The following is a 72,089-nucleotide window of genomic DNA, read 5'->3' on the forward strand; positions in this document are numbered from 1 at the left end:
ACTGAGGCACACAGGGCCAACACCCGGCATCATGGTGTGGGGAGCGATCTCCTACACTGGCCGTACACCACTGGTGATCGTCGAGGGGACACTGAATAGTGCACAGTACATCCAAACCGTCATCGAACCCATCGTTCTACCATTCCTAGACCGGCAAGGGAACTTGCTGTTCCAACAGGACAATGCACGTCCGCATGTATCCCGTGCCACCCAACGTGCTCTAGAAGGTGTAAGTCAACTACCCTGGCCAGCAAGATCTCCGGATCTGTCCCCCATTGAGCATGTTTGGGACTGGATGAAGCGTCGTCTCACGCGGTCTGCACGTCCAGCACGAACGCTGGTCCAACTGAGGCGCCAGGTGGAAATGGCATGGCAAGCCGTTCCACAGGACTACATCCAGCATCTCTACGATCGTCTCCATGGGAGAATAGCAGCCTGCATTGCTGTGAAAGGTGGATATACACTGTACTAGTGCCGACATTGTGCATGCTCTGTTGCCTGTGTCTATGTGCCTGTGGTTCTGTCAGTGTGATCATGTGATGTATCTGACCCCAGGAATGTGTCAATAAAGTTTCCCCTTCCTGGGACAATGAATTCACGGTGTTCTTATTTCAATTTCCAGGAGTGTAGTTCCCAATTGGATGATACCTGATAGCTCAATACACATCTCTATTCCATTGACTCCTTTTGTTTCCTGCTGGAAACATGAGATTTGAACAATTTTGCAGCATTTCCTACTACACAGTATGTAATATTCTAATTTGCTTAAAAGGATATTGTGATTTGCAGTCATATGCCTTTTTAACAGATCACAAAGTATACCAGCAGCCTGTAATTTATAGTCAATGAATTGAGTACATTTTCTTCTGTATGTTTAGACAGTCTTCTCAACATCAGAACCCTTTGGAAATGTGAATTGTCACATTAACAATATATTAATTATTTGTTGTTTGAAGGTTAAGAAACCAACTGTATATTACCTTTCCTAAAATTTTCAAGAATGCTACAAAAGTAAAATTGGATGAAATCTGACAGTATTTCTGTATCTCCTTTCTTAAACAAAAGCTTAGCTTCAGCATATTTTAACCATTCAGTAAATGTTCCACTGATAAATGATTGGTTGCATAAATAAAATTTACTAAACTCAGAAGCACACTTTTTAATTAACTCTGTTGGTATTTTATAGTGACCACTAGAAATTTTTGATTTGAAGGATTTTGCTGTGGAAATTGCTTCCGCTTGTGTAGTGAGTGCCATATTCACAGAGATGAAGTTATTTGTAATGACTGGCCTGAGATATTTCATGGGAGCATTTACTGAACTTGACAACTCCATCTTTTCAGTAACAGTTAGAAAGTGGTTGAATGGAGGTAGCGTACTGTAGGATGTGCAAACTGGTTAATGATTCACAATGTTTATACAGTTTACATAATCATCTTTGTAGCAAATTCTGAGAGATTGCTTCAATAAGGATAGCTCATTTCTTGGTGTTCATAATTTTTGAACCAATGCTTATTCCTTTGATAATGCACTCGCTATGCTATGCATAACAAACATGCCAGTTGTGTCCATAGCAAAAAAACTTCAGTTCTTTACAAAACAGGGAAATGGGACCTATGTAGACTGCAGACTACTCAGCAGTTTCACTTCCCATCACATCAGAAACAAAAGAACCAGGGTTCATTTGTTAAGTTATACAATAATGCACATCTGACACAGGAATTGCATGTACTATGAAAACTTCCCTCACCATATGACTCATTTATTTTAAAGTACTGATTTTCTACATAAGACTAAAACTAGCAAAGTTTAAATATGAGAGTTAAAATAATCCAAAGACCTCAGTAGATGGCACACACACTGAGAGACACTGTGAACATGAGTAGCACCGTCAACAGTGAAAAAAACTGTGAAGTCACTGTTTGGACATAGTTTAGTTTAGTTCAGTAATTTTCGTGCTTCACGTATCATATTTGTATTCCACTCTTACGAATAACACGTTTCTTTAGCACATTTCCAGGCGATAGTGCTGACACATCAAACCACACCTCTTCATTTCAAAACTGACAGACAGTGAGCATCAGACCTCCTCCCTTAGTCATTAAGAGGATATGAGGAGAGATAAAGATCTCTTCCCCAAGGAACTAACAATTCTGAAAGCTAAGACAGTTTTGTGTATGGTATCTATTGGCAGTGCTAAAAAATTCACCTTCTGTAGGCATGTACTGGCCAGATATTCTATCTTGGCACCAGCAAAAATTTTGCATTCTGTAGGGAAGTATTGGCCAATTTTCATACCATTAACCTTCATAAACATTTTATTTAAAAAAATGATTTTATTATGGATTACAGTGAATGCATAAGGCAGAGAAGATTTTTCAAGAGAAGATATTTATGAGGAAGGATGGAAAGCAAAGCACAACAATTTTACTACCAAAAATTTTAATAGGTAAAAAACAATAAAAATTAAAAAAACTTACACCTTTTACCTATTTTTCAACATAGTCACCAACATTCTTTTAACACGTTTCTCCGATCGTGGTATAAGTTTCAATATGTCTTGTTCTCAGAAGTTCATTTGGTTGTTCCACTTCTGCACCTGTCATAAAGCACTGGCTGGCCAGGAATTTCTTCATGGGGCCAAACAGATAAAAGTCCTACAGTGCACTGTCTGCACTGCACGGCAGATGCTGGACCATCGCACACTCAAATTTGGCAGTTTTCTCACAAACAGGAGCAGCAACATGGGGGCATTGTCATGAAGAAGTCTGACACCATCAGCATTAATTTATGGTGCTTATCACAAAGGGTACAATGCAACTTAATGAAAGTTTTAATGTAGGCTCCAGCATTCACAGTGGTCTGGTGTTGAGCAAAGTCCACCAACAATACACCATGCGTATCCTGTCACAAGCACTTTCCTAACAGACTGAGTCATCTTGAATTTTTTTCATACTGGGGAACCATGCCTACACTCCATAGCAGTCTGCTTGGTTTCAGGCATGTAGTGGTATGCCCACAACTCATCACCAGTGGTGATTCCTTTCAGGAAGTCATGCCTTTCTGCAGTGCAACACATTAAGTGATCAAAGCTTGTCATCATTTGCTGGTCCTTGTGATTGTCAGGTTCTTAGGCATGCTGTATGAAATTTCAACATTTCATGAACAAGATAATACACCACACAGGAAACGATGGACTGCTGCAATAAGATTCTCAGTTGCACATGTAGGTCGTTCAGAATTGCTGCATCAATGGCTCCAACATTCTGTGTGGTTGCAGCTGTTACCGGCCAAACAGAGCATGGTGAATCACTATGGTTCACATGGCCTCTTGGAAGAATGCACACCATCTGGAGACCTTGCTATGGTCCATGCAGTTGTCCCGATACATGCCACACACATCCCTGTGAATTTCATTTGGTTTATGACCTCTGGCCCACAAATATTGAACTGCCGTCTGCTTCACGTCTGCTGTGCAGCGAGCTACCTTAATTTAAGTATTAACTGTATTTTTCTTGCTTGTCACTTCTTCTTCCATGTGTTTTTGCTTTTAGGAAGCTCTAATTGTCGAGTGCTAGTAATAGTGTTCCATAGATTTTGTGTTTGTTTTGAATACAGTCAGAGTCCCTTTAGTCAGCCATAGTGCCAGTAGTGTCAGTGTTGTTGTAACTGCCATCTGCTTCACGTCTGCTGTGCAGCGAGCTACCTTAATTTAAGTATTAACTGTAATTTTCTTATTTGTCACTTCTTCTTCCGTGTGTTTTTGCTTTTAGGAAGCTTTAATTGTCGAGTGCTATTCCATAGATTTCGTGTTTGTTTTGAATACAGTCAGAGAGAGTCCCTTTAGTCAACCATAGTGCCAGTAGTACTAGTGTTTGTTTTCAATACAGTCCAGAGAAAGATAGTGCTATTTTGCTTTCTACAAGAAGTGGCTAGCAATCACAGTTTAGTCAACAATCAACTGCCTTTAGTGAATTAGCAGTCTAGTTAAAAGTTGATTAACTCTCTATAGTAAATGTTCATGACGTTCGCGGTGCACAAGGCGGAGGGTAAATGTGGAGGCTGGCCGTGTGGCATCGCCCGCTCTGCCTGTGAGTGGACATGTGGCTGCGCCTTCAGCAAGGTCCGAGCAGGCACACGGGGGGAGGGGTTTATTAGTTATTGGGAGCTCCAACGTTAGGTGGGTGATGGAGCCCCTTAGGGAAATAGCAGAAAGGTCGGGGAAGAACGCCAGTGTTCACTCTGTCTGCTTGCCGGGGGGTCTCATCTGAGATTTGGAGAAGGCTCTGCCAGCGGCGATAGAGAGCACTGGGTGCACCCGACTGCAAATTGTTGCTCATGTCGGCACCAATGACTCCTGCCGTCTGGGTTCAGAGGTCATCCTCAGTTCGTACAGGCAGTTGGCGGAATTGGTGAAGGTGGAAAGCCTTGCTCGTGAGGTGGAATCAGAGCTAACTATTTGTAGTATCGTTCCCAGAACCGATCGCGGTCCTCTGGCTTGGAGCTGAGTGGAAGGCTTAAACCAGAGGTTCAGACGATTCTGCGGAGATCTGGGGTGCAAAATTCTCGATCTCCGCTATCGGGTGGAGAAATGTAGGGTCCCCCTGAATAGGTCAGGTGTGCACTACATGCCGGAAGCGGCTACAAGGGTAGCCGAGTATGTGTGGAGTGCACATGGGGGTTTTTTAGGTTAGAGAATTCCCTCCCTAGGCCTGACAAGACGCCTCCTGAGACGCGGCAAGGTAGGAGTAGGCAAAATGCAACAGGGAATAACAATATTAATGTGCTAATAGTAAACTGCAGGAGCGTCTATAGAAAGGTCCCAGAACTGCTCTCATTAATAAACGGTCACAAGGCCCAAATAGTACTAGGGACAGAAAGTTGGCTGAAACCAGACGTAAACAGTAATGAAATCCTAAACTCAGATTGAAATGTATACCACAGAGACAGGCTGGACAGTGAAGGGGGTGGCGTGTTTTTAGCGATAAGAAGTGCAATAGTATCGAAGGAAATTGACGGAGATCCAAAATGTGAAATGATTTGGGCGAAGGTCACGGTTAAAGCAGGCTCAGACATGGTAATTGGAGGTCTCTATAGGCCACCTGGCTCAGCAGCTGTTGTGCCTGAGCACCTGAAGGATAATTTGGAAAATATTTCCAGTAGATTTCCCCACTATGTTATAGTTCTCGGTGGAGATTTTAATTTGCCGGATACAGACTGGGAGGCTCAAACGTTCATAATGGGTGGCAGGGATAAAGAATCCAGTGAAATTTTTTTAAGTGGTTTATCTGAAAACTACCTTGAGCAGTTAAACAGAGAACCAACTCGTGGCAATAACATATTAGACCTTCTGGTGACAAACAGACCCGAACTATTTGAAACAGTTAACACAAAACATTGAATCAGTGATCATAAAGCGGTTACAGCATTGATGATTTCAGCCGTAAATAGAAATATTAAAAAAGGTAGGAAGATTTTTCTGTTTAGCAAAAGTGACAAAAAGCAGATTACAGAGTACCTGAGGGCTCAACACAAAAGTTTTGTCTCAAGTACAGATAGTGTTGAGGATCAGTGGACAAAGTTCAAAATCATCGTACAATATGCGTTAGATGAGTATGTGACAAGCAAGATCATAAGAGATGGAAAAGAGCCACCGTGGTACAGCACCCAAGGTAGAAAACTGCTGCGGAAGCAAAGGGAACTTCACAGCAAACATAAACCATCGCCAAAGCCTTGCAGACAAACAAAAATTACGCAAAGCGAAATGTAGTGTGAGGAGGGCTATGCGAGAGGTGTTCAATGAATTCGAAAGTAAAGTTCTATGTACTGACTTGGCAGGAAATCCTAAGAAATTTTGGTCTTATGTCAAAGCGGTAGGTGGATCAAAACAAAATGTCCAGACGCTCTGTGACCAAAATGGTACTGAAACAGAGGATGACAGACTAAAGGCCGAAATACTAAATGTCTTTCTCCAAAGCTGTTTCACAGAGGAAGACTGCACTGTAGTTCCTTCTCTAGATTGTCATACAGATGACAAAATGGTAGATATCGAAATAGACAACAGAGGGATAGAGAAACAATTAAAATCGCTCAAAAGAAGAAAGGCCGCTGGACCTGATGGGATACCAATTCGATTTTACACAGAGTATGCGAAGGAACTTGCCCCCCTTCTTGCAGCGGTGTACCGTAGGTCTCTAGAAGAGCGTAGCGTTCTAAAGGATTGGAAAAGGGCACAGGTCATCCCCGTTTTCAAGAAGGGACGTTGAACAGATGTGCAGAACTATAGACCTATATCTCTAATGTCGATCAGTTGTAGAATTTTGGAACACGTATTATGTTCGAGTATAATGACTTTTCTGGACACTAGAAATCTACTCTGTAGGAATCAGCATGGGTTTCAAAAAAGACGGTCATGTGAATCCCAGCTCGCGCTATTCGTCCACGAGACTCAGAGGGCCATAGACACGGGTTCACAGGTAGATGCCTTGTTTCTTGACTTCCGCAAGGCGTTCGAAACAGTTCCCCACAGTCATTTAATGAACAAAGTAAGAGCATATGGATTATCAGAACAATTGTGTTATTGGATTGAAGAGTTCCTAGTTAACAGAATGCAGCATGTCATTCTCAATGGAGAGAAGTCTTCCGAAGTAAGAATGATTTCAGGTGTGCCGCAGGGGAGTGTCATAGGACCGTTGCTATTCACAATATACATAAATGACCTTGTGGATGACATCGGAAGTTCACTGAGGCTTTTTGCAGATGATGCTGTGGTGTATCGAGAGGTTGTAACAATGGAAAATTGTAATGAAATGCAGGAGGATCTGCAGCGGATTGACGCATGGTGCAGGGAATGGCAATTGAATCTCAATGTAGACAAGTGTAATGTGCTGTGAATACATAGAAAGATAGATCCCTTATCATTTAGCTACAAAATAGCAGGTCAGCAACTGAAAACAGTTAATTCCATAATTTATCTGGGAGTATGCATTAGGAGTGATTTAAAATGGAATGATGATATAAAGTTGATGGTCGGTAAAGCAGATGCCAGACTGAGATTCATTGGAAGAATCCTAAGGAAATGCAATCCGAAAACAAAGGAAGTAGGTTACAGTGCGCTTGTTCGCCCACTGCTTGAATACTGCTCAGCAGTGTGGGATCCGTACCAGATAGGGTTGATAGAAGACATAGAGAAGATCCAACGGAGAGCAGCACGCTTCGTTACAGGATCATTTAGTAATCGCGAAAGCGTTACGGAGATGATAGATAAACTCCAGTGGAAGACTCTGCAGGAGAGATGCTCAGTAACTCGGTACAGGCTTTTGTTAAAGTTTCAAGAACATACCTTCACCGAGGAGTCAAGCAGTATATTGCTCCCTCATACGTATATCTCGTGAAGAGATCATGAGGACAAAATCAGAGAGATTAGAGCCCACACAGAAGCATACCGACAATCCTTCTTTCCACGAACAATATGAGACTGGAATAGAAGGGAGAATCAATAGAGGTACTCAGGGTACCCTCCGTCACACACCGTCAGGTGGCTTGCGGAGTATGGATGTAGATGTAGATGTACACTTCACTGCTCTTCACAAGCTGATCACAGTAACACGCACGCTATGCTTGTTTTGTACTTCAGGCTCTTCTGTCTAGAGCTGCACGTGAAAATAAAATATCCTCTTCAGTGCAAACTTTCAACTATATCACCATTAAATTTAAACACTCTAGCTGTAATACCAAGGGAGAAAAATATTATTGTGCATTACTTTACGATCCTGCTCTTCACAAGCTGATCACAGTAACACGCACGCTATGCTTGTTTTGTACTTCAGGCTCTTCTGTCTAGAGCTGCACGTGAAAACAAAATATCCTCTTCAGTGCAAACTTTCAACTATATCACCATTAAATTTAAACACTCTAGCTGAATACCAAGGGAGAAAAATATTATTGTACATTACTTTATGATCCTCCCTCATAACTTATTAATGCATGTGAAACTGTTTTATTATGCATGCCTGAACCACACACATTGTGGAGAAAGTGCAAATCATTCTCCTCTGGAATACTATTGCATTCTGATATTTTGGGGACCTAGAATGGTTAGAGCTCTTAAGAATGAGTACAGACACATATCTATTCCTGTACACAAAATCATTGAATGTTTTATCACCAATCAGTTCGTACATCCCTTTGCCACTAAAAGAGACAGAGGATCCAGCAGTTCTAAAATTAGCCAGCTGTGCAGACTATGAGGTAGTTGCAAAGCAGTTCAGTTTTCTTAATTTGGCAGTTGTGTCAGAATTTATGTATCTCTTTCCACCAATAAAGATAAAATATACTACTCTTCAATTCTATAAAGCTAGTAAATAACTTAATGGCCAGTCCAATACTACTACTTTTTCCACACTCCACACACACTCACTTCATCCATGTTAACCAACACTTTAAAAAGCAATTAGCAGCATAACAAGCCAATCAGTAGCCAAATGTGGTACAGCATTTACACAGAGTGAATATTTATTGTGAGAGCTGAAATACAGCAACTGTAGCCATACTTCAGACTTGATACTGGACTGGTTGCGTGACCAACCAGAACTGACACTAGGAAATCAGTGTAAAGAAAACTGGAATTGGAAAACCATGTAAAAACAGTGAACATGAGACAAGAAATATAATTTATAAATATTTAGTAATTGTTTCCCGATAGGTATATTTTGTATAATATAAAACAAAAAAATACACTCTCAAGTATAAACACACTCACAAAATTTTAAAAAGTTGCACAAGCATTACATTGCTCATAAAATTATGACGGCATTTTCCACAAAATTCAATTGTTCAACCAAAACAAACAGTGGACAGTACCAAATAAAAATCAGTCCAAAAAAAGAGCCAATCATACCCTGCGGAAACTGACTTTGTAATTTTGATTTCTTGTATACAATTATCAGTATTCACTGTTGGCGGAGTAGGGTTCTGTGTCTACAGCTATTTCTTCATAATCCTTCTCCAGGGCACCCAGATCTTCACGAGCTTCACTGAACTCCATCTCCTCCATACCCTCTCCAGTATACCAATGGACAAAGGCACGCTTCTCAAACATTAGGTCAAATTTACGGTCCAGCTTCTCCCACGCTTCTTGGATAGCTGTGGTGTTGCTTAGCATAGACACAGCACGATTTACCTTAGCCAGATCTCCACCTGGTACCTCAGATGGGGGCTGGCAGTTTATTCCAACCTGCAAGAGATGCAGGAAGACATTCAAATGTTATCACACTGTAATCATACAAAATTCTTGGATCAGATCAGGTACTGCAATAATAAAATTCATGAATCAGATCTTGCCTTGTCCAAACTTACACAGCTAGCAGTAATGATAAAGAAAATAAAATTAATTATGATTTATGCTGTTAGATTGAAAAGGCATGAAAGAGTGGTCATTAGTGCCTGAGCTAAGTTGTTATTGGGGCATAGTAAAATATACAAATGCATATTTTCATGATGATATGTACTAATAAAACTTTCTTGGGCTTCCAGCAACGTCCAGTGGTTTCATCACAGCATAGTAAAAGTGTTACCACTACCACACACTCTGCCAGTGGTCAGACTGTTATTGTATCCTCTGAAGATAGAAAACAGTCTATCTGCAATATAACATAGGCAAAACCCAAATAACTTTGCATCCAGGCACGGAAAACTACATGGTTACTCTAAACTGGATGACACCCCTCCTTTCCATTAACAAACAAGTCACAAGTGATGCAACAGCACAGTTACCTAATGCTGTAAAATATGTGCAAACACAAAAGAAATAGCTATGAAATCACACATGAAGGTCAACTGACATGAGGCCAAAAAAAAGGTTCTAACATTCTCAACAAGCATTTTCTCCCACCAATTAGCACCAACTTGCAAACAACAAGACCACTTAGCAGCTCAATGCACTGCTTCATGACGTGGGCTTTGAATCTGAAAGGCTAAATGAGAAAGATATAGGCAATATATTTCTACAGCTGTAAAACAAACATTTAAGTGGCTGGGGTGGCTTTAAAACATAATAATTAAAATGCACAAATATTGTGGTCAAATAAATTACATATATATCTCATCAACTGTAGCATTAAATAATGTGCATTTCCCAGTACACTGAAAAAAGGAGCACAGATAAAGAAGGGTTAGAGGAGTAAGCATCAAAATATAGATCAATATGTCTGAGTCCCACGTTTAGTAAGATTCTTGAATCAGTGATGTTAGTGCAACTTAGTACCTTTTACATTAGAAACAATTTACTCACTGAAACCCAACAAGGATTTCAAAAAGACTGCAGAACCACAACAGCTGTCATAAAATGTTACCACAAAGTCTGTAGCTTTCTAGATGGAGAGAAGAAGGCTGTGGGCGTGTTTTTAGATCTCACAAAGGCATTTAACACAGTCAACCATGCACTGCTATCACAGAAACTGACTGTTTACAGTATCAGACACACATATATTGACCTCCTGTCTACTAACCTAAAAAAAAAATAAAGTGCACAAATGTAAATGAGACAAACTGAGACAAGCGTACTCCAAGATTGCACCCCATGGACTTTGTGGCTGTTAAAACTGCCAGAGAGCATTCAAACAGGGATGCTCACATACAAGGACACTCGACTACATTTCAAACTATGCCTCACTGACAGAATGCTAGTGTTCAGATGGCACCACTCATTGATTAATTCTCATTATAACCATGCTACAGCTGACAGCAAGCCAACCTGTGCTCTCAGCCTCTACAGCACACCTCCTACTGCGTAGACACCGGTCATCCAAAGTCTACCAGGACTCGCTGAACCTTAACTAGCTGGCACCCACTATTGCTCCATGCAGTCTCCCAGGTGATGAGCATAAACAGATGCCTACAGTGCAGATTACCACCAGCACTCCTTCACCTGGTTACTGAGCTATGCCTGCCTGTCAAAACAACGTGTCAGCCAGGCCCTTATGCCTGCCTGCACGTACCACCTCTGCTGATTCCACACTTGCTTCTGCTCCAACACACTGCATAGCAGGCAGCCTTGCTTATATCCAAACTGATATCATGGACTGATACCAATGTACCAAGTCACTCGTCCTCTTTCAAGTTGCTGCAGATCATCACTTCACAACAGTGCCTTCAGGTCTCACATATGAGCAGGTGGCTCTCGCCATTTCATTTACAATGCACAACTGAATTCTTACCCTCTACCTGATGCCGGAGCTGACATCAGCATGATTCCACCTTTTCTCACTCCCACTACACTTTCATTTTTGCCAATGCAATTACACACAGCTAACGACTTTGTGATGCTGATGGTTGGCATGCCTCCATCACTCTTGATCTCAGCAGCCATGAAGCTATGCCCTGGATGTTCTTGGTGGCTGAAATGGTGGAACTCGTCTTAGGAGTCAACTTCCTCATACACTACTGTCTAATGCCAGATCTGAATTGCAGTCTGCCCCTGCGTCATGATGGCTAATGGTCAGTCAATGGCAAGATCAGTGACACTCTTCCTGCCAATGATACACTGCCATCTCCTATTTGCAGTCATAAATGCCTCTCAGTCTTATCTTGAAATGTCAAACACTTCTGGACGAGCTCTGCATGAGATCTGTTGAATGCTCCAGACTCTGGCATTCCAACTCGGATATGTGAGCAACAAACGACATTCTCTCCTCATGTTTTGCTGAGACATCTAGTGAACTTTATATGGCTCAACAGCAACTCACTGTTCTGAAACATCTACAAGCACTGCTTGATGACAAAGATATTACTTTGGTCTCAAAATAGGTCAGTCAAGTGCCATTACCTAATTGTGCTCACCCAACCATACCCAGTGTTATCGAAACTGCCTCTGTGAGCGGGTTGTCCATGGACGATCGTGTTATGATAATACCTGTTGCTATGCCCTCAGCCCCCACTTCACATCTGCCCATCCAGCGGCATAATATCTGCGCCATCTGTGATGGGACAGTTCATCGCATCAACACCACAGCTGAACCCACTGGTCTGCCATCACCTAGCTCCCCACAAACTCAAAGCAGCAAAAGCTACCATGTACTAGCTCTTGCACACTGGTATTGTATGGTCATCTGCCAGTGCCTGGGCTTCTCCTATCAAGCTCATCCTCAAAAAGGATAATACTTGGCAAATCTATGGCAATTATCAGTACCCCAATGCCCAGACTGTAATAGACAGCTACCCCATACCAAACTAACAATACTTCACACACAAATTTGTTGGTGCCACTATATTTAGTGTTAGTGAATGTAACAGGGCTTGTTTCAGATATCTATGGCTGACAAATATCTAACAAAAACTGCAATAATCACACCATTCATTCTGTTTGAGTTTTTATTTATGCTGTATCATTTCAAAAAATGCAGCACAGACCTGGTAGAGGTTTATTGACGGCCTCCTACTTATTACATCCTTCTGCTATGCTTACCTAGATGATGTGATAATTTTCTCACAGTCTCATGATGAACTTGAGATTCATTTATGCACATTATTGGACAAGTTAGTACCATACATAATTAATAATGATAAATGCCAACTATGGCAATCATGTGTCGTCATCGTTGGACGTTTGGTTGATGCTTCAGGAATATGCTCCATGCCAGAAAAAAGGGAACAAATCTGCCTCCCCCCTACCCTCTCGGACTATCAAGAACTACAATGTTTCCCTGCAGTCATCAGTTTTTACAGGTGTCATCTCCCACACACTGATGAAACACTCTTGCCTCTGACTGATCCACTGCTCAGCAAGACCACCACCAGCAAACAATGCCTGACATGGATGCCTGGAATGCAAACTGCCCTCGACAAGACAAAATCCGACCTCACACAGGCTATCACCCTCATCCTTCTGCACTGGATGCAAACTTTGTGATCACCACAGACGCCAGTGACCACATAATTGGCACAGTACTGCAACAAGATATGGCCAGCATAATACAGCCACTGTGTTTCTTCTCTTGAAAGTTAACCGATACTCAGAAGAAGTGGTCAAATTTTGATAGAGAGCTTGTGGGCATCTATTAGGTGGTCTCCTTTTTGCAGGATGACATTAAAGGATCCCTCTAACCATTTAAACTGACCACAATCCTCTTGCAGATGCAATCAAAAACCCTTCTGTTAACATGAAGCCAAGTGCTTTTGCCACCTTGACCTGTCTTGCAATTTATCACAGACATCAGATATGTTGGAGGTTGCAGACTACCTGTCCTGCTTGGTAGTCACATCTACTTAGCTGGATTTAGATCTTCTTGCTGGCACACTAACTACAGACCCCGACTTATATCAACTACTCACTGGACAAGACACTGGCCTACAACCACGGCAATGCACACTGCCATGGACCACCAAACCTGTTTCATGTGATGTGTCGCATGAGAGAATATAACCAGTCATCTCACAATCATACAACTGTTTTTATTTTGGCTGCTGCAAGAATCTGAGAATAGATGTATAGTATTGGTGCCACCATTCAGTTGTTTTTTTATCTATGTCAGAATGAAAGTCCAACAAAGCTGAAGCAACTTGATTGCATACTCTAGAGGATTCCATCTCCAACCAGGTGTAGAAAACAGTACTTTTATCCTTTTTTCCTGAATATGGATCATGATGCACAGATTGTGTAACCATACTAGTCTCATGGGTCACTCCTATTCTGTCGAGGAGTTCCTTGAAAAATTAATGATTCTTATTGTATTGTTGATTGCGTTTACTTAAACTTATGGATTGACTTTTTCGGGTTCATAAACATTTATTTTTATCTGTTATTACTTTTATGTTATAATTTCATGTACTGACACGTTCCATGACCTTGAAGATTTGCTCCTCAATTTGGTCCTACGGAACTTGATGTGTAAATAAATAAATAAATGCTTACTGTACGACTAAATCGCAGGTGACGTGTGTGTGCAAACAGCAAGAACTGTTCAACATGTGTGCGCATCACGTTGGGGCAGTGACGGGGCGAGGGACTTTGGTATGTTGAACTGACAGCCATAATACTGCCCGTCAACCGACGAAAGGCAACAGGCAGTCCCACGGCCAATCGGAGCGGGTGGCGCCAAGTTTCCGTAGTTTAAAAATGGTGCGAGTTCGACCTACACAACATTAGTAATTTTGTTTTCTACTGGCATCAGATATCCAGGGTTAAAATGTCGTGACAACTTTTCTCCACCCTGTATATTGACCATCACTAGGATGCGTGCATATAAACACACCGGGGGCCAAACCGCACAATAACCCTGGGTTCGGTGTGGGACATTGGTGGGGGGTGGGTGTGGACTGCTGTGGCCTGTTGTGGGGTTGTGAACGACAGAGGGCTACAGCGGTATGAAGCATCTCCGTCATTTCTAGGTCCCCAGCTCAAATACACAGTACAGAATAGGTACTTTGAAACCCATATTTCCGTTGAAGTCGAGCAAAATACATTTCTTCATATGGTTTTGTGCACCCCAAGTTTTATTGTACTACAAGATTATTGTCCTCACGCCGGCCGCAGTGGCCGAGCGGTTCTAGGCGCTACAGTCTGGAACCGCGCGACCGCTACAGTCGCAGGTTCGAATCCTGCCTCGGCCATGGATGTGCGTGATGTCCTTAGGTTAGTTAGGTTTAAGTATTCCTAAGTTCTAGGGACTGATGACCTGAGAAGTTAAGTCCCATAGTGCTCAGAGCCATTTGAACCATTTTTTATTGTCCTCAGCACACAGCAGGTGCATATATACTACTGGCGATTAAAATTGCTACACCATCAAGATGACGTGCTAAGGACGCGAAATTTAACCGACAGGAAGAAGATGCTGTGGTATGCAAATGATTAGGTTTTCAGAATATTCACACAAGTTTGGCGCCGGTGGCGACACCTACAACGTGCTGACATGAGGAAAGTTTCCAACCGATTTCTCATACACAACCAGCAGTTGACCGGCATTGCCTGGTGAAACGTCGTTGTGATGCCTCGTGTAAGGAGGAGAAATGCTTAACATCACGTTTCCGACTTTGATAAAGGTCGGATTGCAGCCTATCGCGATTGCGGTTTATCGTATCGCGTTGGTCGAGATCCAATGACTGTTAGCAGAATATGGAATCGGTGGGTTCAGGAGGGAAATACGGAACGCCGTGCTGGATCCCATCGGCCTCATATCAGTAGCAGTCGAGATGACAGGTATTTTATCCGCATGGCTGTAACGGATCGTGCAGCCACGTCTCGATCCCTGAGTCAACAGATGGGGACGTTTGCAAGACAACAACCGTCTGCACGAACAGTTCGACGACGTTTGCAGCAGCATGGACTATCAGCTCGGAGCCCATGGCTGCGGTTACCCTTGACGCTGCATCACAGGCAGGAGCGCCTACGATGGTGTACTCAATGACGAACCTGGGTGCACGAATGGCAAAACGTCATTTTGTCGGATGAATCCAGGTTCTGTTTACAGCATCATGATGGTCGCATCCGTGTTTGGCGACATCGCGGTGAACGCACATTGGAAGCGTGTATTCGTCATCGCCATACTGGCGTATTACCCCGCGTGATGGTATGGGGTGCCATTGGTTACACGTCTCGGTCACTTCTTGTTCGCATTGAAGGCACTTTGAACAGTGGACGTTATATTTCAGATGTGTTACGACCCGTGGCTCTACCCTTCATTTGATCCCTGCGAAACCCTACATTTCAGCAGGATAATGCACCACCGCAAGTTGCAGGTCCTGTACGGGCCTTTCTGGATACAGAAAATATTCGACTGCTGCCATGGCTAGCACATTCTCCAGATCTCTCACCAATTGAAAACGTCTGGTCAATGGCCTAGGAACTGGCTTGTCACAATATGCCAGACACTACTCTTGATGAACTGTGGTATCGTGTTGAAGCTGCATGGGCAGCTGTACCTGTACACGCCATCCAATCTCTGTTTGACTCAATGCCCAGGTGTATCAAGGCCGTTATTACGGCCAGAGGTGGTTGTTCTGGATACTGATTTCTCAGGATCTATTGATCCAAATTGCGTGAAAATATAATCACATGTCAGTTCTAGTATAACATATTTGTCCAATGAATACCCGTTTATCATCTGCATTTCTTGTTGGTGTAGTAATTTTAATGGCCACTAGTGTACACAAAACTTCTGTCTTGCAGCTTTAATTTCTCCACATTCTATTAAAAATATTTGTCCATTATTATACTTTCTGAATCAAACACCAAGAGAGCGGAGAAGGCCAAGGACGGAGATCTATGAGTCTCTGTATTATTCTAGCCAATGCATACTCTCCTCTGTTGTACTATCAAAGTAACCTTTTCTCAAAATCGTCAAATTACGCAATTTCCGTTTTCATTTATATCCCTTCCTTAGATAATCAAGACACCTTCACCACCAATGTAACTGCATTGTTAATACAGAGTATAGTCGATTCGGAAATACCACAAGGTTTTATTGTCATATTATGAAAGTGCGCAAGATTTATATTACTTCTTGCTTCTTAACAGTTGGCCAGATCAGTAAAAAAGCTTAAAAAAGCTTCAATACGTCCCATACGACAATTTTAGGTTGTTCTCGAGTGTGCTTTCGCCCTTTACGCACACCGACCAGAGCAGCACTGCACGTAGGCCTAGGCTCCTGCATTCTGCTCACTATCAAATATATGTAAATGTGCAGTTCCACGGAAAACTGAAACCACACATGAACACACGATATCGCAAGAAAACAGAGAACATTCAGCTAGCGCTGACCTACTGTACTGTCCACTGGGCACATGCGGCAACAAAGCTATGAGATGGGCGAATCACAGTGCTTAGCACCTGCGGACTGCAGGGAGTCGGTGTGACCTGGAGGCGTCTGGTTTCCTGACAGCCACTCTACTCGTTCATTTATGGAGCTGATCGAACGAAATGACACTGCGCAAATGACTGTAATAGTAGTCGGCATTTGCAGTCGCACGCTGAGCTATAAGTCTTCTTTTTGTAGCCAGACGATAGGAACACAAGGAATAAGAAAATTCACATACATATCTCAGTTATTTTTTAAACTGTCTCGCTCTTTTCTTCTTCTGTTTTTTGCACCCATCGCCCTGTCTTCTCCCTTGGCGGAGGCCTATCTCACCACACACTCAGCACGGTCCTGAAAAGACTAAAATAACATGTAACCAAAACATCAAAAAGAATATAGTACAAATTAACAATGAGAAGGAAAGTTGCTTGTCACCACTATATCGGAGATGCTGAGTCGCAGATAGGCACAACAAAAGACTCTCACAATTAAAGCTTTGGGTCATTAAGGCCTTCGTCAACAATAGATACACACAAACACACACACACACACACACACACACACACAGACACACACACAAATGCAACTCATACACACGAATGCAGCCTCAGGGGTGAGACTGCACCCGTGTGTGTGAGTTGCATTTGTGTGTGTGTGTGTGTGTGTGTGTGTGTGTGTGTGTGTGCCGGCCGCGGTGGTCTAGCGGTTCTAGGCGCTCAGTCCGGAACCGCGCGACTGCTACGGTCGCAGGTTCGAATCCTGCCTCGGGCATGGATGTGTGTGATGTCCTTAGGTTAGTTAGGTTTAAGTAGCTCTAAGTTCTAGGGGACTCATGACCATAGATGTTAAGTCCCATAGTGCTCAGAGCCATTTGAACCATTTTGTGTGTGTGTGTGTGTGTGTGTCTATTATTGACAAAGGCCTTAATAACCGAAAGCTTTAATTGTGGGAGTATTTTTTTTGTGCCTACCTGTAACTCAGCATCTCTGCTATATGGTGAGTAGCAACTTTCCTTCTCATAATAGTATTATATTCCATCCTGGATTTTCCATTCTTAAATTAACAATGAGGTCATAGAAGCAGTCTATGAGTTTTTATAAGTGCCTGACACAAAAGTGAAACACTCAGAAGACATTGTCGAATGTTGGTTAACTTCGTCCACATACACACCATCGCGTATGTGAATGATTAAGAGTTGAAATTCTCTGTAGCAGGTAGAACGGCCACCACAGTGCATTAGCATTGTTCGTGTTTTGTGCTGTTACCAGTCCTCGTAGGATGTATGAAGGGGGAGAACAGCGTCAGGTGTTGAGTGGTCACTGTGAATGGCTCGGGGATGTCATGTGCTCGTGTGAGGTGGCGTTATCAGCGCCTGACAGTTGAAAAGGGGCCTCACTATCGGCCTCAATTTGACCAGCCGGTGGAATTGTGCAGTACCCATATTTTTCGGACATTCGGTTGTGACAGTGGCACTGTGTGGGAATGTGGCGGCAGGCATACCCGTCATACAGGTCTCAGTTGACCGCATCTGACCACAAGGGAGCATGCCGTACTTCGCACCGAGCACATTACCACCACTTCCCATCTGCACTTGCCATACGAGAATAAGTAACGGGCTCCCTGCTACATTTTCTACCGTCCCGTATCGTTGGTGGGAGACTAGAAGCAGCCACACTAAGCAGTTACCACCCCACACATATGTGGGACATGTGACTAGGGGAAGGGGTGGCAGATGGATAAAGGGAGTTATGTATTTTATGAGTTCCAAGAGGAAGAATGGAATGTGGGTGAACATGTAGCAACAAGATGTATGCCTACAGATGAAGACAATAATTCGTACAGATGTCGGGAAGAGGTTTTATTTAGGAGTAGATGCTGATTCGATGTCTGTTTGCAGTAACGTAACAAAAAGTAAAATGTAAATTCAAAACCAATTACCTAGAACGAAAAACAAGCGTCTGACTTTAGTACCTTTGGTTGTGTATGTGTATCACTATAAAGCAAAGAAATCATAGCTGATGACAATCTTTTAGCGAATAAGACAGTCTTTCTGCCAGTCCGTTGTAATTTTCTAGTCTTCTGGCCCTGATACACCTACTCATGCAGTTCTGTGCATCATGCAGCGACCAAATAGTATATAAAAGTTTTTAACTGTTGGTACCGGTATATATTTCACCCTCAGGTCACACAAATAGATATTTCGCATATGTTACACAGTAACTCGTCAGTGTACGAATGAAGAGGCTACAATAGGAAACTCCCCCCCCCCCCCCCCCCCCCCGTTTACCTGTAACACGCATTCCACTTGTTGTCCTCGATTTCATCAATCATTTTACAAGTACAATAAGATCTCTCCCATTTTGTTACACAGGAATTATGCGTTAAGAATGAAAAGAGTCGAACGCTAATCAGAAAAAGATACGATATTTCTTTAATAGTTTGCTTTTTCCAAAGTGTTAGCGTGTGCAACAGTTCATTTGGTAAGTGACACCGTTACGAACGAAAAATAGTACAAATAGTCATGTCGGTTACAGATATTTCTTATCTGAAGTTCGCGTTTTCGTGCAATAAGAAGACAATCTTCTGACCTTCACTGTGAACGGGCGCTGATATAAAACTTTCATTTCTCTCAAACGTTCCAGAGTTTTTTCAGACTTTGTCAATAGTATTTTGTCTGGGTGGATAGGTTTATAAACTTCCATTTTCAATCTTAGTGACGCTCAATTTATAAGTAACGGAGTGCAGACCCATATGTATGGGGTTCTGTCCCCGTACAGTTCTAGAATTTTTGTGTCACTTGCTGCATTTTTAGCTTTGGGAATGAGTGTAAAAAATGACGAGATGCACGGTGAATCTGAGTCTCTCTATAATTAGCTGTATAAGCCAATTCAGAGGTCTGAGGAAAGGTAAAAAAATGGTTCAAATGGCTCTGAGCACTATGGGACTTAACATCTGTGGACATCAGTCCTCTAGAACTTAGAACTACTTTAACCTAACTAACCTACGGACATCACACACATCCATGCCCGAGGCAGGATTCGAACCTGCGACCGTAGCGGTCACGCGGTTCCAGACTGAAGCGCCAGAACCGCACGGCCACACCGGCCGGCTAGGAAAGGTAAGGACACTTCACTTTCAATAGGATCCTGCCTAGTAAAGCACCGTGGTGTTCAAACGAGTCGTTGAGCTGATGACTGCTTGAGGTTTACGCACCTCTCTGCACACCTCCGAGAACCACAAATGAAGTTCATGCATATATTTAAGGTGTGTACGTAACTAATGAGGAGGTACTGAATAGACTTGGGGCGAAGGGGAATTTGTGTCACAACTTGACTAGACGAAGGTATCGGTTGGTAGGACATGTCCTGAGGCATCAAGAGATCACCAATTTAGTACTGGAAGGCAGCGAGGAGGGTAAAAATCGTAGAGGGAGACCAAGAGGTGAATACACTAAGCAGATTCAGAATGATGTAGATTGCGCTAGGTACTCAGAATGAGATTTTCACTCTGCAGCGGAGTGTGTGCTGATATGAAACTTCCTGGCAGATTAAAACTGTGTGCCGGACCGAGACTCGAACTCGGGACCTTTGCCTTTCGCGGGCAAGTGCTCTACCAACTGGGTTACCCAAGCACGACTCACGCCCCATCCTCACGGCTTTACTTCTGCCAGTGTCTCGTCTCCTACCTTCCAAACTTTACAGAAGCTCTCCTGCGAACCTTGCAGAACTAGCACTCCTGAAAGAAAGGATACTGCAGAGACTGGACCTTTGCCTTTCGTGGGCAAGTGCTCTACCAACAGAGCTATCCAAGCACGACTCACGCCCCGCCCTCACGGCTTTACTTCTGCCAGTATCTCGTCTCGAACCTTCCAAACTTTACAGAAGCTCTCCTGCGAACCTTGCAGAACTAGCACTCCTGAAAGAAAGGATACTGCGGAGACATGGCTTGGTAGAGCACTTCCCTGCGAAAGACAAAGGTCCCGAGTTCGAGTCTCGGCCCGGCACACAGTTTTAATCTGACAGGAAGTTTCATATCAGCGCACACTCCGCTGCAGAGTGAAAATCTCATTCTGGAAACATCCCCCAGACTTTGGCTAAGCCATGTCTCCGCAATATCCTTTCTTTCAGGAGTGCTAGTTCTGCAAGGTTCGCAGGAGAGGTTCTGTAAAGTTTGGAAGGTAGTAGACGAGATACTGGCAGAAGTAAAGCCGTGAGGATGGGGCGTGAGTCGTGCTTGGGTAGCTCAGTTGGTAGAGCACTTGCCCGCGAAAGGCAAAGGTCCCGAGTTCGAGTCTCGGTCCGGCAGACGGTTTTAATCTGCCAGGAAGTTGCACTAGGTACTTGTAGATGAATAAGCTTGCAAAGGATATAGTAGCATGAAGAGTTGCACCAAACCAGTCTCTGGACTGAAGACCACAACAACACGTTTCGAGAAGTAAAACAAGTATGTGGTATGTGCGGCAGATGTAGCCAGTAAATGCCGCTGGAGAGCGTTGCGGTCGCAGAGCACGTTGGTGAACGTCCCCCGCCCTCCCGTGAGAAAGACTCGACTGCGAGAAGATGGAACCGTCACTCACCTTGAATCCCGTGGGGCACCAGTCGACGAAGCGGATGCCGCGCTTGTTCTTGATGGCGGCGATGGCGGCATTCACATCCTTGGGCACCACGTCGCCCCGGTACAGCAGGCAGCACGCCATGTACTTGCCCGCGCGCGGGTCGCACTTCACCATCTGGTTGCAGGGCTCGAAGCAGGCGGTCGTGATCTCGGCCACGGACATGCCCTCGTGGTAGGCCTTCTCGGCCGACACGACGGGCGCGTAGGCCGCCAGCGGGAAGTGTATGCGCGGGAAGGGCACCAGGTTGGTCTGGAACTCGGTCAGGTCGACGTTGAGCGCGCCGTCGAAGCGCAGCGACGCCGTGATGGACGACACCACCTGGCTCACCAGGCGGTTGAGCGTCGAGTAGCGCGGCTGCTCGACGCCCAGGCACCGCCGGCAGATGTCGTAGATGGCCTCGTTGTCCACCATGAACACGCAGTCCGAGAAGTCCATGGACGCGTGCGTCGTCAGCACCGCGTTGTACGGCTCCACCACGGCCGTCGACACCTGCGGCAGTGCAGTTTAACAGAACAGTTCAGCTCGACCACACTTGTACTACACTACTGGCCATTAAAATTGCTACACCACGAAGATGGCATGCAACAGACGCGAAATTTAGCCGACAGGAAGAAGATGCTGTGATATGCAAATGATTAGCTTTTCAGAGCATTCACACAAGGTAGGCGCCAGTGGCGACGCCTACAACGTGCTGACATGAGGAAAGTTTCCAACCGATTTCTCATACACAAACAGCAGTTGACCGGCGTTGCCTGGTGAAACGTTGTTGTGATGCCTCGTGTAAGGAGGAGAAATGCGTACCATCACGTTTCCGACTTTGATAAAGGTCGGATTGTAGCCTATCGCGATTGCGGTTTATCGTATCGCGACACTGCTGCTCGCGTTGGACGAGATCCAATGACTGTTAGCAGAATATGGAATCGGTGGGTTCAGGAGAGTAATACGGAACGCCGTGCTGGATCCCAACGGCCTCGTATCACTAGCAGTCGAGATGACAGGCATCATATCCGCATGGCTGTAACGGATAGTGCAGCCACGTCTCGATCCCTGAGTCAACAGATGGGGACGTTTTCAAGACAACAACCAACTGCACGAACAGGTCGACGACGTTTGCAGCAGCATGGACTATCACCTCGGAGACCATGGCTGTGATTGAAACCCTTGACGCTGCATCACAGACAGGAGCGCCTACGATGGTGTACTCAACGACGAACCTGGGTGCACGAATGGCAAAACGTCATTTTTTTCGAATGAATCCAGGTTCTGTTTACAGCATCATGATGGTCGCATCCGTGTTTGGCGACATCGCGGTGAACGCACATTGGAAGCGTGTATTCGTCATCGCCATACTTTTTTTTGTTATGGTTTTAGTGCGCAAAACTGCTACGGTCATTAGCGCCCGGTCTGTGACTAAGGAAAAGTAGGAAAAGCTAAAAAAACGAAACTGGAAACCAGCAGCAATGGGAGTAAAACTCAAAAATGTGGGGAAACCAAAAACAGAAGGAAAGCTTAAAAAACCACTATAGAAGGGGGGTTGTTTGTCTCCAAAAAGAGCTTCAAATGACTGACGTCATCTCACTGGCACTAATGAACTCGAGAACGCGATCGGCCATACTGGCGTATCACCCGGCGTGATGGTATGGGGTGCCTTTGGTTACACGTCTCGGTCACCTCTTGTTCGCATTGACGGCACTTTGAACAGTGGACGTTACATTTCAGATGTGTTACGACCCGTGGCTCTACCCTTCATTCGATCCCTGTGAAACCCTACATTTCAGCAAAACAATGCACGACCGCATGTTGCAGGTCTTTCTGGCCACAGAAAATGTTCGACAGCTGCCCTGGCCAGCACATTCTCCAGATCTCTAACCAATTGAAAACGTGTGGTCAATGGTGACCGAGCAACTCGCTCGTCACAATACGCCAGTCACTACTCTTGATGAACCGTGTTGTCGTGTTGAAGCTACATGGGCAGCTGTACCTGCACATGCCATCCAAGCTCTGTTTGACTCAATGCACAGTCGTATCAAGGCCGTTATTACGAGCAGAGGTGGTTGTTCTGGGTACTGATTTCTCAGGATCTATGCACCCAAATTGCGTGAAAATATAGCCACATGTCAGTTCTAGTATAATATATTTGTCCAATGAATACCCGTTTATCACCTGCATTTCTTCTTGGTGTAGCAATTTTAATGGTCAGTAGTGTATTGTTGTTGTGGTCTTCATTGCAAATACTGTTTTGATGCAGCCAGCCTACCCCTTGTAACCATCTTCATATCTTTACAGCTACTACAACCTATATCCATTTAAGCCCCCTTAGTGTAGTCAAGCCTTGGTCTCTCTCTACAACTATTCTTACCCCTCACAATTCCCTCCATTTTCAAATCATGCCTAAGGATGTGTCCTGTCAAGGGATCCCTCCTTTCATTGAAGTTGTGTCATTAATTTCTTTTCTCTGTGATTCGATTCAACAGATCTACTTCATTAGTTATCTCATCCATCCATCTAAACTTCACCATTTTTTTTATAACGTCACAACTGAAAAGCTTCTGTTCAGTTGTCTGAGCTGTTTTTTGTCCTCGTTTCCCTTCTGTACAAGGCTACATTCGAGTCACATATTTTCGCAAAACACTACCTAATACTCAGAAAAAAAATAAATGATTGTGTGGCATTGTTGGCCGGAAGACCAAATCCGGGGAAGTTCGGCCGCCGGGTTGCAAATCTCATTTCAGATGACGCCACATTGTGCGACTTGTAGGACGGAGAAGATGACGAGGACAATAAAACACCCAGTCCACAAGCGGAGAAAACCTCCTACCCCTCCGGGAATCGAACCCGGCCTCTCTTCATGGTAGGCAAGCACGTCACAATGCAGCTAAGGAGCAGACACCTAGTATTTCAATTCACTTTAGATGTTAAAATATCTTTCTCGGAATCACTTTCTTTCTGTTGCTAGTCTGGATTTTATGTCTTCTCTACTTTGGTCATCAAAGCTATTTTACTGCCCGAACAAATACTTGCTCTCAAGCATATAAATTCAAAATATTGGGAAAACAGTATGAGTTTAAGGATGTACTTATTGGAATATGAATAGACGTCGATGAAAAGCACAGATCTGTAACAGCTAGCCCAGAAATGTTGGCTAGCTGATCACTTACGTAATAACTGGATGGATCAACCAACTTCTGCACACACTAACAGTGGAAATGGCAGTCTGTGAACTCCACAGATCGCAAAAATCATGTTATTTCACGTTGCGTTTTAATAATGAATATTGAAACTTACGTAGTAATCTTGGGGTTATTTACACTAATGGGTCCAGGCAACCACTGGCAGTAACCGCTCGAATATTTTCCCTGACAGTCTTCTGAGGTTTCGTTTGCTCGAAACTAAAATCAAAGAGCACCGGGACTGTAGGAGTTGAGGAAGATCGTAGCACGGATACGACTCATCTTCTCCAGTACCGTCACCATGCATGCTACTGAGTACCACGCGCTGTGATTATTACGACGTTATCTGGACAAACCACTCAGCAGCCAACTCTATAGCATTAGGAAGTATGTATGTTTAACTAAGGTGTTTTATGTTTAATGTGAACTAACCGAAGATGGCGTCGTTATAATTACATTCGATTAGAAGATTTATTCAAGTACGAATAAGATACTGAAGTAATGGAACAAAGAAGCGTGAATTAGTTTACTAACAGAACAGTGTTGTCAACATACGACCAAAAAGTTTTGTAACAAGAGGAAATAACGTCAGATAAGTAGAAATATGAGGATTGCAACTTAAATGGTGGGGCAACTATTTATTCACAATAGATACAAAAGAGTTACATGTTTGCACCTGTTACTGTCCTTCAAAGCAGTCACCAGCAATGTGTAGAACCTGTTGCCAGCGATGTGGAAGGCGTAGTACACCGTTAGTATATCCTATTCTGTTCATGGTGCGAATGGAGCGGTCTACTACCTGTCGAATCTCTGGAACAGTTCTGAAGCGAATGCCACGAAGTGGTTCCTTTATCTTTAAAATCAAATCAAAGTCACAAGGAATCAAGTCCGGAGAGTATGGTGGATGGTACAGTACTTCCCAGTCCTATCGAACGAACAGAGCAGCCACAGCTTGCGCTGTATGCGCCCACGCATTGTCGTGCAAATTGATGGGTGGGTTGAGCAGAAAGCGTCGCCGCCTCTCTCGCAAAGCTGGTCACAGGTGATGCTCCAAAAACTTACAGTAATACTGTGCGTTGACGGTCTACCGTGGAGGAACGTAATGCGTTAGGATAACACCATCAGTCACACACGAGAGTCACCATAACTTTAGACCGCTCTATTCGCACCATAAACACAACAGGCTCTCCTAACGGTATACTACGCCTTCCACATTGCTGACAACGGGTTCTACACAACGCTGGTGACTACTTCGAAGAACAGTAACAGGTGAAAACATGTAACTTTTTTGTATTGATTGTGAATAAATAGTTGCCACTATATAAGTTCCAACCCTCGTATTATTACTTATTTCGATAAAAAGTTGAGATCTACTTCTGTGGCCGCCTCTTAATCAAGCCGAAAATCTGTTGCCTTAGTGGACAGTCGGGTCTTGTAACAATGCATCTACTGACCACGCGAAAGTCTAAACCCTTACCAGACCAAGAGATTCTTTAGTGTCGCTCACGAGTCCACTACAAGCAGGAGGCGGCTGCACCGGTAGCAGGGGCTGTGTGGCGTGGACTGGGCGGTTTTTCAGGTTAGAGGGTCTCGGGAAAACTCAAGAAGGGCTTCAGTCACAAAGGGTGCAGGCCGAACACAGGAAAAACATAGATACAGAACTATCGGTATAAAAGTTGTAAATTGTCGTAGCTGTGTTGGGCAAGTACCAGGGCTCCAAGCGCTAATAGGAAGCACTGACGCTCAAATCGTTATAGGCACTGAAAGTTCACTAAAGTCAGAGATAAGTTCAGCCGAAATTTTTGCGAAGCAGGTAACGGTGTTCCGCAAGGACAGGCTGAAAACAGTTGACGGTGGCAGTTCAACTTGTCGCGAAATTTGTTCCTGTGAGCCAGTATGGGCAGAGGCCATTCCTGGCAACCGGAATAAAATAACAGTTGGATCCTTTTACCCATCTCCCAACTCATGATACTGAACGGTTCAAAGATAACTTGAGTTTGATTTCAAACACGTACCCGACTATACAGTTATGGTTGGTGGTGACTTTTAATTTACTCACGCTATGCTGGCGAAAATACATGTTTAATTCCGGAGGTACGCATGAACATCATCCGAAATTGTCCTTAACGCATTCTCTGAAAATTATTTCGAGGAGTTAGCTCAAGAGCCCACGCGAATATTAAACGGTTGTGAAAACACACTTGACCTCTTAGCAACAAACAATCCTGAGGTAATAACGAGCATCAAAACGGATACAGGGAATAGTGAACACAGGGTTGTCTTAGCGAGATTGAATATTGTAACCCCCAAACCGTCCAAAAACCAACGAAAAATATACCTATCCAAAAAAGCGGATAAAAATTCACTTGACGCCTTCCTGAGAGACAATCTCCACTCTTTCCAAATTAATAATATAAGTGTAGACCAGATGTGGCATGAATTCAAAGAAATAGTATCGGCAGCAATTGAGAGATTTATACCAAATAAATTAACAAACGACGGATCTGATGCTCCTTAGTACACAAAACGGGTTAGAACACTATTGCAGAAACAGCGAAACAAGCATGCCAAATTTAAACAGACGCGAAATCCCGAAGATTGACGATCTTTTACAGAAGCTTGAAATTTAGCGCGAACTTCAATGCGAGATGCTTATAATAGTTTCCACAACGAAACTTTCTCGAAACCTGGCAGAAAATCCAAAGAGATTCTGGACGTATGTGAAGTATGTTAGCGGCAAGAAACAATCAATGCCTTCTCTGCGTGATAGCAATGGAGATACTATCGAAGACAGTGCTGCCAAAGCAGAGTTCCTAAACACAGCCTTCCGAAAAGCCTCCACAAAAGAAGACGAAGTAAATATTCCAGAATTCGAATCAAGAACAGCTGCCAACATGAGTAACGTAGAAGTAGATATCCTCGGAGTAGGGAAGCAACTTAAATCACTTAATAAAAGCAAGTCTTCTGGTACAGACTGTATACCAATTAGATTCCTTTCAGAATATGCTAATGCAATACCTCCATACTTAACAATCATAGACAACCGTTCGCTCGACGTAAGATCTGTACCCAAAGACTGTGTGTGTGAATTCCTAATGGACCAAACTGCTGAGGTTATCGGTCGCTAGACTTACACACTACTTAATTTAACTTATACTAAGAACAACACACACACACCCATGCCCGAGGGAGGACTCGAAGGAGTAATCCACTAAACTATAAGCCCATACCATTAACGTCGATATGCAGCAGGAATTTGGAACAGATATTGTGTTCTAACGTTATGAATTATCTCAAAGAAAAAGATCTATTGACAGACAGTCGCCGCGCGGAGTGGCCGCGAAGTTAGAGGCGCCATGTCACTGACTGCGCGGCCCCTCCCGCCGGAGGTTCGAGTCCTCCCTCGCGCATGGGTGTGTGTGTTGTTCTTAGCATAGGTTAGTTTAAGTAGTGTGTAAGTCTAGGGACCGATGACCTCTGCAGTTTGGTCCCTTAAGAACTCACACACATTTACAGACAGTCAACACGAATTTAGAAAACATCCTTCTTGGGGGACGCAAGTAGCTCTTAGTCGCTGAAGTGTTGAGTGCTATTGACAAGGGATTTCAGATCGATTCCGTATTTCTGGGTTTCCGGGTACTGTACCACGCAAGCGGCTTGTAGTGAAATTGTTTGCTTATAGAATATCGTCTGAGGTATGTGACGGGTTTCGTGATTTCCTGTCAGAGAGGTCACAGCTCTTAGTAACTTAAAGTCAAGGAGGAAAACATAAGTGATTACTGTCGTTCCCCGAGGTAGTGTTACAGCCCCTTTGCTGTTCCTTATCGTATATAAACGATTTGGGAGACAATCTGAGCAGCCGTCTTAGGTTGCTTGCAGATGACGCTGTCGTTTATCGACTAATTAAGTCATAAGAAGATAAAAAAATTGCAAAACGATTTACAAAAAATATCTGTATGGTGGAAAAATTGGTAATTCACCCTAAATAACTGAAGTATGAGGTCATCCACATGAGTGCTAAACGTAATCCGTTAAACTTCGACTACGCGATAAATCAAACAAATCTAATGGCCGAAAACTAAATACCTAAGAATTACAATTACGAACAACTTAAATTGGAAGGAACACACAGAAAATGTTGTGGGGAAGGCTAACCAATACAGGCAGGACATTTAGAAAATGTAACAGATCTACTATAGAGATTGCCTACACTACTACACTTGTCCGTCCTCTTTTGGAATACTGCTGGGCAGTGTGGGGTTCTTAGAACACAGGATTGGCGGAGTACATCGAGAAAGTTCGAAGAAGGGCAGCACGTTTTGTATTATCGCGAAATACGGGAGAGAGTGCCACTGAAATGATACAGGATTTTGGATGAACATCACTAAAACAAAGGCGTTTCTCGTTGCGGAGGAATCTTCTCACGAAATTACAATCACCAGCTTTCTCCTCTGAATGCAAAAATACTTTGTTGATGTCGATTTACATAGGGCGAAACATCACGATGATAAAATAAGAGAAATCAGAGCTCGCACGGAAAGTTACAGGTGTTCGGTCTTTCCGTGCTCAATAGTACGAGTATATTGTAATAATAGAGAACTGTGAAGGTGGTTCGATAAACCCTCTGCCAGGCACTTGAATGTGATTTGCAGAGTACCCATGTAGATGTAGATGCTACAGCATCCAATAATCGTTAAGCTTGCTGTACGGGCGGACAAAGACTGCAACACGCAAAATACATCACAGAGGATTCTAGGTGTTGTAGTTACACAGAGATGAAAACGTCTCTGCACAATATGAAAGGTCGCAGGGCAGTATCAAGCGCGCAGGAAGAGTACTGGCTCATTTTTATAAATTAAAAGCGTACAACAATGGATGTTCTACAGTATTAATTTATTTCTTTAACTGGTTATTGGCTTGAAAGGCCATCATGAGACTATAGGTGGATGCAGTACGTTCAAATGTGTGTGAATCTCTAAGGGACCAAAATGTGGAGGTCATCGGTCCCTAGACTTACACACTACTTAAATTAACTTAAACTAACTTATACTAAGAACAACACACACACCCATGCCCGAGAGAGGACTCGAACCTCCGATGGGATGCAGTACCGGTGACCAAAATTGAGAAAGATGTTAGCCACGCACCGTGCAAAGGAAACATAAATGTCATCTGTGACAGGGCAATAGTACGAGGGTAATTCCAAAAGTAAAGTCTCCTATTATTTTTAAGTACGTAGACCTGTTTATTTCTACAATGGTTTACATCAGTTTACAGCTTGAACATTTAGCTATTTTTCGACATAATCACCATTTCTGTCGATGCATTTTTGTAGACACTGTGGCAGTTTTTGTATGGCCATGTCATACCAGCTCGCCGCCATGCTGTTCAGAAAGTTATGAACCTCTTCTTTCACCTCGTCGTCGGAGCTGAATCGCTGGGACCACAATTAACGCTGACAGGTACTGTGAGACTCTGAAAAAACTCAAACGGGAAATTCAGGCCGGAGGAGAGGAATGTTGAGCAAGGTCGTACACACTCTCCATGGCAACGCTCGCCCACACATCGCTCGGCAAACCGTTGCTCTCCTGCAACAGTTTCAGTGGAACGTAATCACCAACCCACCCCATGGTCCTGAATTGGGCCCAGTGACTATCACCTGTTCCCTAGGTTAAAAGAACATTTAGCCGGAAAGCGATTCAGCTCCGACGACGAGCTGAAAGAAGAGGTTCATAACTTTCTGAATAGCATGGCGGCGAGCTGGTATGACATGGGCACACAAAAACTGCCACAGCGTCTACAAAAATGCATCGACAGAAATGGTAATTATGTCAAAAAATAACTAAATGTTCAAACTGTAAACTGATGTAAGCCATTGTAGAAATAAACAGGTCAATGTACAGGGTTATTACAAATGATTGAAGCGATTTCACAGCTCTACAATAACTTTATTATTTGAGATATTTTCACAATGCTTTGCACACACATACAAAAACTCAAAAAGTTTTTTTAGGCATTCACAAATGTTCGATATGTGCCCCTTTAGTGATTCGGCAGACATCAAGCCGATAATCAAGTTCCTCCCACACTCGGCGCAGCATGTCCCCATCAATGAGTTCGAAAGTATCGTTGATGCGAGCTCGCAGTTCTGGCACGTTTCTTGGTAGAGGAGGTTTAAACACTGAATCTTTCACATAACCCCACAGAAAGAAATCGCATGGGGTTAAGTCGGGAGAGCGTGGAGGCCATGACATGAATTGCTGATCATGATCTCCACCACGACCGATCCATCGGTTTTCCAATCTCCTGTTTAAGAAATGCCGAACATCATGATGGAAGTGCGGTGGAGCACCATCCTGTTGAAAGATGAAGTCGGCGCTGTCGGTCTCCAGTTCTGGCATGAGCCAATTTTCTGAGGGCTACGCGTGAAACTTGCCCGCACGCATTCAACCGTTTCTTCGCTCACTGCAGGCCGACCCGTTGATTACCCCTTACAGAGGCATCCAGAAGCTTTAAACTGAGCATACCATCGCCGAATGGAGTTAGCAGTTGGTGGATCTTTGTTGAACTTTGTCCTGAAGTGTCGTTGCACTGTTATGACTGACTGATGTGAGTGCATTTCAAGCACGACATACGCTTTCTCGGCTCCTGTCGCCATTTTGTCTCACTGCGCTCTCGAGCCTCTGACGGCAGAAACCTGAAGTGCGGCTTCAACCGAACAAAACTTTATGAGTTTTTCTACGTATCTATAGTGTGTCCTGACCATATGTCAATGAATGGAGCTACACTGAATTTATGAAATCGCTTCAATCATTTGTAATAGCTCTGTACTTATAAAAAAATAGGAGACCTTACTTTTGGGATTACCGTCGTAGCGTAACTGAAAGTGTTTAGCGAAACAGTAAACAAGTGTGAAGGGAACAAACCAGAAAAACATTATGACTGAAACAATAAAGAGGATGAAGCAGAAGGGGAGGAGGACAACATGAGCACAAAATTGCACTCAACTGAAGAGAAGATGTACATCTGATAAAACTACCTAACGGCCTATTCAGCGATTTGAATTAAACTGACAACCGCAATAAAATGAAACAGGAAAAGAGATCTGAAGAATTTTCTGAAAATGTTTTACATTTGGAAGGTGATACAGTAAAAGAGTGAAAGATATATTACACAAGTGTAGCAGAAGTCTCTCTCCTCAGTTGAGTGGTCAGCGCGTCTGACTGCCATGGAGTGGGCCTGGGTTCGATTCCCGGCCGGGTCGGAGTTTTTCTCCGCTCGTGGACTTGGTGCTGTATTCACCTCATTATCATTTCATCTTCATTGACACGCAAGTCGCACAATGTCGTGTCACCTGAAAAATTGGCTATTCGGCGGAGGACTCAGGCCATCAATGCCATACGATCATCATCACAATAAATACGGAAGCTGAGCTATATATCAGTGCTATGAACAATTACTGTCACTGTAAGAAAGATGTACTGTAATAAAGAACCAGAATATATGGAATGTCACAATAAAATGAACACGAGTAACTGTAGGGAAAAGTGGAGGAATAGAATGGAACCGACAGTTTGAGAAGACTTAGAGAAATGTGAAACTTAAGTGAGGTTTAGGAAAGGGAAAATATTAAGGCGCGGGTAATCACTTAACATCGCCAATGGCCTTGCCGCAGTAGTAACACCGGTTCCCGTCAGAAGTGCTGTCAGGTTGGGCTAGCACTTGGATGGGTGACCATCCGGTCTGCTGTGCGCTGTTGACAAATGGGTTGCACACAGCCCGTGTGAAGCATAACTGAGGAGCTACTTGATTGAGAAGTAGCGGCTCCGGTCTCGTAAACTGAAATACGGCCGGGAGAGTGGTGTGCTGACCACATGCCCATCCGTATCTGGCCACGCCTGTGAGCTGAGGATGACTCGGCGGCCGGTCGGTACTGTTGGGCCTTCGTGACCTGTCCGGGCGGAGTTTAGTTTTTTTTAATCACTTAATATCAAGTGAGGACTTTGTGCCTCATCCTTACTGACACGTAGAACTTAAAAAAAAATGTTCGAATGTGTGTGAAATATTATGGAACTTATCTGCTAAGGTCATCAGTCCCTAAACTTACACACTACTTAACCTTAATTATCCTAAGGACAGACACGCACACCCATGTCCGAGGGAGGACTCTAACCTTCGCCGGGACGTGCCGCACAGTCCATGACTGCAGCGCCCTAGACCGCTCGGCTAATCCCGCGCGGCCTGTAGAACTTCCAAGATATTCAATTTTGCCTCTTGCTGTTCGAGGACATGCGACTGTGTCTGGCAACTGTGACCTACATTCGGTACTTGTTCAGTTGATGTGGAGTCAGAAGTTTGCAATCTCTTTGATGACAATGGTCAGTACTACGAGGGTGGTTTGAAAAGTTCTCGGAATCACCACGAGAGGTCAGCGCTAACGCAGCGAATTGTTCAAATGATATTAATTCGACTGTCGCCTGTAAATACGTGCCACGTCATTGCTCTTGGAAGAGAGCTGTGGCGGTGACGTGGCTCTGTTGTTGTTCCCGCGTAGTGAATTGCGAAGACTGAAAAAAATCGAGATTTGAGTAGTGATTAAGCACTTCGCAAAGAAAGGTATGAAAGCAAAGGACATTCATGCCGATTTCCAGAATACACTGGGAGACTCTGCTCCTTCATATTCAACTGTTGTCAAGTGGCCAAATGAATTTAAATTTGGTCGGAAGAGCTTAGATGATGATCCGCGCAGTGGTCGGCCAAGATGTGTCACTGCTCCAGAAACCATTGCAAAAGTGCACAAAATGGTCATGGAGGATCGCCGATTGAAAGTACGTGAAATTGCTCACGCTTGCCAGGTATCATCTGAAAGGGTATATCAAATTTTAACTGAAGAATTAGAAATGAAAAAATTATCTGCGAGATGGGTGCTTTTTTTGTGGTTTTAGGGCGCACAACTACAGTGGTCATTAGCGCCCAGACTAAATTATGAATGCACTGCGAGGCACTATGTTAAAACAGCAACTAAAAAGGACAACAGTATAAAAAGGCACATTAACAGGCACGGGATTACAAGAAAACAGCATAATGAAATGTCCGTAGACAGGTTTGTCAAGTGGATAAAACGAAGAACGCGAGCAGCTGCTCCTGGGTCATCCGCTAAAATTTCATCCAGAATACATGGCAGGCCAAGATCAATATGCAGTGTATTAAAATTCGGACAGGACGTTAAAATGTGGCGTACCGTCAGCAATTGCCCACATAGGCAGAACGGCGCCGGCACAGCCGTCAGCAGATGGCGGTGGCTGAACCAGCAGTGTCCAATCCGTAACCGGGCCAAAACGACCTCCTCCCGCCGAGAAGGGCGTGAAGAGGTCGTCCAAGCCGTGGCGAGTGGTTTCAAGGCCCGAAGCTTGTTTTCAGAAAGTGTAGACCAATCGGCATGCCACAGCGATAAAATGCGCTGACAAATGACCCTGGTAAAATCAGATGAAGGCACACAACAAGAAGCTGTCCGAGGCTGGAGGACCGCAGCCTTGGCCGCGGCATCTGCAGCTTCGTTCCCAGGGATACCGACATGGCCGGAGAACCGTCGTCCGCCAGCTGCTGAAGAGAGCGTTGGATCCGGTGCACAAAAGGGTGAACCGGATACGGATCACTGAGGCTCTGGATGGCGCTCAGGGAATCAGAGCAGATGACAGATTGAAAGTACGTGAAATTACTCACGCTTGCCAGATATCATCTGAAAGGGTATATCAAATTTTAAATGAAGAATTAGAAATGAAAAAATTATTTGCGAGATGGGTGCCGCGACTCTTGACGCTGGATCAAAAACGCATGAGAATGGACATGTCGGAACGATGTTTGGCCCGTTTTAGGAGAAACGAACAAGATTTTTGCACTGGTTTGTGACCACAGATGAAACTAGAGACAAAACAGTCAAAGCAGTGGAAACTTGCTGATTCTCCGCCACCATAGGAAGCAAAGACAAATATTTCGGCGGGTAAGGTCACGGCATCAGTGTTCTGGGATGCGAAGAGGATTCTGTTCGTAGATTATCTCCCCACTGGGCAAACAATTACTGGAGAATACTATGCTAACCTCCTGGACAAATTGTAACAAAAGATACGCGAAAAAGGATAGGTATAGCAAGGAAGAAAGTCATCTTCCATCAAGAAAATGCGCGCCCGCACACATGTGCCGTCGCCATGGCAAAATTAGACGAACCAAGGTATGAATTGTTTCCACACCCGCCTTGTTCACCTGATATGGCTCCGTCAGACTTCTGTCTCTGCCCAAAACTGAAAATTTTTCTTGGTGGACGGAGATTCAATTCAAACTAAGAACTGATAGCCGGAGTTGACAACTATTTTGCAGGCCTGGAGGAAACTCATTTTAGAGATGGGATCAAGGCACTAGAACATCGTTGGACAAAGTGCATTAATTTACAAGGAGACAAAATTGAAAAATAAAAATAGTTTCAGTGATGTAAATACTTTTTTTTCTATTGCGTTCCGAGAACTTATCAAACCACCCTCGTAGTGTGGGTAAGGTGCGCCCGCCCAGTTGGCCGTGCGGTCTAACGCACGGCTTTCCGGGAGGGAAGGAGCGCCGGTCCCCGACCCGAATCCACCCGGCGGATTTGTGTCTAGGTCCGGTGAGCCGGCCAGTTTGTGGATGGTTTTTAGGCCGTTTTCCATCTGCCTCGGCGAATGCGAGCTGGTTCCCCTTGTTCTGCCTCAGTTACACTATGTCGGCGATTGCTGCGCAAACAAGTTCTCCACGTACGCGTACACCACCATTACTCTACCACGCAAACAGAGGGGTTACACTCGACTGGTCTGCGACGTTCCCTGGGGGTCCACCTGGGGCCGAACTGCACAATAACCCTGGGTTCGGTGTGGGGCGGCGGAGGGGTGGAGTGGACTGCGGTAGTCGTCGTGGGGTTGTGGAGCACTGCGGCTGCGGCCTGGACGGAGCCTCTCCGTCGTTTCTAGGTTTCCGGCTAGCATAACATAACATAACATGGTAAGGTGTACCGTATTTCTCTAGAAGAGGGTAGCGTTCCAAAGGACTGGAAAAGGGCACAGGTCATACTCGTTTTCAAGAAGGGACGTCAAACAGATGTGCAGAACTATAGACCTATATCTCTAACGTCTATCAGTTGTAGAATTTTGGAACACGTATTATGTTCGAGTACAGTGACTTTTCTGGAGACTAGAAATCTACTCTGTAGGAATCAGCATGGGTTTCGAAAAAGACGATCGTGTGAAACTCAGCTAGCGCTATTCGTCCACGAGACTCAGAGGGCCATAGACACGGGTTCCCAGGTAGATGCCGTGTTTCTTGACTTCCGTAAGGCGTTCGATACAGTTCCCCATAGTCGTTTAATGAACAAAGTAAGAGCATATGGACTATCAGAACAATTGTGTGACTGGATTGAGGAGTTCCTAGATAACAGGACGCAGCATGTCATTCTCAATGGAGAGAAGTCTTCCGAAGTAAGAGTGATTTCAGGTGTGCCGCAGGGGAGTGTCATATGTCCGTTGCTATTCACAATATACATAAATGACCTTGTGGTTGATGATGCTGTGGTATATCGAGAGGTTGTAACAATGGAAAATTGTACTGAAATGCAGGAGGATCTGCAGCGAATTGACGCATGGTGCAGGGAATGGCAACTGAATCTCAATGTAGACAAGTGTAATGTGCTGCGAATACATAGAAAGAAAGATCCCTTATCATTTAGCTACCGTATAGCAGGTCAGCAACTGGAAGCAGTTAATTCCATAAATTATCTGGGAGTACGCATTAGGAGTGATTTAAAATGGAATGATCATATAAAGTTGATCGTCGGTAAAGCAGATGCCAGACTGAGATTCATTGGAAGAATCCTAAGGAAATGTAATCCGGAAACAAAGGAAGTAGGTTACAGTACACTTGTTCGTCCACTGCTTGAATACTGTTCAGCAGTGTGGGATCCGTACCAGATAGGGTTGATAGAAGAGATAGAGAAGATCCAACTGAGAGTTGCGCGCTTCGTTACAGGATCATTTAGTAATCGCGAAAGCGTTACGGAGATGATAGATAAACTCCGGTGGAAGACTCTGCAGGAGAGACGCTCAGTAGCTCGGTACGGGCTTTTGTTGAAGTTTCGAGAACATACCTTCACCGAGGAGTCAAGCAGTATATTGCTCCCTCCTACGTATATCTCGCGAAGAGACCATGAGGATAAAAACAGAGAGATTAGAGCCCACACAGAAGCATACCGGCAATCCTTCTTTCCACGAACAATACGAGACTGGAATAGAAGGGAGAACAGACTGAGGTATTCAAGGTACCCTCCGCCAAACACCGTCAGGTGGCTTGCGGAGTATGGATGTAGATGTAGATGTAGGAGGTGCTCGCAAGCCGCAGCCTGGTTAACGAAATGATTTAATGCTGTGGAACACAACGACGAGCTAAGTAGTTGTGCCAACCTGGGGGGCCGGATAGACGGCGAACTCGAGCATGCTCTTCTTGGAGTACTCCTGGCAGAGGCGGTCCATGATGAGCGAGGTGAAGCCGGAGCCGGTGCCGCCGCCGAACGAGTGGAAGACGAGGAAGCCCTGCAGGCTCTCGCACAGGTCCACCATCTTGCGGACGCGGTCGAGCAGCGTGCCGATCATCTCGCGGCCCACCGAGTAGTGGCCGCGCGCGTAGTTGTTGGCCGCGTCCTCCTTGCCCGCCACCAGCGACTGCGGGTGGTACAGGTCGCGGTGCGTGCCCTGGCGCACCTCGTCTGCAAGCGCCGACATCTTCCTCATTCAAAACTAAATCAAATTCACTGTAACACTATTTCCTAACAAGGGAACCCCCCCATCGCATCCCCCACAGATTTAGTTATAAGTTGGCACAGTGGACAGGCCTTGAAAAACTGAACACAGATAAATCAAGAAAACAGGAAGAAGTTGTGTGGAACTATGAAAAAAATAAGCAAAATATACAAACTGAGTAGTCCATGCGAAAGATAGGCAACATCGAGGAGAGTGTGAGCTCAGGAATGCTGTGGTTAGCGTGAGCAACTGCGGACGAGAGGTCCTGGGTTCAAGTCTTCCCTCGAGTGGAAAGTTTACATTCTTTATTTTCGCAAAGTTATGATCTGGCCGTACGTTCATTGACGTCTCTGTTCACTGCCGGCACGGTAGCTCAGCGTGTTCGGTCAGAGGGTTAGTTCCCTCTGTAATAAAAAAACAGAGTTAATCGATCAACAACGAACTTAAACGGATGTCTTACGACGTCCTCCCCGAGCAGATGCAATGAACAAAGTCGAACAAAATGAGATGAAAAAAAAACTGTAATAAGTTTAGTGTCTGTGTTTTGTGACCGCACCGCAAAACCGTGCGATTAGTAGACGAAAGGACGTGCCTCTCCAATGGGAACCGAAAACATTTGATCGCAAGGTCATAGGTCAACCGATTCCTCCACAGGAAAACACGTCTGATATATTCTATACGACACTGGTGACGGCATGTGCGTCCCATGACAGGAATATGTTGTCGACCCACCTAACTTGTACACTTGGCGAATGGGTAAAAAGATTCTTCTACCTTGCCCGATTTAGGTTTTCTAGTGGATGTGATAATCACTCCCAAAAAAGTGATGAAAACGTAAGAGTTTTTCACACAAACTGCAACAAATGAATGCAACAGTTTCACAGCCGCACAGTTTTCCCTGTGCTCTGTCAAAACATATGTTTTTAACGTTTTCAAATTTTTCCATGCGTAGACCGTCAAATCCTGCATATGTCCAAGCAAATCTGAACATGTTCTGGAATTTTGGAAAGCGAAGTTCATTATGTGTGAGTGCCTGAACTTTGATAATTGCCTGAAAATAAAAAAATTAAACTTTTCACTCGAGGGAAGACATGATTCAAGGACCTCTCATTCCGCACCTGCTCACGCTAACCACGGGACCACGGCGCTCCTGAGCTCACAGTTTCCTTGATGTTGCCTATCTTTCGCATGGACTACTCAGTTTGTATATTTTGCTTATTTTTTTCATAGTTCCACACAACTTCTTCCTGTTTTCTCAACCGATCTGTGTTTAGTTTTTCAAGGCCAATCCACTGTGCCAACTTATAACTAAATCTGAGGGGGGTGCGATGGGGAGGTTCCCTTGTAAGTAATAGCTCAGTTTATTTACAGACAAACATTTTTGGATGGTGACTACCAATAGCCGTCAAGTAATGTATAAAATGCATGTTTAACCATCAGTTGCTTTTGTTTTAAACCCAAATATCGACCGATTTCACTCGTGGACCATATTCAGGAATAAGGGTTAAAATTGTTTAAGCCACAACATTACATTTGTCATTACTTAAATAATACGTGGAGCAAGTCATGACTGTCAATAAATGACACAAGACTTTTAGAAGCGAACATACTAATAACAGACGTAAAGACCCGCCAGGGTAGTCGAGAGCGCTAATGCGCTGCTTCATGGACTCAGGTAGGCGCGCCAGCCCCAGACTGATTCCGCCCAGCGGATTAACGACGAGGGCCGGTATGCCAGCCAGCCTGGATGTGATTTTAGCCGGTTTTCCACATCCCGCTAGGTGAATACCGGGCTGGTCCCCAAGTTCCGCCTCAGTTACACGACTCAGAGGCATTTGAAAACGTTCGCACTACTTCATGACTTACACTTGATGCAGACAGCTGGGGTACACTACTTCCGTCCCGAGGGTTCGGGGTGGCGTCAGGAATGGCATTTGGCTACCCTCTGCAATTAACACTGCCAAATCCGTAATAACAAAGCTGACCCCGTGTTGGAGCGGGACAAAGGCCCCGAGAAAGAAAGAAATACTAATAACAGACGTAAATAAAGCAGTACTGTTCTTCCTGCACTTAGTATATTTGTTTCTAAAAGTCATGTGACGTATACTGATACTCATGACATGCTCTGCACATTATTTAAGTAATGAAAAATGTAATGTTGTGGCTTAAACCATTTTAACCCTTATTCCTGAAGATGGTCCACGACTGAAACCGGTCCTCAGCTCGTGGTCTAGTGACTAGCGTTGCTGCCTCTGGATCACGGGGTCAGAGGTTCGATTCCCGGCCAGGTTGTGGATTTTCTCTGCCCAGGGACTGGATGTTTGTGTTGTTCTCACCATTTCATCATCATTCGTGACAGTGGCTAGATTGGACTTTGAAAAAAATTGGACTGCGTAAAACTTTGGACTTTGTACGGGCTCTGATACCCGCGCAGTTGAGCGCCCCACAAACCAAACATCGCCGGCCTGGGTGGCCGAGCGGTTCTAGGCGCTACAGTCTGGAACCGCGCGACCGCCACGGTCGCAGGTTCGAATCCTGCCTCGGGCATGGATGTTTGTGATGTCCTCAGGTTAGTTAGGTTTAAGTAGTTCTGAGTTGTAGGGGACTGATGACCTTAGAAGTTAAAGTCCCATAGTGCTCAGAGCCAGCCAAACCAAACATCATCATGACTGAAACCAATCGATATTTGTGTTTAAAATAAAAGTGGCTTATGGTCAAACATACATTTTCTGTGTTTTCAAACTGTTGCAGTCGGCCAACTAATTTCTTAGTGGCATTTTCAAAGCAGATATGAGGATGTGACTAAAGGCAATTCCACACGAATTGATGCTGCAATATAATTCCGTTGAACTAGCTGCTCTTTTCATAAACCTGACATCGATTGTGACCAATCGATCAACTCCAATCGATTGTTCTAGATGAAAACTTTTTTGTAAACTATAAGCTAAAATTCTGCCTAATAAAAGCTGGTTCTGATTTGAAGTTATAGGCACTTTCCGCTACTACAAAAAATTGCTCGAAGATACACGCCCCCTTCCATATCGTCGATTTTACTTGCATTCTTCTATGGTTCACGTTTTCGTATTTGGCTTCTAGTTCAGAGATTATCCTCAGCTTAACTAACACATATTGGAAGTCAGAACAGTCTCTTATTCGCAGAGACGTAATAGGTTTTTTGGCGGTTAGGTTCCATCATCTAATCCTGGAACGTCAGATCAGAGAACACTGATTATCTTAGTGTTGGAATTTTCTCAGAAAAACCTTTTGAAGGAACTTGTATGTTAATAGAAGAAGGAGTTCCAGATACCTCTACTATGATAGCTTCCTTTAAGAAGCGATATTTCAGTTACTACTCGTATTAAAACATCGATAAAGATACATGGGCAATTCTAGTTACACTTAGAAAAAATTCAGTTTCATTTTCATAAACCTCTGACCAAACAGAATCGTCTGATATACATCACACTAACATTGTGTAATTTTTATTTTGGTATTTGTTTAGTAATTTTCGTTTTTATTTGTTTTCAACTCTTCAATCCCCTTTCAGACTGTTTTACTCAATTTATTATACACACAATCTGTATGCAATCAGAATCCTAAAATTTTGAGTGACTCGCGATGTCTTTAAATGCATTGAATGTTCATAATAGCTTAAAATTACATCAAGCTTAAATTCAGTTGATAGGACATATAGGAATTCTGACCTAGGACTTGTCAGTGGCCATGGGAATGGCGTTCACAAGCCAACAGAATAAAAACAGCAGCTTCAGCTGAAGGGCTCACTTGGGCTGCAGTAGAGCAGTATTTGTACGAGCAGTCTTCGCACTCTTGTCTAGCTTTCGAGAGGGAGCTGTATTTTTTTCGCCTAGCATCAAAGTGGCAACACTGAAACACCGAGACAGTTGCGTGCGCTTCACCAGCGTTGTTATAATTTTGGATGCAAATAAAAGACCATTGTCCGAAACTATTGTTTGTTAGTTATAGTGTTAAGATGTGAATGCAGCTCTAATCGGTCGTGAAGCACTCTCCAACGTGAGTTCCCTCGAGCGCCCAGACATGTACAAGCCACATGGTGACAAATCTGAGGTGTAGACTGGATATTAAAGGAATGACAGCCAACGTCTCTTTCTTTACTCCCGCGGACACACACACGCAGTCTTGAGTGCTCTGGCTCTGAGTAATGGGCAGCTCCAAAGCAACGAGTGAGGTGGCAGTAGTAGGCTGCAACAACGGTCCTACGTTCCTGCGGGAATCCGGCAGGGCAGAACGCCTTTGTAATCAATCACAAAAGAGCGCAATGTTGACGTCACTGGGCGACAACACAAATTCACCTGTGTCTCCACGTCACTCCCTAATGGTCGGCTTTCTTCAATTTGGAGATGTCATGGCGGGTCATATGTAACTATTCAGAAATAAGATATCCCATTCCGTACTTACACTGAGGTGACAAAGTCATGGGATACCCCCTGTTATCCTGATGGATGACGGCGAGGGTTGTATGGGCGCACGACGGCAAGGTATTCAGCGCCCGCTCAGTAACAGATTGAGACGGGTGTCAAGAAAATACTCAGAACAATAAGTTAAAACAGAACGTAAAACACAGGTAACAAGGTTGGAAAAATATGTGCCTACCCACATACGTGGGACGAAGCATGCCGCCAGCAGTAAAATATGGACAACACAAGAAGAAAGTGGTAGAGGGAGCTAAAACAATATAGCAGATGGAAGTGGCTGGCTGACCGTGTAGGCTGTTTAGGTTTTCTTATTGGTAACGCCACGTAGCGCTCTGTACGAAAATCACTGGCTGTGCTGTGTGCAGTCTGTGGCTAGTTTGCATTGTTGTCTGCCATTGTAGTGTTGGGCAGCTGGATGTGAACAGTGCGTAGCGTTGCGCAGTTGGAGGTGAGCCGCCACCAGTGGTGGATGTGGAGAGAGAGATGGCGGAGTTTTGAAATTTATAAGACTGGATGTCATGAACTGCTATATACATTATGACTTTTGAACACTATTGAGGTAAATACATTGTTTGTTCTCTATCAAAATCTTTCATTTGCTAACTATGCCTATCAGTAGTTAGTGCCTTCAGTAGTTTGAATCTTTTATTTAGCTGGCAGTAGTGGCGCTCGCTGTATTGCAGTAGTTCGAGTAACGAAGATTTTTGGTGAGGTAAGTGATTTGTGAAAGGTATAGGTTAATGTTAGTCAGGGCCATTTTTTTGTAGGGATTATTGAAAGTCGGATTGCGTTGCGCTAAAAATATTGTGTGTCAGTTTAAGGACAGTCATGTATAATTTTTCTAAGGGGACGTTTCAACCGCAAGGATAAAAGGGAGGAGCCAGCCACTTTGCAATACACTAAAACGTCCAGCCTAAAAGTTTAGGCCAGAGTCCAGACACATCACAAAACTTTAAAACCCTAGACACACACGTCTCATCATTAGCTAAGACGCAGGGCAGATCCCCATCAACTTGTGCTTCTGCCCTTGCATCACGGTATAAAATGCAGTCTGTTAAAATGTGCCGGACAGAGATGTGCACACCACAAGCATCACAAAACGAGGGATCCTCCCGCCGTAATAGAAAGCTATGTGTGAGAGGACAGTGCCCAGTCCGAAGACGCTTGAGGGTCACTTCCTCCAGCCTGAGCAACCAGCAGGAGGAACGCCACGGCCGAGTTGTTGACTTCACCAACAGCAATTTATTGGCCGTCACCGCCAGCCATTCTTCCTCCCACAACTCCATGCACTTCTTGTGGAGTGCAGAAATGACACGCTGTAAGGGAGTAGGACACTGGACCACATCCTGCTCTCTGCAGGCCGCCTTGGCAGCCCGATCGGCCTGTTCATTGCCCCATATTCCTACATGACCAAGCACCCAGCAGAAGGACACCTCCTTACCCCACCGTTGGAGCAAGTACAGTTGGTCATATATTAGCTGGAGCGTCTCCTCAGTTGGGTACAGATTCTGCAATGATTGTAAGGCACTAAGAGAATTTGAGCAGAGGAGAAATCGATTGCCCCGAACACGATTCATCTGCTCCAGTGCCTTCAGGATCGCGTGGAGCTCCGCTGCGAAAACGTTATATTCATCAGGGAGGCGAATCCGGGTAACATGATCAGGGAACACTACAGAACAGCCAAGGAAATTCTCTTGTTTGGAGCCATCAGTGTAAACGACGGTAAAACCGTGATGCACATCTAAAATGTTAAAAAACAGAGATTGGAACGTAAAATCTGATGTACTATCTTTTTTAAAATTAGTCAAATCCTGTCAGACCTCCTTTTGCCCGGCGTAGTTCAGCAGCTCGATGTGGTGTGGACTCAACAGGTCGTTAGAAGTCCAGCGAAGGAATATTGAGCCATGCTGCCTCTACAGCCGCCCATAACTGCGGAAGTGTTGCCACTGCAGGATTTTGAGCACGAGCTGACCTGTCAATTGCGTCCCACAAACATTCGATGGGATTCATGTCCGACAATCAATGTGGCCAAACCATTAGGTCGAATTGTCCAGAATGTTCTTGAAACCAAACCATTAGTGAACAAATGTGGCCTTGTCACATGGTGCACTGCTATCCATAAAAATTACATCGTTGTTTGGGAACACGAAGCCCGTGAATGGCTGCAAACGGTCTCCAAGCAACCGACCATAACCATTCTCAGTCAATGGTCAGTTCAGTTGGACCAGAGGACCCAGTCCATTCCATGTAAACACAGCCCACACCGTTATGGACACACTACCAGCTTGTACAGAGCCTTGTTGATAACTTGGGCCGATGGCTTCTTGGTATCCGCGCCATCAGCCCTTACTAATTAAAATCGGGACTCAACTAACCAGGCCACGGTTTTTCAGTCGTCTAGGGTCCAACCGATATAGCCACGAGCGCAGCAGAGGCGCTGCAGGCGATGTCGTGCTGTTAGCAAAGGCACTCGCGTCTGTCGTCTGTTGCTATATAGTCCAGCCGCGCGGGATTAGCCGAGCGGTCTAGGTGCTGCAACCATGGACTGTGCGGCTGGTCCCGGCGGAGGTTCGAGTCCTCCCTCGGGCATGGGTGTGTGTGTTTTTGTCCTTAGGTTAATTTAGGTTACGCAGTGTGTAAGCTTACGGACTGATGACCTTAGCAGTTAAGTCCCATAAGATTTCACACACATTTGAACATTTGCTATAGTCCACTAAAGCCAAATTACGCCGTACTATCTTAACACATACGTTCGTCGTACGTCCGATAGATTTCTGCGGCTATTTCACGCAGAGTTGCTCGTCTGTCAGCACTGACAACTCTACGCAAACTCCGCTGCTCTCGGTCGTTAAGTGAAGGCCGTCGTATTCTCGGCACACTCTTGACGCTGTGAGTCGCGGAATATTGAATTCTCTAACGATTTAGAAATGGAATGTCCCATGCTTCTAGCTCCAGCAACCATTTCGCGTTCCGCTTCTGTTAATTCCCGTCGTGCGGCCGTAATCACGGCCCCGGACACATTTCCACATGACTCACCTGAGTACAAATGATGGCTCCGCCAACGCATTGTCCTTTTATACCTTGTGTACGTGGTACTAACGCCGTCTGTATATTTGCATATCGCTATCCCACGACTGTTTGTCACTTCAGTGCAAAATGAAAATGAAATTGCTGTTGGTACCTTCCATGTGCTGTAGAGCTGTACTGAGTACACCACAGTTCTCTCAAAGAGTGGGTTCGACCAAGAATTTATTTATTCTTACACCAGAAGGGGAAACTAAAAACATATAATCAAGTTTGTTGTGAAAATAACATTACTATGGATTTATAAAATGTTTTAGTTTATAATTTGTCTAATACATTATTACACTACTGGCCATTAAAATTGCTACACCACGAAGATGACGTGCTACAGACGTGAAATTTAACCGACAGGAAGAAGATGCTGTGAATGCAAATGATTAGCTTTTCAGAGCATTCACACAAGGTTGGCGCCGGTGGCGACACCTACAACGTGCCGATATGAGGAAAGTTTCCAACCGATTTTTCATACACAAACAGCAGTTGACCGGCGTTGCCTGGTGAAACGCTGTTGTGATGTCTCGTGTAAGGAGCAGAAATGCGTACCATCACGTTTCCGACTTTGATTGTAGCCTATAGCGAGTGCGGTTTATCGTATCGCGACATTGTTGCTCGCATTGGTCGAGATCCAATGACTGTCAGCAGAATACGGAATCGGTGGGTTCAGGAGGGTAATACGGAACGCCGAGCTGGATCCCAACGGGCTCGTATCACTAGCAGTCGAGATGACAGGCATCTTGTCCGCATGGCTGTTAACGGATCGGGCAGCCTCGTCTCGATCCCTGAGTCAACAGATGGACACGTTTGCAGGACAACAACCATCTGCAGGAACAGTTCGACGACGTATGCAGCAGCATGGCTGAGGTTACCCTTGACGCTGCATCACAGACAGGAGCGCCTGCGATGGTGTACTCAACGACGAACCTGTGTGCTCGAATGGCAAAACGTGATTTTTTTCGGATAAATCCAGGTTCTGTTTACAGCATCATGATGGTCGCATCCGTGTTTGGCGACATAGCGGTGAACGCACATTGGAAGCGTGTATTCCTCATCGCCATACTGGCGTATCACCCCGCGTGATAGTACGTGGTGCCATTGGTTACACATCTCGGTCACCTCTTGTTCGCATTGACGGCACTTTGAACAGTGGACGTTACATTTCAGATGTGTTACGACCCGTGGCTCTACCCTTCATTCGATCCCTGCGAAACCCTACATTTCAGCAGGATAATGCACGACCGCATGTTGCAGGTCCTGTACGTAACCTTCTGGATACAGAAAATGTTCGACAGCTGCCCTGGCCAGCACATTCTCCAGATCTCTAACCAATTGAAAACGTGTGGTCAATAGTGGCCGAGCAACTGACTCGTCACAATATGCCAGTCACTACTCTTGACGAACTGTGTTATCGTGTTGAAGCTGCATGGGCAGCTGTACTCGTACACGCCATCCGACCTCTCTTTGACTCAATGCTCCGGTGTATCAAGGCCGTTATTACGGCCAGAGGTGGTTGTTCTGGGTACTGATTTCTCAGGATGTATGCACGCAAATTGCATGAAAATGTAGCCACATGTCAGTTCTAGTATAATATATTTGTCCAATGAATACCCGTTTATCATCTGCATTTCTTCTTGGTGTAGCAATTTTCAATGGCCAGAAGGCCAGTAGTGTACTTCTAAAATCACTTCAGAGGAAATTCGCCTTTCGAGTTTTAGGAGAGATACGAGAGCTACAAGCGGGCAGCTAGTTGAGTACAATAACAAAGGCATCATGTACTGACCGATGGTGGTGGGCTCGAGGTCGACCATGACGGTGCGGGGCACGATCTTGCCCGCCTCGGTTTGCGAGAAGAAGGTGGTGTAGCACTCGGTGTCGACGGCCACCTTGTCCGAGGGAATGCGGCCGTTGGGCTGTATGCCGTGCTCCAGGCAGTACAGCTCCCAGCAGGCGCTGCCGATCTGCACGCCCGCCTGCCCGATGTGCAGCGACACGCACTCCCTCTGAAACATGCTCGTCTGTATATGTGCGAATCGAAACACGACGAAAAAGATCTCTATCGAACAGTCCGCGGGTGTACTGACGATCCACGGTGTGCAACTATAGACTGTCAGGATACCCGTGAACTGTTCGATCAGCAACTACACCGTTGGAAACTGAAGAATCACAAAAACAACTTGAATGTTGGTGCGAAGAAACTTCCGCCAGGCACTGCACAGCTACTTGCCGTGTATGTACAAGGTGAAATAGAATAGCGGGAATGTTTGAATTGAGTATTGTGGTATGAATGGGACAGTACTCAAATGGTTTAAATCATGTCCAACGCGAAGAGTGCAGAAAGTTGAAATAAACAGTTCACATAATACGCAAAAAACTGGTGATTTCTCAACTGGGGAACAATCAAGAATGGGGTGCCGCAAGGTTCGGTCTTGGGTCCTTTGCTGTTCTTAACATATATTAATGACTTGCCATTCTGTATTCACGAAGATGGAAAGCTGGTACTTTATGCCGATGATACAAGTATAGCTATCACACCCGACGGACAAGAATTAACTGGTGAAATTGTAAACGATGTTTTTCAGAAAATCATTAAGTGGTTCTCTGCAAATGGGCTCTCATTAAACTTTGACAAAAGACAGTATATACAGTTCCACACAGTAAATGGAATGACCCCACTAATAAATATAGACTTTGATCAGAAATCGGTAGCTAAGGTAGAATATTCAAACTTTCTAGGTGTATGCATTGATGAGGGGTTGAACTGGAAAAAGCACACGGAGGATCTGCTGAAACGTTTGAGTTCAGCTACTTATGCTATTAGGGTCATTGCAAATTTTGGCGATATACATCTGAGTAAATTAGCTTACCATGCCTATTTTCATTCTCTGCTTTCGTATGGCATCATATTCTGGGGTAACTCATCACTGAGTAAAAGAGTGTTCATTGCACAAAAGCGTGTAATCAGAAAAATTGCTGGAGCTCATCCAAGATCATCCTGCAGACACTTATTTAAAGAGCTAGAAATCTTCACTGTAGCCTCACAATATATATATTCTCTTATGAAATTTGTTATTAACAATCCGAACGAATTCAAAAGTAATAGCAGTGTACATGGCTACAACACTAGGAGAAAGGATGATCTTCACTACTCAAGGTTAAATCTAACTTTGGCTCAGAAGGGGGTACTTTATGCTGCCACAAAAGTCGTTGGTCACTTACCTAATAGCATCAAAAGTCTGACAGATAGCCATATAGCATTTAAAAGGAAATTAAAAGAATTTCTTAATGGCAACTTCTTCTACTCATTAGATGAATTTTTGGATATAGTAAGTGGGTAATTTCCCAACCTAAAAAAAAAAATTGAGTGTCATGTAATATTTTGTCTAATGTAATATCTTGTATAGACACCTTCTATTAACCTGACACGTTCCGCATCATTACGAAGTGTCGTATTCATGATCTATGGAACAAGTACTTATCTAATCTAATCTAGTAGTGGCAGCCATGAGGAGCAGGTGGCAGCACAGCGGGTTCGTGACAGCGAGTAAACAGTCCGCCATTTCAGTAACCATAGATCAGTGGAACGGACAACAGCGTACGTTAGCTATAAAAATGTTCTATAAAAACAATAATAGTTTGGTAGTGGCGCAGAGAGAGTTTCGACGTTTTTTATAATTTAAAACGTCATGATGCCGTTCCGTCGAAACACGCTACAAAATTTTGGATTAATAACTTTGAAGAGACTGGATTCGCCCTCAAGAAGAAACCAACAGGATGACCAAGACGTGTGCTCTCTCCAGCAAACATTGATGTACGTGAGTCTGTCTTACGGAGCCCACGGCGTTCAATTCGTAAGCAAGCAGCAGTGGTTGGTATGTCCCGGGAGAGTGTTGGCAGCATTCTTCATCTTGATTTAAAATTTTGTTGGTAAAAAATACAGATGATGCAACGATTGAAGAACATCTATTACCGGTTACGATTAGGATTCTGTCAACAAATGATAATAAAAATAAACAATGACGATGAATTTCTAAACAAGTTGTTGATATCACAGGAGGCAAATTTTCATCTCACAGGTCATGTGAATAAACAAAACTACCGTTAATGGGCAAACAAAAATCCTAATGACGTTCATGAACCCTTTACACGCTCCTAAAGTGACAGTATGGTGTGGTATTTCATCACATGGGATTATTGGACCGTATTTTTTCGAAAATGAACAGGGAAACACAATAACTGTCAATGCCGATCGTTACGTGGATATGTTACGAACTTTCGTTACACCTGCATTGAACAACTTTCCAAGCTTTCAAGAAGTCTGGTTTCAATAGGATGGAGCGACATCACACACTGCACGCCAATTAATGGCATATGTGCGAGAAGTTTTTGGTAACCGTGTGATCTCACGATTCGGTAACATTCCCTGGCCCCCTAGATCGCCAAATTTATCCGTTTGTGATATTTTCTTGTGGGGCTACCTCAAGAGAAAAGTCTGCACAACTCGACCAAGAACTCTGGATGAGTTAAAGCAAAGAATTCCGGATGCAATTCACAGTATCCCAGCAGAGATGTTGCAGCGGTCAATGAGGAATCTCAACAGCAGATTTCATGAATTTATTCGTACAGGAGGACGGTATCTAAAGGACGTAATTTTTAAAAATGATAAATGCCATCAATGTTTCGCAAACGGCAAAGTTGTAAGTTTTCATTTACTATGAATGCAATTTCTTTCCTTCATCACTTCTAGTTTTATTGGATTGTGGAAATGTTCCCGTTTTTCTGTGTCACCCTTGGCAAGTAGATCCTAAAATTAAAACGAGGCTGTAAATATTTTGCTTCAGCAGGAAGAGGTTAGAGAAGTCATAACAGGCTACTGACCGACAAACATGCTCTCCGTAAAATTAAGACGTTCACTTGAGTTACCACCGGCTATATAGATAAAAGCATTAGTTCCTGATCTGGCAAAGGAATGAGCTGAGTTCAGAAGTAGAAAAACCGCAATGGGCCATTTCTGTGTCGTGAAGGGACGATGAGTAGGCCTACCTACTCGTATTACCACATTGTCGGTCATTGCTACTATTAGACATGGTTTGTATATGGGGTGCGTCGTAATTAGTAATGAAGACTGACACGCGTGGAAGTCCAAAACAATAGAAAGAAAACTTTGTAGTCAACAAAGCCTCACAAACTAACCGTTTCCCAGATTACTGCCGATGTGTCGTTACGAGTTTCATAGCTGGTATAACAGCAAAACCCCGATTGCTTGAAGAATCGAACTTCCACGTACAAAACAGCATCAAACGTTTGATTACCTTACAAATGAGTTAATATGTAGAATATTTCAATTTAAGCATGTAAGCGAGAAAAGAAGTTTAGGAAAGTTTACAAAAAAATTGTCCTTACAGTCTGTTGGAAGTCGCTAATCCTTTCATTATGAAATACTGGGTAATTTGCTCTCTTCTTTAATCAAAAGTTTGTTTTTACGCATCTCAGTACCTATGACGTCATATCTCCTGAAATTTGTGTTCTATAATGATTTAAATCCACAGGTACATTTCGTGATGTATGTGGATACTACTTGCGTAGTGTGTTGCGAATAGAATCGGTAGTAAAGAAGTAATAAATTAGAATGACTTGCCTGATTCTCAAGTTTTACTGCATGAACAGAGAAAATTTATCAAGCGATACAAATTTTCCGTTTCAAAATTTTGTGAGGGGTGTCAGAGAGAAAATGTTTCGTCACGGTATGAAAGTACGTCCAAAATTTGTTGGAATTCACCAAGTTCTCTCGTTGCCAACTACTGGATGAGTAGATATCGGGCATTTGCGTGACGTCAGATACAAAGATAAACTTAATACTTGTCTTCTAGAATGAGATTTTCACTCTGCAGCGGAGTGTGCGCTGATATGAAACTTCCTGACAGATTAAAACTGCTTGCCGGACCGAGACTCGAACTCGGGAACTTTGCCTGTCGCGGGCAAGTGCTCCACCAACTGAGCTACCCAAGTACGACTCACGAGCCGTCCTCACAGCTTCAATTCTGCCAGTACCTCGTCTCCTACCTTCCAAACTTCACAGAAGCTCTCATGCGAACCTTGCGGAACTAGCACTCCTGGAAGAAAGGATATGCGGAGACATGGCTTAGCCACAGCCTAGGTTCGTAGAAGAGCTTCTGTGAAGTTTGGAAGGTAGGAGATGAGGTACTGGTAGAACTGAAGCCGTGAGGACGAGTCGTGTGTCGTGCTTGGATAGCTCAGTTGGTGGAGCACTTGCCCGCGACAGGCAAAGTTCCCGAGTTCGAGTCTCGGTCCGGCACACAGTTTTAATCGTTCAGGAAGTTTCTTAGTACTTGTCTTATTGTGATAAATCTTTAAAGCAAGATTATACCGCTTAATGAGTACATTATGATATCATTTTAATTTCTTTAATTTGGCCAAAAATGGAGCGAATTATTAAAATTCATATCTTTGTTATCCCTGGAAGCTGTTACACAGGTAGCCAGTAAATGGAACTGAGTTCAAGGATCGCGGTTTAGTGTCTCCTAAGAGTCATCAGACGCATTTTCTCTGGTGTTACGAGACATATCTGCAATTTTCAATTCCACACTTCACGTCCTTCATGTGACGTCAACCATAGATGGAAACGGTCGGTTTGTTTGCCCTCACAGACAAAATTATTTTTAAAGCGGAATTATACTTCCCATTCAGTAGAGCGGTCCCAGATCAGTCTAGTACGACATTAGTTTTATTGATATATATTAACAGGGACATTAAAACACAAGGAATAAGCAGTAACCCAGCAGCGACTGAGCAGTGTTGCATGCTTGGCTGGTAGCAGTCAGGCGGTGCTGTGGCTCTTGGGGTACTGGTTATTATTCGAGTTTTACTGTCACTGATGGTACATAACGATGAAACGAATATCTCACTAGACTGATATGGGACCGCTCTATTGAATGAGAAGTAAAATTACACTTTAAAAATAAGTTTGTTTGTAACAGCAAACAAACGCTTTCCATCCACGCTGGTCGCCCCATGAAAGACTTGATGAGCACAGTTTGTTTAGAATGATACCAGCTACGCATTGCAAAAACAGAACTTACAGATATCTACGGAAAACCCAGAGAAAATGCGGCCGGTGTATGCAGAATTTTAAGTTCTGGACTACGTTCCCATCACACTTGGCTAAAATTCACTCAAGACCTACATTAACAAGAAATACAAAACGTTACGTGCTACATTTCCTGCTTACTCGTACAGAGCCATTCAATGTGACGTCCTCACATTTGGAAGCAACACTTGTGAGTTAACGAGCATTGCGCTCTCATTTAAATATATGGCCGAAAGAAATTGTGAAACGAACCCTGTTGTCCGGGACCGTGTGCCACAAAGGGCGCAGATTTGCCACGAGATGGGGAAATTCACAAGCTCTATTGTGCTGCAGTGTGCGAGTGAGACAGACGAGAACCTACGTCATAGGAAACCCTCGTAGAAGCCGTTTGTGGCCAGGCGGAACTAAGATCGGCCATAAAGATTAACATTTATGAAACCTATTTAATTCCGTAGTAATGCAGGTAACGAAGCCACAATAATTTAAATCTACCATCCTTCATAAAATTTCATGGTAATCCCAATAAAACTTGAATATCGGTCATATCTATAATAGTTTAGGATTTGCTGTTAAAGTGAAATTAACAAGTTTTACAACAGAGACCTGAATGCTAAAATCTGAACGCTTTGATCGATCATAACGATCGATATTTCATATAGAAGCGCATCATTAAAATGCCAAACGCCGCCCGACGTGGCCGAGCGGTTCTAGGCGCTACAGTCTGGAACCGCGCGACCGCTACGGTAGTTCTAAGTTCTATGGGACTGATGACCTCAGATGTTAAGTCCCATAGTGCTCAGAGCCATTTGAACCATTTTGAGGAGTATGTTTGGCGCGGAAGCGCGGCCAGGGACGGGCAGAGGGACAGTGCTGATGCAGACGCGAAAGCGGACAGTTCGGCTGGAGACACCAAACTGGACAGTTCGGATTGAGACGCGAAAGCGGACAGTTCGGCTGGAGACACCAAACTGGACAGTTCGGATTGAGACGCGAAAGCGGGCAATCGGTCTTTAGGCAGCTAGGAAGTGAAACGACTTAGAAAATTTCGCATTGCGCGGTATCGCGAAACATAGTCTCTGAGCGGTGAGCAACCGCCCGCCTGGTGTTAACTCTAACTTTTCGTGTAAATAAGGAGGTGGAGTATTGAACTTGTGTTTCGCAATGAGATTGTGAATGATCGAACTGTGTCAAATGGATATGAGCTCGAGTGTAACAATAATTCTAAATTCGACCACTTTCGCTATTAATTTGCTTTCTGAATAAACATTATTCTAACCAAATCGCAACTGTGTGGCCTACATCATTTATGGGTCATTAATTTAGTCTTGATATTATTATTACTGTTGTTATATGTTATTTTAACTTTGTATTTCGCAAACTTGCCATCAGCCAGAGAATTTAACCAAAGGGTCACAAGTGTCTAATATATGTCGTGTAATGCGACACGTGCGGTTCAACTGCTAGACGAGTTTGAGCCAAGACATTTCGACGAAGAGGACCCGCATGTGAACCCGAACATCTTTGGGATGTTAGCTCGCACACTGCACTCTTCTGTCTAGAGAGTTAACGAGTTTTTTCCAAACACCCTCACATTATATCATAAATCTTACAAGACTATACTACTGGCTGTACCAGTTCTTAAACCGCATCAACGAAAATGCTGAACAGTTCATTTGAGAGTTTGCTGCAGACAAAAATCCAGTGGGTTGGGGTGAGATTATAACAGTGTTAATCACTTACCTAAATTCATAAAAAAATTTTGCATTTAAAATTTGTCACAACGTAACTTGTGATACGCAAGGACTGTATAAAAAATGTGATATACCTGATGTTAGAGTGCTTTGCTTATGTATGTTTGTAACTTATGTAAAGAAATATGTGAAATGTCTAATTTACTAAATAATATTTTGTCATGGATTAATGAAATAGAAATGTTCATGTATGTAATTTTATATACGTGTGCAAGTGGTCATTTGTATAAAATGGTGCACGCTTAGGGACAATATGTAGGATATGTATTGTGTAATGAGTCCTTTTGTACTGTATGAAAACTCCTGTGGGAATCGTAAAAGGTGGCTTGGACTTTTGGCGCGCTAGCTGCAGAGGTCTTTGGTACAAGTTGTGGGGCTATGTAATGGACATTAAAACGACGCCAAGAAGAATTAATTAGCCCATTCTTCAAGAAACCTGTACGCCGTACCATAAGAAATATAGCTGCCGTTACTATCCGTCACACCCAACGCCTACAGGCAACAGGATACGAACAGTATAATTAGAATTGTAGAAGCGAGAACCATTAATTAAAAATTAACTTTTTTGCATAATTATTGCTTTAAAACATAAAATTTGGTCTATCCTGTTTTTTTATTCCTAATTAGTCACCTATATGGGATCCTTATTCCGAGTAAACTCGTTTTAAAAATATTTCAAGTGCTTTATTCAGTATCTACAAGCACTAATTTTCATCTTCAAATAAATGTCTGAAGATAATTGTTATGAACTAATTTTTTAAGTGATAATGAGTAAATAAGTTTTGAGTAAAATATAGATAAAACTCTGTCAGTTGTAAATGAAATTCGGTAAAGTACAAAGAGTTATGGAAAGAAAATGCTCATGTGACTCAGTAACACATAAGCAGGGTTGCATAAAAATACTGAATGACAATACAGAGTAACCACACCGTCCCTTCCTTTGGCTTTTGACAGATCACTTGTCAAGAGAGAAATGTAAACAAACTGTCTTAATAAATTAAAATGTGTGTATTATGCTTTTAGAGTATGTAAGTATTTAATGTGTCAGTTATACAAAATGCAAACATAGAAGTCCGCCCTGGATAAAACTTTTTTAGCGCATTGTAATGATTAGAAATTCGTGGCCTTTCTATATCAAAACCACATAGGGGTGTAGCAGCTAAAAGATTCTTGTGTCTTTCACAGTACCATATCCACAAAGTTATATTTGTTTGTGAAGGTATATTACGGAACAGAAGAAAAGTAGGTCAAATTTACTTCTGCTTTTCTGAAACTTAACCACTTCTTTGTTGCCTAGATAGATCGGCGGCTGTAAATCCATTAGACAAACCGCTTAATGAACTTCCCAGATTCAGTATTATTCCATTTTTACAGCGTTTCTTTCTAATAGGTAGAAAACTCTTAGGAGAAGGAACTAATAGTCTCATTTCCATGACTTTTAGTCATGCATCACGGTCAAATCTTGTGAAAGGAATAACATTAAACTGGCTTTTCCATTAGCAGGACTACTTGTTCTGTTGAAGTATAGTGTTATAAGGTGACCTTGGAGTCCAAGATATGGGCTGTGCTCGCCTGACCACCACGGATCTATATTCGTACATTTGATGGCGTCCTACATCACATAAATTTATGCCTGTCCCCTCATCATCATGCATTTAACATATTTTTCAACGTTGCGGAAGTGCGGAAGTTACTGTAGGTCATGGATAAAATCTGACCCTTAGAATGTGACTTAATGGAAAAGCTTACATTTCAAATACATTTGTACTACTAATAACAATTTCGTGTGGCTCAATGGCTTGGTGAAACTCTTTCAACTGGGCGCTGTTTCGGAGACTAGCGTATCCCTAACATACTGCAGTTATTTGGAAGACTTGCTTAAGACGAAGATTGGAAAATCCGTTGTCCGACTGAGATTCGATCCCGAGATCTCTCGGTTTGCAGGCACGTGCACCACCGCTCCTTTTTAGTCTCAAAATAAAAATATGAAAATCAAATTTATTCCTACTTGGCACCGCCAGTTTTACACTAACATCTCTCTCCATGAGGCGTTGCCCCTAATTGTTCTCAAAAATTCTCCCAAGGCGATGGGGTCCACGGGTCTATAATTTGTTTTTTGTATTTATTTTTTATTAGTTTCTTTATTAAATGATTATAATTAGTAAATGTGTACAATGAAAATTCAATAAAACAGGATGCTATAAAATTATGATTCAAAGGATAAACTATAATAACTTTATATATTACTTGTACTGTGTTCAAATGTGTGTGAATTCCTAACGGACCAAACTACTGGTGTCATCGGTCCCTAAACTTACACACTACTTAAACTAACGTATTCTAAGAACAGCGCGCACACACAGACACAAACACACACACACACACACACACACACACACACACACACAATGCTCGAGGGAGGACTCAAACTTCCAGCGGGAGGCGCCGTGCAATCCGTGACATGGCGCCTCAAACCGCACGGCTTACTTGTACTACTTCAGCTAAAATGATCTTTCTTCAAGAAATGGTGCAAATGAAATTCTTGTGTCCAATGCTACCTGAATTATCTACAAACAGATAAATGCTGCATTGCTAATGCCTTAATGAATGTGTTTTTACCATGAATCAGCCAGTCTCACTGCTTACACTTCAGGTACTTCTGTCTAGGATGTGGTGCTGCGCGAAGGTCACACTGAGCCTGGTACTCACCAACTGGAGAGTTCACGAAAACACTGCATAAATAATTTACAGAGAGCGTACGGTGTCTCGATATGGGTTCAAGAGCGTTGTGAGCGTTCTGTATGTACCACCAATACTCAAGCTTCACTTTCTGCCCTTCGTCGGAGACCGCTAGACCACGAGGCCAGACATTTTTACTAATGGCACTAATTAGCAGCTGCGCGAGATTAGCCGAGCGGTCTAAGGCACTGGAGTCATGGACTGTGTGGCTGGTCCCGGCGAAGGTTCGAGTCCTCCCTCGGCCATGGGTGTGTGTGTTTGTCCTTAGGATAATTTAGGTTAAGTAGTGTGTAAGCTTAGGGACTGATGACCTTAGCAGTTACGTCCCATTAGATTTCACACACATTTGAACATTTTTTGAACTAATTGGCACAACATTTCATACTGAAATCAGTGGTGAATTGTAGCCATACATTCCCAATTATCTTGCAAACGCCTCATTTGCGAGGACATGTTGACTGAACGTTTTTGCTCCGGTTATCGCCCACTTTCACACGTGTCAGTTTTCGCAGTTAATTATAATCCAAAATATTTATCACTGTGGTTACCAATAAATAATTTAAAAATCTCGTGTGGCTCACAGCTTGGTGCAAATATTTTATCAGACGAAATGTCAGTAACGAGCGTGTCAGTTTAAATTGATGCTGCCAACAGTAATGGCACAAAGGCCCACGGCGTGAAAAGCGTGACCGCTGCTCTTCCGATACACTGGTGGATTTCAGCGTATATGACACGACTAAACTGCTTCTGATTGGATATCATTAGCCCTCAGGCCATTTTGTCTAATGAATTGTACAGAACCGCGCTTCTTGTCCAGCTACGTTTATTCCCTCAACTCTCCTTCCCCACTCGACACCCAACCATAGCGGAAAGTTCTTCTTTGGTTTTCGAGAATACTTTTGTACCATATAGGCAGGTTGTTCTGTGGACGCTCAACCAGCCCTTTAGCGAACTGGCGAAAACATACGCAAAAGAAAAGAAAATTATCTGAAGCATGTTATGAAAAGTATCAGGAAAAAGAAAGGAAGGGAAATGAAAAACAAGCTAGGGACATGAAAGTTAAGTGTCGCTTTCTACAAGCAGTAAAAAATCTTGTAGATGTCTTTTGACCAGAATGTCGTGAATTTCAGTGATGATCTTCCTACATCTACAACTGTCTCTTCTAAGAGTTGAACCGTTGATGGTTCAGATAGCAGCTTATTTTTTCACTTGTTGCCAAACTTAGTTTCACGCTTCTAGAAAATTACGAATTTTCCTTATTGAATTTCATTAGTGTGGTTGTTTATTATTACTTTCAGCAGACAGCTTTGTAATGAAGTAAGTAATATGATCTTTAAGAAATGACAGTACAGCAATCTCGAATATCTGGCTCACGACTAACCAGCCCTCCATACTATACAGTCTTCACAAAAACCCAGACTTGTTAAACCATTACAGGAGGACATCTACCACAATTCACTGAGTGCAAATTTCAGTTTCAGCATGAAAACTGACGATTTCATGAAGTAGGATAATGCATCATTTCGCGTTTCCTTACACATTGTAACAATTGTCTTAAAATAGCCTTACCAAGATCGCAAAGAAAGGCTAGTAATATCTGAGAGAGTGAAGGAGGGCGCCAATTGATATATCGCTTGTGTGGAAAAATGTTCTCGAATCGGCTCTGGTCAAACCAATATTTCGTAGTACGTATTTTTCCAGAACAGTTAGGATTTTCAGCGTACAATTTTATGTTGCTAACGAACAAAAAAACATTATTTTACTTCAAATAGTCATAATTTTGTAGTCTTATTGTTAACAGTATACAGATTGTTTAAGTCGTTCCTCATGACAATGCTGCTCATGGATAACTATAAAAAAAATTAGTTGCGACTTTTGACAGTTCAGTGCGGAACATATGGAGAGAAGCGTAGTTACAATAAAATGAGTACTCCTAGCTGCATACAGGCGTTGATATAAATCAACGCGGCCAGTTGAAAATGAGTGCCCCAACTGGGACTCGAAGCTGGGGTCTCCTGCTTACATGGCAGACGCTCTATCCATCTGAACCACCGAGAACACAGAGGATAGAGTGACTGCAGGGACTTATCTCTGGCACGCCTCCCGTGAGACCCACATTCCCAACTTATTGTCCCGCACTATATTCATAATGGCCTTGCCCACTGAACTCATTACTCGCGGCTTGTTGCCGGACATGTCCGAAAGAACAGATACCATCTTCATAAATATGTATCGTTAAGGTTCACCTGCGATTTGACCATCTTCTTCTGTGCGGATGCACAAACAGTGCCCGAACTCTCAGGGGAATCGGGAAAAAGCCGTGAGTAATGAGTATAATGGGCAGAGGTATTATAAAAATAGTGCGGGACAATAAGTTGGGAATGTGGGTTTCACGGGAGGCGTGCTAGTGATAAGTTCCTCTGTCACACTATCCTCTGTGTCCACGGTGGCTCAGATGAATAGAGCGTCTGCCATATGCAAGCGGGAGAGCCCGGGTTCGAATCCCGGTTGGGGCAAGCATTTTCAACTGTCCCCATTGACTTATATCAACCCATGTATGCAGCTAGGGTTATTCATTTCATTGTAATTTCATTCTAACGAGCTGCATGGTCACCTATGGTAACTGTTCTTTCGGATATGTCGCCTTTATCTATCCTCATCGCTAGTTACCCACAACTCGCAACGGCTTCGAGAAAGGGGTACCTTCACAATCAGCAGGTATGACTATGGTGCTCCAAGGAGGCACCGAACATCCAACTGGAAGAAATCGTACTGCTTCACGTTAAAGAGAACCCGTCAACGAGTACACGAGGAATTCCGCATACAATGGATGTTGTTCTCATTTGGTATGTTCTGCATGAAAATACTTGAAAAAGTGATACGTTACCACCATGTTTTCAAATGGATGTTAACACTAAAAGTGTACGTTTTCGGACATGGGTTCCATTCAAAATATTATCTATTCACTCCCCTCTAAAAATCCTAGAAGTTTGTAACGGGAATTTCGAACACTTTGTACAGCATCTCCCAGGAGAAATGGTCAATTTTCATGCATATTGCAGGAATGATCGTTCCAAGTGTTCGAGGCAAAGAAGGCTATAAGAGGTATGAGCACTTCATCTACGACACTGTGAAATAAATCTCTCCTTTTGCAAGCTCTTTGCTTTCAATATTTCAAGAGGTGGTAGTATGGACCAAAACAAGAAAAAATGTCCAGTAAACGTGATCGCTAAAATGCATACCTTAAGAGCTATGAGTACTTGTTCACTAGAAGAGAGGTATTTCACAGTAGTGAAGAAGAACAAGTGTTATTTATATGTATATATTTATTTTATTATTTATATTATATATACATATATATATATATAATTTTTGTTATATATTTATATGTATATGCATGACATTTTTTGCTTGTTTTGAACCATACTATCACCTCAAAAACATGGAAACTTAAGAGCCTATGGTGGAAGAGATTTGTTGCACATTATCCCACATGAAAAGTGCTCACAGTTCGTAAGGGGATAGGACGTCAAATGGGCCAACTTAGAGCAAGAAAGGCACCACAGGACATGTTCATTTCCACTGTCTGTACTTTTACAAATAAATTCATAAAACTTTGTTGGCATGACCAGAAATTATTCAGAATTCACACTCACAGTGATGGAAGTTGAAAAACATAACAAAATAAATTTTTTTACGTGTGAAATTTCATCATTTTTTCGTTTGCTATTAGCTGCATTTGTTGCCATAGGTACACTTTTCTTCATAAGTAAGAGAGATTCTTCAATAAAGGGGGTTGTCTGTGTTGTTGCCCCAGATGATAATGAGACGAAATATTTGTTAGGATTTATAAGTGGTGGGTCCTTGAGGTACGGCAATACGCGAACATGAGAAGTAAGTTTAAACAGTTTTATTAACAAAGGCTGATTATAAAACAAGCATGCTATGCGCACCAATCATCACTATTTGACATCCTAATTACGGTCGTATCGAAAGGCTCTATGGTGAGCTAAGAAAAGAGACCTTTTCGCGCCCGACGCCACGCTATTTAATACGGCGCGCTGCGGACGGCCGTCAGTGGCTTACTGCTTGCGTTGCACTGCGTCCGGACACACGTGTACTTACCAAGCAAATTGTCAGCATTCCAGACAGGTCGGTTGGCGAGCGCGTTACATACCGCACGGCTGCGTGCAACCCGTAGACTCTTACATCGATGAATTTTGCACCGCATACAAACCATACTTACATGTATATGAAACTCTAGAATTTATTTAATTTAGGAAAAAATGAGTGAGCTGTTACATTTTAAACTTCATGTTTAGAAAAAACTCAAATTTTATAGTTAATTATCTCAACTTTTAGCAAAGTTTTTAATAGATTTAGAAAATTCTACAGTTTCATACATCTGTAGGTATGATTTGTATGCTGTGCAAAATTCATCGAAGAATCTTTCTTATTTATGAAGAAAAGTGTACCTATAGCAACAAATGCAGCCAATAGTAAGTGAAAAAAATGATGAAATTTCACGCTAACAAAAATTAATTTTGTTATATCTTTGAACTTTAACTGCTGTGAGTGCGAATCCCGAATCCTTCCTGGTCATTCTGACAAAGTTGTATGAATTTATTTGTGAAAGTATAGACAGCGCAAATTAAAATGTCCTGAGGTGCCTCTCCTGCTCCAAGTCGGCCCGTATGACGTCCTAACCCCCCTTCCCCCCTTAGGTATGCCGTTTAGAGCCCATGTCTACTAGCCCTCTAGACCTGTTGAATGATGGTTCTTGTCATATCCCTCAATATTGGCCATTCCTCCTGGGGCACCCTGTATTAAATTGCTCACACTTCGAGAGGTAAACGCCAATGTAAAAGTAAACGTAAAGTCTGTGGTGCCTAGCCCGGTCTGCGGATGTAGTGCCGTCTTTCTTCGCCGAGGTACTAGAAGGGGCCCATCGCCCCTACCGCCTTAATACCCCAGCAAAAATTACCTGTGCTTATTTGAAAGCTGAATGGACCTGGGGCCGTCCTAGAGGAAATGGAAAGAAAAAAATCGCCACCACTGTCCGGGACTGAACCCGCAACGTCCAGAGCCGGAGTCTAGTGCTCTAAACGCTCGGTAGACCACGTCAAGCACAAACGCCACTGGGTTCCAGCTAAAAGAAACATTTCAGAGGCAGCTGAACAAGCAATTAGGGATTCATTCGTATGTATCGACTGTGGTTACCTTGGGCCACATATGAGATATAATATAACGTTATTAATAGGAAAGTAACATCTCGATCAACTGACAGGAGCAGGACTGTTTCAAGTGGCTAAATAGTAATTATTTATTTGTTGTTGTGTTTTCAGTCACAGCTGTTTTATTATAACTGTGAAGTCTTATATAGCTAACATATTTTTCCAATGCAAGGCACTGGACTGCAATCAAAGCTAAGGAGTGATATCGGTACAGAGCAGATGCGCATTGCCTTTTGTTCTTAATGATGTGCTCACGGAAATTTTCTGGTGTTATTTGCAATAAATAAAGAACTTCCTTTTAACTTTTAAGCGCATCGACAGAGAAACGTAACTTCATTGACACCAAAGATTATGCAAAACCAATACATACATATACTCTGTACTTTCACAACAGTGTGAGCGCATACAGTGAGTTCCAGTCTAATATCTAACATTTATTTGTATATAAACGTTTTAAATTTACTAATAAAGGTCATTATATAGTTGTCTCTAAAAGTACGTGCTGAAATTCATTAAATATTAACTAGGCCTACAAGTTTCTTCCCTTTTTGTCCCTGACGCGAAGTTTTTTTACATAACCATAAATCCAGTCATCAGTCCCGAAATCAGTTTTCCCGCTGATGAAGTATGAAGGACCGTTTGGATCCTCACCTTGAAAACCAAAGTTTTTTAAGACACACCACCACTCTGAAGTATGAAGTAAACGTTTTTTGCCTGTCTGTTTTGACACTGGGCTTTGCGGTTAGAAGAAAATGAAAGAGAGCTACTGTGCCATCAGCTCTTAATTTTCCTCCGCATTTGGCATATAAGTAAAGAAAGAATAAGCTGTCACTTTAGCGAAATATATAATAAGTGTACCTCCATGTGACAGTGTAGTGTAGTGCATTTTATTTCCACTGTTACCGAGATGACTGTCAAGTTAACTGACCAAGATTAAAAGATAAAATAACATTATCTTGCTAATTGCAAAAGATTCATAATAATCAATGTTTTCAATATATTCTGTATCTTGTCTTAATTTCGTCCCAGTATCTGTACAGGATTTAGTAAAACTCAGAAACGTAAATGGTAATTTTGTGTAACATTGGACATGATAAATGAACGCAGATGTCACGAGATTTTCCAGTCCTCTGTGAACGGTACACCAAGTGATGAACAGTGCAGCAAAAACGCTGAATTAACTGAAAAAGGTAATTCTGGCTCTTGGAAAAACAGAACAAAAATGTGCATATAACGTTTCAAACGTTCACTGATACGCCTTTACTTGACAATGAAAAATATCCATAGCAAAATATAAAAAAAACGTAAATATTGGTCGGTAGGTCGCTCAGTTCTGAAATTCAGTGGTTTATTTCAGCTACAAATGAAAAAAAAAACTGTTTCATTCCACCCGTCACGTGACTGTTGGTTTGATAGCTCTGTATTATAAACATTGGGGCTTGTGCGATCTGCATTAATTTCTAGTTTAAATTTGTCATTTATACAAATAAATACTGTTTATGTCCTCGCTAAAAATTTTTAAACAGATGATTGCTGCTGGTTGTGTCAATTTAACTTTACACTATGTTTAAAAAGTTGTTCTAAATACCATTAACATCCTCATAGTTATTAATCGCCTTTTAGAAAACCGAGATAAAGGAGTAACTCGCAATATTGGTTTCCATGTTCAACTGCCTAAAACGGGAACTGGCAGAGCTAAGCTGTTGTATTGCATGGAAAACGCATGAAAATGCGTAGGACGTGATTCACTCCACTACGTGTTTTGTGGAATTTTGTGAAAGAAAGTTAATATACATAGCTGTATCTCTGTGTTATTTACCAGTTGTTGGCATTATATGATTACAGCTGTCTCACGTGCACTGGCCGAGATATATACACCGATCGGCCGAAATGTGGAAACTAATTCACAGTAAATATTAGCGTGTACATTTCAATATGCCTTAGGCATATCAGAGCTGTGATGAGATTAACTATAGCCTTGGGTGTTTATTAGCTAATGCACTTATTATCTGCGTCACTGGAGCGTTATCTGCCGAATCTATTGCCAGAAATCCAAAACGAATATATTTAATCCGAACATTTATTTGTTTGGCAAGCTTCGGTTTAATGCTATAAATAAATAAATTTATCTGATGGTAGATCGCGTTGATGGCTTGTCATATACATAGGAAGACGAAAACTGATTTCATTTGTAGAGCTTAATGTTAAACGGCTTAAATAGATTGAATAAAAATCGTAACTCCTTACCATACTGGAGAAATTTTGAGTTCCGGGTGTGTAAAATTTGGAAAACCGGGAAAAATTTTGAGCCGAATGGTGGAACGGTGTAACCAAAATTTGAAGGTACTGAACTGACTTTGTTTTGTTTTGCTTACATGTCTATGAGTAAACCGGATTGTTGTTCAGTCAGAGAGTAACAAATATAAAGAAAAATATCAATTAATGTTGGTCACAGAGAGGAGGAACGGTTTAAAAGAAACTTCCTTTCTTTTTCGTGATTTTTAGTCGTTTTTCCGTATTTGTACTTACTTGAAATTCGCAGAACAAATACACATTAAACTGCTTGAAGTGAAGTTTTAGCCATACCCATAAATATATTACGCCGCATTATGTTAAGATGTCACTACATCAAGATAACAGGTGTTGCTGTGAACTTAAAATAACATGAGATCTTGACTGAAATGATTTTACGATTACGCCTATGTGATCTAGAATCACAGGACTGTTTTTGAATAGCCTGTTGTTACCTAATCACTTCTAGCAGCGTAGAAGAGCCATTATACTTCGAAATTAGTTACTTTTTTGCATCTTTTCTTTCGTGTAAGTCGTCTGTTGTATTTTACACGAGAAATGAAATCAGAAGAAATGTTACAGTCTATTGATTTCAATTCAAATCAAGATGTTTCAGACAGCCGTGGAGCTGTGTTTAGTGGCAATGAGGATTTGTGAGGACTTATTTCATACAGAAAATATCGGTATCTTATTGCAAACGATCCAAACATTTAAGTGTATCACTACTGGAAAATGCATTAATGCACAACGAAATTAACTCGATTTCATTCCTATCTAGAAACATTTGCGGTGCTCTTTTGTCATTTCGTCTGAACACTGTAATAGTTTCATAAAAGCTTATTGTTTCGAATTTTATAATTGTTGACCTCTGATGAACATATATGCTAAAACAGATTTTTGTTTGTTACATGAAAGATGGGTATGATTAAATTGTAAAGGCGTTCCACAAGACACTACTGTACTTTTTTTGCCTCCTCCCTCCCCACTTCCCGTTCACCAATATGTGCTATCTCGGGCCGGCTTCATCGTCTTTAACATAAAGCGTTTTCCATACAAAAAATAAAAAAATACAACTTCTGCATTAAATGAAATATATGCCTCTTCTTCTGCAATTGCGTGTTCGTTTTATCACAAAAGACTGGAACTGAGTTGTTGTTGCATGAAATTGGTGGCTAGTGTATGGAGGGGACTGACAGAACGTGATGTATAGCTATTGTCGCAGCAAAATAAGGAGTGAAGTGTATGGGTAAGGAAACAATAAAATATAATCTGTTAGGTCTGTTGATATTTTTAAAAATGTTGGGAATTCGATATATCGATATTTAGGAATGCTGCTATCGGGCATCGATGATAAAACGATATCGATTATCGCCAGAAAAAATATTGACGTGCTGCCTATAAAAATATCAGGTGCACACTGTAAATATACTGCCAGCTTTAGAGCTATACATGTAATTATTGATTTATTATTATATATTCTGTACTTGAACAAGCTAGCAGCCTGCCTGCTCCCTTAGAGCAAGAATTGCAAGATAAACGATGCACGTTCACGCTTGGCAATAACCACTTTGCTAGCAATGGTAACTGTAGGCAAGTGGCACAATAAAAGGTATTTGATGGGTCCGTCGTTCGGTTTCGTCACATTCGTCCGGAATACTTCATGTCAACTTCGCTATTTTTTAATTTCTGCCAACAGCAGTGACCTAGCAGTTGCAGTGTTAAAATTGCACGTTGAGACTAAACGTTGCAGTTAATGTTTGTAGCGCCGAGTGTCAATTACGTCAACATTTCCACTCACACGTCTCCGCCCACTGCAAAGACCCATCTTGTCATTTATATTTTTGCTCCTCAGTTTCAGACACTGCTTTTGAAGAATGCCGATGTGAAGAAACATAACACTAACTGCGTTAAAATTTGTTTTTTAACGCCTCCGGTGTGCTACTTCTGCATATCCGTAATCTTGTTATTCCATATTCAGCCCCCCCCCCCTCCCCAGTATAATAGAATTTCATCTTTCGTGCCACACATACTTGCTTAATACAGTCAAAGTGAAAGATTGGACGTGATGAATGCTCAAAAAATAGTAAGACAACTTCAATTATTTATCGAAAGTTGTGGAAAAAATGTAATATAAATTAAAAAGTATCGGCTCTCCATATTGCCATTTTGACATAGATATATCGGGGAAGGAATATCGACGATATTAATCAATACTTTTGGAAAGAATATCGATACATCGTTATTTAACCAACAACCCTACCACCTGTAACCGGTACCGCATTGTGCGTTGGACTGGAGCCGACTGGGTCACCCAAGCACTTTATCTCCTACCTTCCAAAAACGCGTAAGTCCTGAGCTAATCTGCCAGAATGTTTCGTACCAGCGCACACTCCCCAGTAAAGGGAAAATTTCATGGTAAGAAAGAACTTCTCTCAGACTCTGTCGCACCTGTAGCCAGTGTCTCGGAATTTTAATGATTTCTAGGGTTATAGGTTCATCTCCTCGAATCATCAACTGTTTACTGTCAGATTCGCTTCCTAGAGATTCAAGGCTTTTCGAATATAAAATGAGACTCATACATATAGGAGATCTTGAAACAATAAAACAAAATATACAGAAACGGTATCTGAGAAAAAAAAATTAGACTGAGGGAGGAAACCACGACAAGAGATCGAAAACAGAAAGGACTTAGCACATCTTCCTTAACAGAATGAAATTGTCACATGTCAAAGCAACCTCATGAGTAACTGTCGACGTGTTCTATTTGATAGGATGGGGAGACGTTCGCTAACGATGCTGTTGTCTACAGCAGTGGTCTGTAAAGGGAGACCCAACATCATTTCCTCGTAGTGCAGCGTAGGAACATGTTTTATCTAATATTCACAATGAACGACTATAAGAATTAACCAGGCTCTCACATGTTTCTGCGATTGTCATCCCACACATTCGCGGTGAAGGAACCTACAAAAAACGTTTCCACGATTGGTGTTGTCTTCACGCCAATTGCTTTGCAGCTGTCGAATACTAGGTGAGTTTTAATCATCGCTGCATCAAACTCGTCTTTGCGCTGAAAACAATAACAACAAACAAACAATATTATAATATCTGGAACGTCGAAATGAGTAGATGAGTTGAGATACCTGAAGCTGAAATATTCTGTGCAAAATAACAATATCTCCGCCAAAGACTTCTACTAAAGCGGTGAACAGAAGGCGACTTTTTATATTACTTCTTTAGTCACAATTTCTGTTCAACAAAATGAGATGAAGAGGGTCTCTGAGATGTACGTTTCGTTCTTGCTAAAATAAAACCAATTCGTAAATGAAGGCAGCCGAAGAAGGAATAAGACAAATCATTTCACTGTATCAAAATTCTTTAATCATCCCTTTTCTTTTCAAAATACTGAGAAAAGTACGCAGGAAATAGAAACGAAAAAAAACAGTAGTTATTGTGTGATTTTTGAATATACAAGAAGTTTTAAACGTTCACAGTGATAGAAACAAGTGGCTGTTGCCTTCTTCAGAAACGTGCATCTTCTCTCAGTCAGTCGTGTTATCCTCATACACGTTTCTGCATATTAAAGTACCGGGTTCGAACCATCACGACATGAATAACATGTGTATCTTGTCATTTGGGATTTCGTTTCCTTCCGACAATGCCTACGTCTCTTCCCAACGTTTGTAGCACATAGTTTGGTTTTTATTTGTGTCGATTGTCCTCCTTTCCTCATTAATGCCTAGGACTGTACAAAGTCTAATGACAGAGGAAAAGAGAAAGCAGGTTTTGAAATTCTAAATTAGTGGTATGAAATATTTTGAAATCAACTGAAGTTAATATTTTTCTGTAGCCAGACAAAAAATTAATCACGTCCAAGAGGCATGATGCCAGTACCGTGTAACACAGTATCTAGCGAGGAAGTGAGGTGTAAAGCTGCTTCAGATGTGCAATATCCAGCTAGAGCAACTCATCATTCTGTAGAGTTACGAAATTGCGAGAATGTTGATTGCTAAGTTTCACACGCTGCTGCAAATTGTCTATGGAATTAGCGGGCCAGTCGAGGTGTAATAGGATTATCCGTCAAACTAGGGACGTATGTGTGGAACCCTGTCCACACAGTTGTTGGGATCTTGTCAGACGGGCTATTGATAATCATCCTGACTAAAGTTCTGTGTAACCTGAACGATTGGGCCGAAGTGATGGTGCGGAAAACACCCTCAAAACATCACAGAACCACATCCAAGCTGAACTACACCCTCCACACACAGAAGGTTAAACGCCTCACTGGACCGACGACTTGCATTATTTCAAAAGAGACAAAAACGTACTCATCCGATCACATTGCACGCCTACATCAGCTGATGTCCAGTTTCTGTCAATTTAGCCCAGTGTAGACATGCAGCTTTATGTGCTGCAGCAAAAAGTTCCCCAGACTCAAATGTCGATTGCATGCAGTTCCTGTTAGAATGTTCTCTTATAAACTGGCTGAGATGTCACTGTCAGTAATAACTGAGGTGTCGCACTCATCTATGTTCCCTGTCAGGACTCTTCTACGACCACTGCTCATACAATGTGTTACATAGCTGTGAGTGGTTCACTATCCGTTGTAGACAAGTTGGGCAGTCTGCACTGATACACCAACAAATTGGTCAACTTCATCATTGTGTGGTTATGGGCATGTCCAAACACGACACCACCGTTCTTCCGTTATGTCACGTCACCATGTCGACCCACGTTACTGCACTAATTCCACACAACTGACTGGCACATACGCACCATCTCACTACCACGTCTTGTCAGTAGTGGAGGGTAACATGACCACCTGGCAGTGGTGGACGCCGATCCCGTGTCAATGTGCTACAGCACACTGTAAATATCGCACGAAAATAGTGTCATTTCTCTCTGAACGCGAGCCGGAAATCGTATTAAAATTACACCATTTGTCTTCGAATGCATGCTGGTATGCAAACAAATTGGACGAAAACATGTTTCATAATGCTCTCTCCGCGATAACCAGAAACCACGGCGTCGAGCACTGAAATGAATTCAGCTGCGTTCCGATCCACTCAGATAACAGAAGCAGCGGAGCAGCTGTCTGTATTGGCCTACGCATGCTGCTGCGATGAATTGGCCCCCAACGAACTTGTGACGTCACACTACTCGGCTTGTCCGCCACACTTCGTGAACGCTTAGCTCCTTGCGGAAAATCAATATGTAATTGAAAACGTACCCACTGAAGATCTTAAATTTCTCGCTCCGCTTTTATAGCTTCACCACTATTAAAATGAAGTACGCGAAGGTGTTTTCTAAATTTTGGTTCAAATGGCTCTAACCACTATGGGACTTAACATCTGAGGTCATCAGTCCCCTAGACTTATAACTACTTAAACCTAACTAACCTAAGGACATCACACACATCCATGCTCGAGGCAGGATTCGAGTCTGCGACCGTAGCAGCAGCGCGGTTCCGGACTGAAGCGCCTAGAACGCTCTGCCATAGCGGCCGCCCTAAGTTTTGGAACAGATGCAAATCGGACAGGGCCAAGTCGGAACGGTATCGAAGATGATCGACGACAGTGGACAATTACCATATGCAAGACACAATACAACACCACACACAATACAATATGGTACATACTCACCTACAATAACAAAATTGTCCACAGAATAGGCAGCATATTGAAGAAACAGGGACTTCGAACAGGATAAGGACAGACAACACTACACAGAAAAAACTCAGAACACAGGAGACACCCACAGACAATTCAACACATCAGGAATATATGAACTCACATGAAACACCTGTCGTACACACAGGACAAACATGCAAGAGCTTTAAAACAAGATCCTCAGAAAACCTCAGAGCCCTAAAAAGTAATAGCACCCATAGCACCACTGCTGACCACCTAATAGCTCATAACCACCACCAAACTACAATACCAACAGATTTAAAAATACTGAAATTCAGCCACAGCCTATACCACAAATTAAACTGACAATAGAAGAGAACTTCCACTTACAGAGGACAATAGCAGAAGCGAAACAAGTTCCACATGAAAACACTAGACTCTGCAAAGGCAAATTATTTAACACATTACAGGAACTTTACAGAAAAGACAACACAAACAGCAAAAGGAGAGTGTTCAACCCTGAGGTTGGTTTGCAGCATGTAACGTGTCCTGTCACCGAGAGCCACTTGTAACGTTTACGCTCTCGGTGTAAGTTAACTCTTTAAAGCCTGTACTATGTTAAGTTGACGGGCTTCACCTTATAAGAAAGGATTTTAGTAAATATGTTGACCGCGTGTACCTTAATGGAGGCAAAATCAGACTTACACCCGCTCAGTAACAACAATGATACGTCGAGCAAGCCTAAAGTGCAACTACACATTAGGACGGGCATCAGAAACATACACAGCAGATGCTACCAATTGTTAATAATACGGTCGCCAGCCTAATTAGGCATTAAGTGAGTTTTTTCCTTGTACAAGTGGATGTACGTACAAGCATAACAACACGTAGTAATACTGCATTATATGGTAAATTTTAGAACCAGAAAAATCTACTGAACTAATATTTTCACTTTCTGTACTAATTTGGACAAGCTATAAATACACAACATTACACTATAATGATTACTACAAACTGCGTTTTGTCTATTGATCCGACTGAAATCGGTCATAGGTTATCCTAGAAACAGCACTTTTGAAACACACATACAATGTCAATTTTAAGAAGGGTAAAACACTGATAAATTTAGGTTTTATATTGACTTTAATTTTGCTGGTCAAAGCAGTTCAGTACACTTCAGGATTCAAATGAATAGAAAAGAAAGAAAGGAGAAGGGGGGGGGGGACCCTGAAACTGTTATGATCACTGTAGTGAAAGTTTGATCATTGAGAGCCTTAAGCATTCTAGATTTCCAATATATGATTTACCACTCTTTTTGTCTTATTTCCTGCTCATTTAACTACTGTTATTTTTGTCTCAATTTAAATAAACTTCATTACTAAACCAATTTCAATATTATCTTCCAACTTGGTCAGACCTATATTATTCGTCCAGGATTTCATTAACAACAAAGTTCTTTAAACGTCATCCTAACATAGATAGGTCTGCAGGTAATTATTATTAACATAAACTTTAAATCTTCATCTTGGGACACTCGGATTGCACAACATGCGGAAAGGACCCTGTCTAGGTTAGTTGTGAGGATAATTAATTGATAGGACAGTTCAGGTAAAATTTAAGTTATTATTGAACAGTATGTAGCAAAAGTGACACTGGTCCACACGAATACAGTACTGAAAGTTTCAACCTGTTCGTATCGATGAGGCGGTCGGCAGGCGGCGAGATGGTGAGGCACAAAGCACACGTGCAATTACAGCAATGCCTCATGAAATATCGGTACTTTACTTCTTCATGGCGTCGCAATGCTTTTCCATTTAGTGCCTATGGAATATTGTCATGCTGTATAGACGTCAGAAACAGCGCATCCGAGGCTCAACGAAACCACTTTTTCCAGGAGAGCCTCCTCGATCCAGCACGTGTTTCTCAGATCGATGCCCAACTCCGACTAACCCTGCTGAGCCCGTTATTCCGTACCGTGCCCGTGTGCATTTTCCCGCGCTCGCCTACCTCCACCTTTTCCTGCTCCCCTACAGACAGGGTATTCACCAAAGGTTTTACATTCCACATATTCTAATACATTGCCTACGTATTGACCAGGCGTACAAATACAACTTTCACATCTTACAATATTTCCAACATTAGTTACACTTCACTTTGATTACAACATTGCTTGAAATTTGACATAAATATTAAAATTTACATCGAAAATTGTTTATAGCTTTTTCAACATAATGTCATGAAACAAAAAGAAATGAAACCAGAACATCGATTATACTAATTTATCGAAATTCAGAAGAAAAAAATTTATTACATTTATACAGTAGGATAACGTTAGTGTTGTTACATATGCCCCTGTTTCCATTAAATTTCACTATGTGTAAATTTGATGGGATTACTGAACTTTATATTTATACAGTGG

At 42.8% G+C, this 72,089-nt stretch overlaps 1 protein-coding gene and 1 non-coding gene across 2 annotated transcripts; one reads left to right on the top strand and one right to left on the bottom strand.

The window, feature by feature from the left end:
* Positions 1-8,944: 8,944 nt before the first annotated feature.
* LOC126101216 (tubulin alpha chain-like) lies at positions 8,945-46,931 on the bottom strand. The gene is made up of 4 exons (XM_049911908.1): positions 46,703-46,931; positions 37,052-37,353; positions 21,367-21,894; positions 8,945-9,235 (listed from the first exon to the last, which is right to left on the bottom strand). Exons 1-4 carry the CDS (start codon positions 46,929-46,931, stop codon positions 8,945-8,947), a joined length of 1,350 nt encoding a protein of 449 aa, XP_049767865.1.
* On the top strand, positions 21,021-21,095 carry Trnas-cga (transfer RNA serine (anticodon CGA)). Its single transcript has one exon. It is a non-coding gene; the product is annotated as a tRNA-Ser (tRNA).
* Positions 46,932-72,089: the final 25,158 nt, after the last annotated feature.

Source organism: Schistocerca cancellata, chromosome 9 (genome assembly GCF_023864275.1).
Source record: "Schistocerca cancellata isolate TAMUIC-IGC-003103 chromosome 9, iqSchCanc2.1, whole genome shotgun sequence".
NCBI classification, from domain to species: Eukaryota; Metazoa; Arthropoda; class Insecta; order Orthoptera; family Acrididae; genus Schistocerca; species Schistocerca cancellata.

What these genes read in the sequence shown, in the direction of transcription:
- LOC126101216 (XM_049911908.1), bottom strand. Translation starts at nt 46,931, where the DNA reads ATGTTTCAGAGGGAGTGCGTGTCGCTGCACATCGGGCAGGCGGGCGTG. An exon ending in CCGTCTATCCGGCCCCCCAG is followed by an intron (nt 21,895 to 37,051) that starts GTTGGCACAACT and finishes GCACTGCCGCAG; the next exon opens with GTGTCGACGGCCGTGGTGGA. An exon ending in GGTGCCCCACGGGATTCAAG is followed by an intron (nt 9,236 to 21,366) that starts GTGAGTGACGGT and finishes CATCTCTTGCAG; the next exon opens with GTTGGAATAAACTGCCAGCC.